Genomic DNA, 72,089 nt, shown 5'->3' with positions numbered 1-72,089 from the left:
CCCAAAACAAAGGCTAAAGAAGAGCTCCACAATACTAGACCAAATGAGACTGGCAAATTCAAAGTAAAAGAATTAAGTCACAATCTTCCCTAAGGGAAAGAGACCCTCAATCAAGTAAAATAGTGAAAATGCTAGGATTTTTTTTCCTCCCTTTTTATGAGAGTGAAGTATAAAAATGAGAGGATTTTCTATGGTGTTTTCTAATAACAAGGATCTATCCCTCCTCAACCATCAAAATCGCCACTTGTGAATCTAGCAAGAGAAAATCTGTTCTAGAAGAACTAGTTCAGGGACTCACGTAGAGTCAACATCAATATTTCAAGTGAAGGGAACAACAACAACATGACCATCACTTTTAAGGACCTCAACTCAAACAACCTCCACCAATATAGTGGATATGAAAGTAGCAACAATTAGAATGGGAATAAGGATAGAAGAAACACTAGAAGTAGGCTCAGAAAAGGGGAAGCCTTTGCAAGCTTCCTAGCAATAGTATAGTGCTCAAAAGAAGACCCCTTACATAGAGAAGAAGTCTTTAGCCTATGAAGACCATAATGAGAAGCCACATCACCAATACAAATTGATAGCAAAGATATCATGGCAAGAGACCTAGCATGCACAGAAAGCACAACATGGGTCGATAGAAAACTTGTGGGAGAAGGATGCTCCATAGGAACACCAATTACAAATGAAAAAGCACATCTCATGAACTCCTTCGGCAAGGAGGATGAGGAAAAAGAATGGCCTTGCACTAGATAATCACTTACCTTCAGCAGATTGTCTAAAACATGTGCTCTAGAGGACATTGTCCACATAGGAGAACGTATCACATCTTGTTGGAAAGCTTGTTGATAAGGGATAACATTTTAAATTCATTGAAAAGACATGTATAATCAAGGGTAAAGATGGTAAACTGATTGAAACAAGTATCAGAACTAGAGGTAATGATTTTCAATTGAATCCTACTAAGATAACTTGTTTGGTTGCTAAAGTTGATGAAAGTTGGTTGTGGCACAAAATAATTTTTCATATAAACTTTGATAAAATTATGAAGATAGGTAATATTAATGTGGTAAAAGGGTTTTCCAAAGATTATGAAACCTTCTAACATGGTTTGCAAGGAATGTGTAATGGCTAAACAAAAGAAGAACTCATCTCCAAGAAACATATTCTCTACATCATAAAATTTGGTGATTTTTCATACATATTTTTGTGGACCTACAAAGACAAGATAATTCTATGATGAAAGGTAATTCATTCTTATCACTGATGATTTTACAAGAATGATGTGGGTAGCATTTTTAAGTGAAAAATTAGAAACTTTTGACAAGTTTATGATATTCAAGGCTAAAGTTGAAAATGAATTTTGATTGAGAATCAAAAATTTTAAGCTCTAATAGAGGAGGATAGTTTATATCAAATTAGTTCAATAACATTTGTGAAGACAATTGAATCAAAAGACAAACTTCAGCTCCTAAAACACGACAATAGAGCGGGATAACAGACTAAGGGAACATGTCAGTAAGTGAAAAAAAATAGAACAATGATGCTTGAAGGAAATGTGGCACATATCTATTGGACAAGAAGATACTACAATAGTATACACTATGATCAGAGTTTAGATCAAACAAGGAACTAGTAAGACACCTTATGAACTTTGGTTTGGACATACACCTAATACGAAATACTTTAGAATATTTGGGTAAATGTTATATCAAGATTGAAGATGACATGGGGAAGTTTGATCTTAGAAGTGATGAAGGTATATTCCTTGGTTACTCTTTGAAGAGAAAGGCATATAGATGTTATAATCAGACACTTAAAAAAAATACTAGAGAGTATTGATAAGATACTTAGGATACAAGCAAGAATTATTTTTTATGATTTTGATAATGAAGCTAGTACAACTCAGAGACCAAATAATTAGAATGCAAAACAAGAACTATTATATGGAAAAAAAAATTATCTACAAGTACATATTAAGAAACCAAGACAAGAACCTAAAGAAAAACTTAGAGAAACGAAAAGGACACCAAAGTATGTTGCAAGGAATTGACCTAAGACATAGATATTTGAAGCACAAAAAAAAAAGTATTAACAAAAATCACTTAAGAGAAGAAGTATGTTTGATATTACCTATTGAACCTAAGACAACAAATGAAGCATTTAAAGATGAATATTGGATAAAGAATATGAGAGAAGACCTTGATCAGATAGAAAAGAACAAGACTTGGGAATTAGTCCCTAGACCTAAAGACAAGAATGTTATTGGAACAAAATGGGTTTTTGGGAATAAGATGAATGAACAAGGTGAAGTGGTAAGGAATAAAGCAAGATCGTTATGCAAAGATTACTCACAAAAAGAAGGAATATACTTTGAAGAAATCATTGCCTATGTTGCAAGATTGGAAGCAGAGAGAATGAATTTTGCTTATGCATCTAACAAAAACTTCAAGGTATATTAGATGGATGTTAAGTTGGTATTTTTTAATGGTGAAGTTGAGAAAGAAATCTACATTGAATAACTAGAGGTTTTCCTCTCATTGAAGACAAAGACATGGTTTACAAATTGAAGAATGTATTATATGGACTAAAATAGGAACCTACAGCATGGTAAGTAAGGTTAGACAAGAACTTGCTAAGATTGAGATTCAAGAAAGATTTTCTAGATAATAACTTGTATTTAAGGACAAATTCAAAGGGATTATTGATCATTGTAGTATTTTTTGAGGAATTAACGGTTAGAGAGAAATTTTATGAGGAAATGAAGAATGAGGTTGAAATGTCTATGATTGGAAAAATGAAATATTTCTTGGGATTACAAATAACTTAGAGTAAAGATGGAATTTTCATATCAAGGACCAAGTACCTTAAGGATATATTAACAAGATTTGGATTGGAGAACTATAAGACACTTGGTAAACCCATGGTTATAGGATGAAAATTATCAAGTAAGAATGAGTCTCCTAGTGAAATGAAAACAAGGTACAGATCAATGATATGTGGATTGTAATATCTAACTCAAACATGAGTAGAATAGCAAATGAAATTAGAATTGTTGTAATATTTTAGGCAAACCTCAAAGACACACATCAGCAACAATAAAAAGAATATTTAGATATTTGAAGAGAACATAATTTTTTGGGTTATGGTATGATAGATCACATGATTTCACTCTATATGCATACACTGATGCAGATTGTGTTGGTAATGTGGATGATTAGAAAGAGTACTAGTGGTGGTGCATTCTTCTAGGAGGTAGATTGGTTTCTTGGTTAAGAAAGAAATAAGATTGTCTTTCACAATTTATAGTAGAAGCAAAATATGTGACATCAACAAATAATTGTAATCAGATCATATGGATAAAGAAAATTTTGAAGGATGTAGGAATTGATTTTCAAGAATCTATTATTATTCATTGTGACAACACAAGTACAATAAGCATGTCAAAAAAACAATATTACATTCTAAGACAAAACACATTATAATTAAATATCATTTTCTAAGAGAAAAGGTAATAGAAAAGGAAATTATATTGGATTTTATTAGTACTAAAGAGAAGATAGCAAATGTCTTACTAAACCATTGGTTAAGGATACTTTTAACTACCTTTGAGGTATGTTTGGCACATTGCCCCCACTTGATTCAGAGTAATTGGTGCAAGGATTGTATCAATTAAGTACAATTGATGCTACTCATATGGGGGAGTGATTGAAATGTGCAAAAATAGATAGAGTTCATATGTAATACTTTAGTATAATAGTGTTTTTTAGCATTTGGTTTGATTGGCTTGATCCAATGTAGGGAAAATAATGAGAGCATTGACAAATTTTTCATTGATGTCAATGGGGGAGAATTAATGCATGAAAAACTCATTTATAAATGGTATATGTATGAGGGAGAATTATACTTGTGGGGGAAAGCATGTTTTTTTTTTTTTTTTATGATGTTGATCTTTTGGGGAGATTGTTCAGAGATTAGAGTTTTTTTGGGGGTTGATGGTTTTTCATCATACATTACCATGAATATCAAAGGGAGATATTTTTGGGATTAAGGGAAGTGGCTCGCACTTGGATTTCATGTCTATGTGTTGCACTGATGGTAGGTTTTTGTTCATGTCAACATACATAGATTTTGGTATGTGACAAATAGAGATTTTATGAATCACAGTGGTACATTTGATCAATGAAGTTGGGTATCATCAAGATAAGTTATGCAAGAGTATATTCATGTTCAAATATTTTTTTAGACACTACATCTATGTCCGTGTATATTTGTATGAAATATTGGATGAGTTGCAATTGGTTTGATGAAGACTGGTAATAGGCTAGTGTGCAGGAAAATAGGTAATTGGTAAATTTCTTGTATATAATGAGCGAGATGGAATAAAGATGAACGGGTTTAGATCATGGTCAAAGACATGTTTGTAATGATATATTTGTGTTAGAAGATGCTAGATATCATTTTGGAAAGTTCTTTGAAGTGTAACATGTGATATGTTCAATACGAGGTCAATTCTTGTATTCCGATTCATTTTGGAAGTTATAAAGTGTAATGTAGCATGTGAAAAATTATTGTAATATCGTAATGAGGTCCTAAGTAATTAATTGTACATTGGGGAAGCTCAAAAAGCTGACCTAATTAGTTGTTAGGAAAAGGTATAAAGGAAAACGTGTTTCCTTAGGTTGGTGTGATTATGTGTATGTCTCATTGAGTAATTGATGTTTGGATGTTGACAATGTGGATTTGATCAAAGAAGAGCAGAGGATTATGTTGATATTAGTTTGAGAACTTGAAAGGAACTGTTTTAGCAACAAAGTTGCAGGTTTGGTTAGTTCACTACTTGGATTTGTTAGCCTAAAGATATGTTTGTATAACAATTGTTGAAGCAATTTGGACAGTGGGTTATGTTCGAACATAAAATTTTGTAAAATTTAATTGCCATATCAATTTATATATACAAGTGTGTGTGCTTCCCATATTCAAATATGTTATCACACAATAGTATCAAAGCATGCACCAAATGACCAATATTCAAGTAGGTAAAGATGGGATCAAATTAGATATGCACTCTTTGAACCCTAATTTCTTTACATTTGAAATATTTCTATATGCTTTCCCTAATATATCAGTTAATTTTTGCCTAAAATAATCCATCTCCGTAACAATTTTAAAATGAAGACTTTACTAAATTATCTCTATTAATCCCATAGACCTTAAGAGCATATCTATCTCCTTTAATTTTCCTTAATACTAAAGATGTCTGCATTTAATTCTAAAGTATAAATTTTTCTATAAGATACATTAAATATTCTAAATTGAAAATATTTTAATTTTCAAATAAATTGACTATGTTAAAAAGTTGTTCTTTCAAAAAAAAACTATGCTTCCTTCAGCCACGACAAATAAGTATCTCAAATCTTTTCTGATGTGAAATATTTTCTCAAAGTTATTGATTTAACCCTAATACTAGCAAGAAAATGTTAATTAAGATATATTATTTAGTTTCTATATACATTTATCATACTTCTTGATGATGAACTAAAAATTTCTCTAAATGTTGTATTAAATATTTTGAAAGTGAAGAAATGTATATTTTTGTACATCTCGGAATATTTAATACATTTAGGGAATACATATTCATGAAACACATATGATGCATAATGCTTTACCAATAGAAAAGTATTTACAAATCTTATTTAATCATGTCTCCCTTTGAAAGATTTCTAAATTCTAAACAAAGTCTTTATTGAGTCAAGAATTTTAGAGGAAATGAGTTTAAAGAATTATAATATATTTTACCATTGTTGTTGGGACAGGATATGAACAGTGAGCATAAGCTATTTTTCACCGTATAAGATTTTGCATCACTATAGGGAAAAGTTTCATTTTGTGCATACCCCAACTTTAAATACTATTGCCAGATCGCAATAGTGATTTATATGGATAGTGAAGAAGCAATTGCAAAGAAAAATTATGTAATATTCCAAAATATAAATAGGTTGCTCATTCCTTTTAAACTATGAGCAAGAGGAGAAAGACTAAGAAGATGGTCAATATCTTGATTAGGGGAAGCTCAAGGTGGAATTTGAAATAATTTTTTTATTAGTTTTGTCACGAGTACATTGGGTGTCATGTTAATCATATCTAACAGCTTAAACTTCATGCACTAAGGCTTGATTCCTAGACTAAAAGTGTTAAATAGTCAAAATTGACTTTTTTTCCAAACTTAGTTTCCACTAAAGTGTTAAATAGTCAAAATTGACTTATTTTTCCAAACTTAATTTCCACTTTATACAATTGTACAATTGTTGGATGTGTAAATTATACAAGAAGATCAAACTATATGAAAGATAATTAAACAATATGAGAGATCATTAAAGTAAAGATCATTATTTGCACTACGTAATTCTAGTGGAAGGCATGTGAGAATGATGTTTATTTTAAATACTTGTCAAAAAACAAAATGGGCATGGGATTGTATTATGTGTGAGCTAGCATACGATTCTTCTAGAATTATTTTAAAATTTATCTTCCTCACCCTATGGATTTTTGTATTGGCATCTCACGAGATAAAATTATGAATAAAGGTTTTGGGTGATAATATCTCACGAACCCTAAAACCATCATGCATAATACTCCCCTCAACAAGCTATGGAGAAACTCATCCCACCATGGAGTGTCACCAACACCACCATTGGCAATCACACAAGTAGTTTGAGAGCATGTGGGAATCATAGCAAGTTTGATGTTAGATTTATAGTATGCAAGGTCCCATTTGGCAACAAGAATACAAGTGGAATAGGCATATGTATATTCTTAAAATTTTGAATTCTTTGTTTGGATGCACCAAATTGGAATTGGAATAGGAATAAAATTGGAATATTTATTCTAATTTTGTCCCAAAAATGAGGATTTTTTATTCCACCTAAAAAGGTGGAATAGGAATACGTATTCCTATTCCAGCTTTTTTAATTTTAGAAAACATAAATTTTTGAGTTTGTGAATTCTGCATCAAATTCTGGGTGAACCAAACAAGAATAGGAATACGTAACCCCATTTTCCATTCAAGAATAAGTATTCTTATTCCCATTTTTGTATTCTCGCAGCGAAATAGACACCAAAGGATTATCCCCTGCCCAATTATGACAAACATGAACTATTGTAATATGGAGCCTAATCAGACGTAGAGGTTTATTTGACACAATTTTCTCCCCATATTATTTCTACAAGGGTTTGGGGGTAGCACCCCCAAGACAAGGTCCTAGGGTAGTGCCCCAAATGCACTCCCTATTGCAGTACAGGGTGGGGTCGAGGGGCAACGCCCCCGCAGGGGTTGCCCCCGAAGCCAAAAAATGCCCTTATATTGTAAAAGGCATCGGCTACTATTTTGCTATTATTCTAGCCCTAATTTTGTAAGCAGCAAAAAGCTTCTATAAAAAGACTTAGGGTTAGGGATTTTCATAATGTGTGATGCAAAAATTGGTTCTTGCGGTGGTATTGAGTTGTAAGGGATTATGGATTGTAATTAGGTTGTAATACTAGATAATATTAATATTGGACTTCTTGTTGATGGACGTAGCCCAGGGATTGGGTGAACCACTTTAAATCTTAGTGTTTTGTATTCTCTTTTATGCAATCTATTATTTTCTAATATTAGTTATATTTGCATGTAACTGTTATTTATGTCTTTGGTTAATCCTAACATGAACAACAGTAATAACGTGATCCCAATGATCACATTATTCTAAAGTTCCTAAAAATCACAAAGCATTTTTTTTGGGATAATATGAAAGGAAATCTAGAGCAACACTAAAGTTGGTAATATAATTTGATCGACCATATGATGCCATGATACACAATCCTCAAATCTAATATCTTTTTGGCATAAGTAGGCCGACGAACAAATAACTTAAACATCATATACTAAGTTTTTTATTAAGAAAAACAGGTTTTGAAGGGTGCTTGGAACCCTTTACAAATCGAAATATTTTCAGTGAAACCCAAACAAAAAAGTACAACAGCCCATAGGTGAAATTGGTCACCAACCACAACAAGGTGACTAGGATAGCATCACAGATTACACAGTACTCTTCAACCACCAAAATAGGTTTTAAATGGGCACCTAAAACCCCAAGGTTATGAAAGAATAGACAATAGGTCCCTAACCAAATTCACTACAAAGAATAGCAGGCCAGAAGAGCTAGGTGAACCAAAAATGGTACAATCGCAAACAAGTCAGGCCTCAAGATTTACCTTTCAGTCTCATCTTTTGAGAACATAATGCCATATTGAAAGTTGCAATAGAGGGCTTGACCTTTTTTCCTTTTACAATTGTCCATCCATCCTCCACCAAACTAGTAGCCTTCTGCCAAGCAAAGTCAGCAACATGACAACTAGCCCCCAAAATCCTCACAATAGGAGAAGAACCACCACCAGATGACATTAGGACCACAGCAAAAGAAGGGACAATAGTAGCATCCTAAGATAGAGCCACAAGAGGGGCTACTATCGAATCACCAATGACAATATTGGAAGGAGAGGTCACCATCGTTGGGGAAGCATTCATACTATCAAAGATAGCAACCGAATACGCCACCATAGTGTCCTCAGAAGAGCCACCATCCCTAACAGAGGGGGTTTTCTAAACCATGTAGTGGTCATCCAAAACCCCCTTCCACCAAGAAGGTGATTTCTTCAGTCTAGAATTTTTAGAGAAGCAACACGCAACAAGGTGGTCAGTCTTATGGTATTTCCTACATCTATAAGGGATACCCTCATAATCAAGAAGCTAAATCCAAGAGCCAAGAGGGGAGGCCATCTTAATCTTTTCAAGGAGCCCTTTAGAGACGTCGATCTCCACATGAATGCGAGCATATGTCATCTGAAACACATTGGAAGACGTAGTATCAACTAGCAAGAAGTTCGCAAGGGCCTCCCCCACCACCTCTAGGACTAAATCCAACCATAGATGAAAGGGGAGATTTGGCAACCTAACCCACAGAGGAATCTTATTAAAGGATTCCATCGACAGGTCAAAATCCTTATACCAAGGTTTCGCCATCAAGGGGAACTTCTCCCACTAAGAGAAACCACGACACTGGATGGAATTTCTATCTTAAGTAGTAGAAAATTTCAAAATGAAGAAAACCCTTGCCACAGGGTAAATCTAAGCTAATTCTGAAATGAGGGGCTCCTGAACTTAGGAAATCCAAATGTGTAGATTTGACAGTGAGGGTCGGAAACCTTTAAAACAAAAAATAGCAGTAGTGGAAGAGAAGTCCTCCACATAAGTGGAGATCTCATCCACAATATTAGGGTCTAAATCAATCATAATTAGATTACTTACAGCGATAGGCACAGCATCACGGAGCCCCGAACGCACAGCTTGGCCTCCAATGTCAACCTCATAAGCGGCCACATTAGCATAAGATATGGTGGATCTACTCGCAGGACTAGAGGAAAGAGTCACCCCAACAGAATCCACGGGGGAAGAAACCATAGAGGGGTTGCCAAAAGCCAAATCCGGACAAAACCTAGCCCCATTGGCCACTTGAGGAAGGACAGGAGAAGACAATATATGAAACCCAACTAGGGAAGAGCCGTGGAAGATAGAGTCTGAGGCGAATGCAAGAGAAACTAAGTTGGAACCAACGACAACATTGCCCTTGGAAGAGGCCTGCACAGACAAAGCGTACGCAAAAGCTTTCACAGAGGCGAAAGTAGGAATGTAAGAAAACTCAGACACAAACAAGGGCATAGACATGGGCGCGGGTAGCATTTTGAATTTTTTCCTATTGGAAAATTCCTTGAATGTAATTCCAACACTAAGAGTGTTAAATAGTCAAAGTTGACTTATTTTTTCCAAACTTAATTTTCTCCTTAGTGTATATTTAAGGATGGTCACCCAGGAATATGTAAAATTTTGTTATATGGTGTAGAGGCTTGCTAAAATGCAAAATTCACTTCTCCATAAAGTAAGTATATTTGGCTTCTCAAAATTAAGATAAGAGAGAAGGTAAATGTGTTTAATCATTATTTACATTTGAATGCACATTTTATAATTAAATATTCAAATTTACAAGTAATTTATACCAGGGAAATATAACATATTTTATTTATCATTCATTTCTCTAAATAATTTTTAAATGCTTTTCTAAAGATCAATTCAACAGAAATATTTCAGAACTGTTTCCTTAATACATTATTAATGAAATGAGTAAAGATTGTATATTTTTAAATCTTTATGAGAATTTTTATCCTTAAAAGAAGATTTGAAATATTTTACTAAAAATATTTGATTATATGGAAAATATTAATGCTTGCTTAAGAGAGGAAAATATTTTAAATTATTAGAAAGCAACTACATAATATGTTTTCGAACTTGATGAAAGTAAAATTTACTATATAAAGTTTCGAATATTTATTTATGTAAATTTTTTGATCAACTCATGAAAATACCATTATCATTTTAAAGTATATTATTGCCTAACTTTATAAAAGTGATTTGTGATTTATATTGAAAAATATATCATCTGTAAAGAAAAAGTAAAACACCATTCTCAAAGTATAATCATTTAAGGAAACTTAATTTTTTCTTTGGAATTAACAAATGTTTCTCTAAATATTTTTTTTACTTTTGATTTACATATTCTTTTTCAACAAACCCTAATATGTTTACTTTTGCGCAGGGTTATTTGAAGATTTTTCAAAGTTATAAATGACTACATGTAAAGATTGTATTTCTTTGTGAATAAAGGACATCTAATTATACTACTTTACATGCAAATATATCAGTAACGCAGAAGAGCACAAGTGGAAAGGATTTTTTATCAAATGATTAATGGGCATCAAAACACTTATCAAATGAAGAAGAAGCGTTACATATATGATTATTGAAGACTTAATCATTTTTGAGCCAAGAGATGTAACCTTTTGGAAAATGGCAAAGATGGCATAGAGATGGCAGATTAATTATTTTAATTTCTATTATAATCAAATAATGTGTTCAGTCGCATTTAGTTAATAGTTAGGAAACAATCAATGGTCTGCAGCTTGTACGTATTTTTTCATTTTCTATAAAGGATACTATAGGACCATTTGCAATATATATAGTTTTTCATAAGAAGATACAAATACATATGAGATGAATGATTATTGTAGTTTGTATAGGTAATGCAATTGAACACTGCTTAATTAAACTTCCTTATTTTGAATCAATAAAAGAACCATATTTTTGTCTCAATTTGGATAATTGGTTTTTGAATACTTGCATACTATATTGTCCTCTTGGATTCAGAACTTGTGCTTGGTACATTGAACTTGATATGCACTCTTGATTATCAAACATTTCATGCACTCTAATATTTGTCTAATTGGTCTCCTTTAGTTGGGGTTAAATTCATTTAAACTAGGATTTCATATTTTAAGTTCTTTGTCCGGTAGTTGATGGTTGGTGCACATCGTCTCCAAAAGTCCGATGATAAGTTTGTGCAAGGTTGAGTCCATTTTCCCAATATTGGATTAAGGACTAAACTTTTCTGATTCATTTGAGTCAATATACAATTGCACTTTGTGAGGTTCTTTGCCTATTTCATATGCATATCATTTATTCTTTCTCATTCATATTTCTAATCACCCTTTAAAGCATTTAGTGTTATACTTGTGATTTCTCCTTGAGAAGTACTTGTCATCTCAAGAGTATCATCCAAAAAGCCTGCATTTAGAAGCATTCAATCATTGTAGTTAGTTTCTATAAAACTAGAAGTAAATACATCATTGTAGTTAGTTTCTATAAAACTATAAGTAAATACATCATTGTAGTTAGCTTCTATAAAACTATAAGTAAATACATCATAGAAAAATAGTCCTAGAGTGAGTTGAGCAATTTTGGTTTGCTAGAAAGTAATGCTTGTCTTAGGTGTGAGCAAGTGGTTGAGCTAAGTCTATCAGGACTTAAAATTGAAACTAGGTGATATAGATATAATTGTACAATGCAAAATATTATATCACAAGAAACTTAAGCGATATAATTTCAAAAAATGCAGAAGTAAATACATCACCATTCCATATCAAAATGCAATTATGTACCCACTATGCATTTATATATATATATATATATATATATATATATATATATATATATATATATATATATATATATATATATATATATATATATATATATATATATATATATATAAACTCTTTTTATTTCTATTTCTTGTGTTCTTATTAATTCTCTCTTGTTATTGCACTTTCCAATAGACCTCTAGATTTAAGATGGTTATTGATGTTCTCATCCTGATGTATTTAACAAAAAGATCTTCTTTGTAATATTTAACTAAGTTCAATCAATTCAATCATCAAGTTACTCTATTCTATTGCATTTTTTGTGATAATATAATTTATTATTGTCTTATTAATTATCTCTTGTTATCTCCATATGATATCTTGCACCATTTATGCCATTTAGATTTTTATTTACAACATCTAATTTTTCATATTTGATGAAATGATAATTCAATCCAAATGCTTCTCATTTAAGACTAGCTTGTGTTATTTGCTTCACATGTGATTGTTTCCATGATGCTTCATCTACTGAGATACCAATGTCATGATCTTCCCTCATACTTTGAGTTTATTTTCCTTTGCAGTATCCTCAATGTTGAGACTAATAATGTCATCTCGAGAGTTTCCCTTCCTTGTCAATACAACATAGATTAGGGACTTGTAGATGACGTGGAATCACCCCTGTTGTTGGATGTGAAGTCCAATTGTCATGTCTGTTCATTTCACATTCTTCTTATTTGTCTCTTCGTCTTCTCTTGAAGAACTAATGTATAAATATAAGGGCAAAGCCCTATGTATGCAAGCTGCAATGACTCAATAAAGATAAGCTCCGCTCTTCAGTCTAGGCATAACCACATTTGTGGTATAAATCATGTGTCTCTTTCTCTGCCTGAATAATATATTTGCTCTACTCTCGGTGTGGACGTAGCCACAATTGTGGTGAAACACGATATATCCTGTCTCTTGTTCTATTTTGTATATTCTTAGTTTATATCTTAAATTAACAATTGGTATCAGAGCATGTAAGATCCTTGAGAGTAGACTACAAGAGTCCAAGGCAAGTAAAGGTTGTTAAAACAGAAGACTACAAAGGAAGAATGGGATTTACCGTAAGATTAGAAAAGCCCTATTCAAGATCCATTGCAAGTGCTCTCAAAAAAAGAGGTCTGAGACAACAAAGAGAGCAATTCAGTCAAATATATGAATAAGGGAACACCGTGTGTGGAGCCATTACCTTACGTGAAGTTTGGTATCCCAAGTTCAAACGATGTTGTGACATAGCATGTGCGGTGGGAGTATCGTGCTCAAATTTGTGTGAGCTTGCATGGGAGGTGTGGACAGAAGGTGTCATTTTGGAAAGAGTTCCTGCGGTTGAGGCTCTAAGATGGAATTGGTTTGTGCCCAATATTGTGAGTTTTGTTATGAGACTAGGCAGTGTCAAATAGACTGCAATCAAAATGATGGACATGAACTGAAGAGACAAGGGAAAGGCTTAATGAGGCAACGCTAGATGCTTCGTATGTATGTGGATTATATTTGTGATCCAGTGGGTTGTAGTCACAGTATGCTCCTCAAAGTCTGTTAGCTATGATGATTGGCATTGTTTTTCAATTATTTTTTTTTTAAATTTTGGATATCATGAAGAGTTTGGTGTCACACTACAGTGGGAGTTTTTTATTTGCTAGTAATAATCTTCTGTCATGAGATGGTTCCCACCATGAGATTGGAGATGTTTTCTATTGTGTCATGGTGAGCTATTTAGAGCGTTGGCATGATAGAGGTTCTCTTGACAAGTTTTGCTCCTTAGAGCATTATTGGTGGTTTGTGGAGATCAAGTTGTCCTAAGGTTTTCCCAGGTTATGCAAACATGCAGTGGGAGTTTATAATTGATCTTGGTTAGTGCTCTTGGTATCAGGTACTTTGGCGGGTTGACCATGGAGGTGCTCTCGAAAACTAAGAGGCTTGGGTGAGGCTACAATTCTCTTGGTTTAGAGAACATTTGTTGAAACGGTTTCTCTTTGGAGGTTTCAGCATGAAGTCCGAACAGCCTACACCTGTGGATGGGCACAAATTCATTATAGACCTAGTGGAGATTATTCTTGGAGAAGAGTCATTGAGACTTGGTGTATCTTGGAAGAGCATTCTCACTCCCCATGCTTGGTCTATTCGACAGATTTATCTCCTCTATGAATTTAGGAGATGGTTGATATTGTTCCTAATTTTGGAATGTTTGGAGTTTGATCTTCTTGTTTATAGGAGCTTTCATTCATGTTGTTTGGGTGTTGTAAATGCTCTTATATGGAGAGGTAAAGGAGATCATACTTCACACAGTTGGGCACTTGATGGTGTTGGTAGAAGGATGAGTTATGATTTGTGTTAGTGTTCCCTCCAAGAGTTTTATGAGGTCATCCATTATTGTTGTACTTCATTGTTTTTTAACAACAATACGTGGCCTTTTCATGAGGACTTGGAAGATGTCATTTTTGCAGCAAGTTGGTTGCAGTTTGCAGATCATCTCACATTAATGCAATGCCTTTTATGTGCTGATTGGTAGATTGATTCAGCTTATAGTTGACATTGCTCATGCAATTTAAATATCCTTATAATGGTCTTCTAGTTTTTGCACATCAATAACCTTTTGGTGTGTTTTGTTGGAAGATTGTATATTTGGTGAGTTATTGTATGGGTTGGTTATGTGGTTATAAATCTATTGATATTGTATGGATAGTTGAATGTGATTAGCGATTAGCTGTGGTTTCTATTCCAGCTACGAAGATTGTCTTTTGGCAATTGCTTACCATGGGATTTGGTAAGGGAAAGCAAAGTTAAGTGGGAGGACATTCAGATATGAGGTTGTAGCATGAGTTGAACTTCAAGTGGGAGATTGTTAGATATGAAGTCCAACTATCATGTATGTTCATTTCACATTCTTCTTATTTGTCTCTTCATCTTCTCTTGAAGAACTAATGTATAAATATAAGGGCAAAGCCCTATTTATGCAAGTTGCAATGACTCAATAAAGATAGGCTCCGCTCTTCAGTCTAGGTGTAACCACATTTGTGGTATAAATCATGTGTCTCTTTCTCTGTCTAAATAATATATTTTCTCTACACTCAGTGTGGACATAGCCACAGTTGTGGTGAACCACGATATATCCTATCTTTTGTTCTATTTTGTGTATTCTCAGTTTAGATCTTAAATTAACACCTATCATCTTACCTACCCATATCAACAAAAAACAATCATCTCATAGTACAATGTAACCTATACCCCTAATGATGCGTATTATGTCTAATAGCTCTTGGTACGATCTACTCCGCAAGGAGAACATTGAGCAATTAGGTGTACTCATCATCAGCTTGCACAAAAAGAAAACTGAATTAGTAAAGTAGGTTTATTGGTTAGAATTTCCCATTAGCTAATTTTAGTCTAGTAGACGTTAAAATCCTATCTACCTATCCATCTATCTTTTCAGTAAGATACGTACAGTTAATGTAGCTTAAGTTTCTTGTGATATAATATTTTGCATTGTACAATTATATCTATACCTTATCATTCACCTTGAGACATTTGAATCATTAAATCTATTTTGTTTTCTAAAAGAACTCTTGTATCATCCTCGCCATTCTATTGGACATCCATCTTTATTTCCACCCTCAGCAAGGGCTTCAAGAAAAATAATGAAATAAACCAAAATATTGCATTTATTTTACCGAATTAAAATATAGACATCAACGCATGCATATAAATGTCCCAGATAATGAGTACCACATCGATTACGATCAAAATGATGACATCAAAAGAAAATATTATTCGCCTCTATAATTACCAGAATACACTTCAAAAAGATGAGAATGGAAAATACAAGAATCACAAATATCAGAATTCATTTGTGATCATACGAATGACAAACTATACATTCCGTCCCTAAACTAGTTTTCAACTCAGTATGGTAAAATGCTCAGTATTCAGGCCAAACAAAGCGAGCATTCAAAATAATAGACATGTATTTTCATCTGTAAGTTCTCGAGTATAACGGTGTCATTCTGCAAATGACTTGAACGGAAACACAAATATTCTGATGATGCAAGGAACTTGTGACACAAAAATTATCAATGGGTAAGTGCCATAAGATTAATAGGGCAATATAATAAGCCTTCAATATCGCAAAATAAATCCAAAATACATTTTCAACGACCAATATGACATTTAATTCAGACAAATTTTCGCATCTTATAACAGTGGCTTGAAAATAACGAAAAAATATTTTCAGATTGACTGATGACTTAGAGTAGATCACATGACTAGAGAGATTAGCCAGAATATAAACATGGGTTCATGATCAACAGAGTAAACCTGTTGACCAAAAGAATAACACAGTAGCATTCATGTGTTATTGTTCTAAGGAAAAATAAATTTCAAGTTCAAGAAATAATTACTTAATGTGGAAAACTTCACCTGCAATTTTATGTGTAAATGATTCTTTTTTCTAAATATGCCCATAATACCCATGAAAACAAGTCACAAACACATTGTGATATGAACATGAATTTAAGCACACATTTGAAATTGAACAAAATTGTCAGCCCAAATTGCGAAGAGCCTCAATTGTACCCATTTTGAATAGCCTCCCGGCGAAAAATCATGAATAAGTTCCTTCTGCATCTTTACAGAAGCTGCAAAATGACCCAGCCTTTCCTGTGAGAGTGACATCTCACTCACCCTGAATTATTCAAGACAGTAAATCCCACCTTGTAAACTAAAGTACCCTTCTAAACGGAATGCTTTAGAAAAATGTTGCAAAGATTGCTTTCTGTCACGTAAAAAATGACTTCAATACAACTTTGACCAAATCTGTTGCTTCAACAAACGCAAATCTAGTTCCATCTCCTTCAAACACCGGTTTAGAGTAGCATTGTCATAGGATCCTCAATATATCCTTTAAATGCCCCAAGCCATTGAGCGCCAATTGCACCTGATAAATGCAAATAATTATAAAAATGAACAGAAAAATTAAAATAAAACACAAGTTAATAATATATAGGAAAATTGCACTGCTCACAAAGAAAGTGGAAGATGAAAAATAACAGTAAGATTTTTACAGGCACTTGGAGACCGGGGTTAACATGCCGATACATGGACGGGAACAGCATTCAAATCAGGGTGCAGAAGTAAAAAGTTATATACAAATACAATCACCATGTTTTGCCTCACCCAGGGATTCTGACTTCCCTTGTGGATAGGTGTTGTCTGCTAATAGTGGGAATGGAAATAAAGACATGATCGTCATCTCTTTACTGGATTTTCCTGTTGGCTATGCTTCTACGCCTTTGCTATGGCCCATTGATATTTCTATAATACCTAACTTGTCTTAAAAATTGCAATCTATTGGTTTTTACCCGTGGCAATTTGCAAGTTTTTATTCAATAAACTTTTCTGAATAATATTCTGGCAGAAGTCAAACAAGGATTACATTTATACTTACCATCAATTACTCGGTGATCACAGCTAAGTGTAACTGACATGAATGAACCAACATCAAATTGTTCATCAGCCAATCCTGGGATAAGTCGTTTCTCGGCTGCTCAAACATATAAGGGTTCAATCAGCAGTCAATTTACCTCATACAAAGTCAAAATTTAAAATTACAAAATTTAGCTGCTCTTGTCGGAAAACAATGATTTAAGTTTGAGTCATAGTTGTCAGTTTATCTTATCTTCAGTTGTCCCATCTGAATTATAACAATATAGAAAATGCTCAAAATAATTTTACCTGAACCCACAGCCAAAATTCCTGCCTGTGGAGGATTGATGATAGCACAAAATTGTTTTATTCCAAATGGGCCTCCCAAATTTGATACTGTGAACGTGCCACCCTGCATGGTCAGCATTATTAGACACTCATTGTATTCAGCTCTAGGTCATCACAGTTGTATAGTTCCTTCAGTAATTGTAACTAAATTGAAACACTACCTCATAATCAGCTGGCTTCAAAGCGTTATCTTTTGCCTTCTGTGCCAAATGCTTCACATCCTCTGCAATCAGGGACAAACCCTTCTTATCTGCGTCCTGTAAATAAAATTCTATTACAAATTCTGCAAAATTCTAAATTAAAAGTTAAAAATTCTAGTTAATGAAGGTACTAATGTATGTGAATAAATTAGAATTGAAGTATAATGAGACACTTGATTTCATACTTTAACAACTGGGACAAACAAACCATTATCTGTTTGTACTGCAATGCTGATGTTTATGTTATTATACCTGCAAACAGAAATGAATATTTCAATTAGAAGTACCCTAGCTGTTAAATCAGAACTAGAGACCATCAAAAGTAAACATGTGCTGTTATCTTTTAAAGCAATAATCCACAAACTGTCAAATTTGCTAACCGTATCTGGTAATCAGAACAAATGACCATGAAAAGCAGACATGGTCTGTTCTCTTTGTAAAACAGTAAAATGTCAATGGTCAAAGATGCTTACTGTCGAATAAATTCATCTGTCCATGAGCTATTGCACTGGGGAACCTTGCGAAGAGCTAATGCAGCCGCCTGTCGAAGGCATGTGTTTGATTAAATAACTATCACACTTTATTTTTGTATAAATGTGACTATGTTAGCATCTAAGGTAAATGTAGAATCTGAATCAAGCAGAGAGGTAACTACAATATAAATAATTTTCCTTTACAGAGAAAGGAAGAAATGTTCCAAAGATGAGCTTCAATATGTGAGAATCGTCTCCACAGTGTTGTGCAGTGAGAAATGAGATCTATTTAAAAGTGAGAAACTTGGTGAAAATTGGCCCGTTAATATCCTGATAAGATACTGTTGCCTAGAGGATGTCTCCCTGTTCAGGTAGGGACCTCTTGATGCCCCATATTAATGCTAAGAAAACAATCATAATGTGAAAGTCAGCATTGAATGATACATACAAATTGCAATTAGCAATGAATAGCTATTTCCCTTTTTATGGCAATAAAAAACTTTAAAATTTAAAGTAGACAATAACAAATATAAAGAAAGAGGTCAATTTTAGGTCCAAGCCTGGCCAGCATATCTATTTACCAACGGTAACCCACTCGTAGAATAAGAAATAATTGCTTTACTTTATTTGTGTTTTTGTAACACCTTAGATTTTGACCTTATGACAAGGTTTGTGCATAAATTTGCAATAAGCATTGCCCATTAAATCAAACACAAAGTGAAATGTTCACAACAAACAGTTGTTATCTCACAAATAACATATTTTGGAAAAACTGGCATATGCCATGGAGTTAAAAGACAGTTCCTCCAACAGCTTGTCTTGGTGTATCAGTCAAACACTCAGGTGAAAACATCAGGCTGCATCATGCCACAAATTCAGGTGGATGAATAATGGAATTGAAACGACAACAAAAAAAACCAAACCGATTTCATTTTTCTGTATCTCACCAAATCATTTTTCCAGTATGGTGTCAGAGCAGTGATGTGTTCTGGACCTGAAAACCAAAATTAACTTGTAGTTTAAATAGAATAACACTGACAGAAATAACTGTAAATGTGACTTTTGTTCCACTACTACATGCAAAATCAAACACTCAATGTTCCAGGATGAAACGTCAACTACTCAATCCGCTCTTGATATAAGGTCATCTCATGCTAAGCTTGAAAAGTAAGATCAACTTCAAGGTTTCTTCTATTTGTGGATAATCGCTCAGTACAATTATGTGATTTGCAGTTAGTCACTTTGGGGACTTACACTATTCATTCAATGGATATCAACTGCTTGCACTTCTAAAGATTTGGCTTCACAATGTGCAATGAAAATATAGTTTTTCTCTTTGAACTTCCATTCCAACCTAACCTTGACTTACTTCTACTTCTAATTATGAATGCAAGGAGTCATGGATGACTTGAACTCTCCTAGATGCAGCTTGATCAGTGACTATACCCACCTAGTGCAAGCTTCTAAAGAACACTCGAATGGTTTTCAAATAGTGTAACATGGGGACTTGCACCCCCCTCCCAAACCTCAAAGTACCGGTCCCTGATATGTGCCCGCACCGTGCACTTGAGTACCCAAGTACCCTACCTTTGCCATTTGCAACCATGCCACCACTGGGATGGGTGTTTGAATTTTGATTTTTGAATGTTACTGCTGGGTATGTAATATGATACTACCTTGAATGTTCAATAGTTCTAGTGCATGTTGCAATCTTGCTATGTTCAAGTATTTTAATTTGGTATGTTGTACTGGAAACATCATTTCATAACTAGCATTTCATGTTCTATATGTAAACTATACAACACCCCTCCCCGCCTCCTCCTTCCCTGGCTGTCGTCCCCTGACCGTCCCCCTGTCGTCTTGAAAATGAGGCCCATTTTCCTCGCGTCCCAAAAACTCCTCCTGTAGTCCTAACGTATCCTAGTGCTGGTGTTACATTGTTTTTAAATCAATATTCAGTCTCCAATGATATCAAATGGATGCAAACTAAAGACTGAAACATCAATTGAACTTAAGTGCATTCGATCACTACATAGGGCACTCTTACCAACAGTAAGAGGCTGGCAGATTTGTCAAGTCAATCAAGTAAACATCCACAATGCTTTCATCCCAATAAACTACTTCAACAAGGAACAAAATCTACTATAAGTGAACAATTAAGGAAACCATGAAACACTTCAAAGCAATATTAACTAATTCACCATAAAGAACTAACACTGAATTATCCATTACTTCAAAAGCATCATAGCAACAATTTGATCAATTTTCTCCCTTACCTAGCCTTACTATTATCTACTTCTAGCTCTCTAGCTTCTAACTCCTCTCTAATGAATCTAAACTCTTACAAATGACAAGGCCTTGGCCTTTTATAGATGTCCAATTACAATGGAGGCCCAAGATTGATACAAGATCAAGGGTCGAGATTAATTCTTGCATACCCTAAATAGGATTGCCAATTTTACAACCAATTACATGATAACACCAAATCATGTGCCAATAAGAAAATTGCATTGCCTTTAACAACAATGTAATACCAAGGCTTGGGAATATTCTTAGCACTAAGGATTTCCACCAGCTAAATCTTATCCTCTATAAGAGCCAAGACCACCCTACCTCTCCTCAATATATTATAAATAAATAAAAATAGAATTGAGGAGAAAAAGTGACAGAAATTAGAAATAAAGAATAATATTAATATTCATAAATGGTTTTGGATTGAGATGAGATTAAAATTTGCCTTGACTTTGCAAAATGACTGGTTTTAAATTGGGATAAATTTTGTTTATTATTGATGTGATTTTTATTTCCATATTTTCTTCACGAACTTAGTGTTTTTCTCCTTTGTTTTGCATGGGTATTCAAGAAGAATGGATGAATTGAAATTCATTCTTGGGAACATCTTAGAAAATCAGAGCATTGTTGGTGCACATACTCTCCATCGTCACATCAACAAAAATCGGTGCTAGAAGGAGAAGCTAGAGAACAAGATGATGATCAAAACCTCAAAACCTCAAGTAGATGCTACAAGAAGATGGCTCAAGCCCAAGGACTCGAGTGAGAAGGATGGATTCATGTTTAAACTATCAACCCATAAATTCAAATTGAAATCAAGAGGAAATTCAAGGAAGCACATAAGATCCAGCTACATAAGGACATATTCAAGAAAAACAAAGGAAGATCAAGTTCACAAGTTCACGAAGATACAGGTTATTCAAGTCAATTTCATAAGAAAATTTTGAACGATAAAGAAATCTCAAACATTAAGAGATATTTATGCAATTTTAACAAACATCTTCTACAGGCCAAAACTCCAAGCATAGAATGAGGATGATGAGGTGGCGATTATTTGCCTCCTCCAAGTAGAAAATTTCAGTTTCAAGCACAATCAATCAAAAAATGCAAGTGTCCTATTTTCTCATTGGTTGGGAAAATCATTGTAATTTTCTTATTGGCCCATGAATTGGTGGCTTCAAGTAATTGGTTGAAAATTTGGCAACCCTAATTAGAGTTTGTGGGAAGAAATCTCGGCCCTTGATCTTGAATCAATCTTGGCCCTTCATTGTAATGGAACTACTATAAAAAGGTCAAGGCCTCCTCATTTGTAATTCATTAGATTAGCTTAAAGACTAGAAGTAGTAGAGAGCTAGGAGATTAGAGTAGGCTAGCTATAGGAAAGAATTGATGAAGTTGTTACTATAATGCTTCTTAAAGTAATTGATAATTCATTGTTAGTTCTTCATGGTGGATTACTTAATATTGCTTTGTAGCATTACATGATTTCCTCAATCTTTCACTTGGAGTAGTGAATTTTTCATGTTGAATTAGTTTAGTTGAATGGAAGTTGTTGTGGATGTTCACTTGTTTGACTCAAACAAATCCGGGCCACTAGCCTCTTGTTGATGGTAAGGGTGCACTTTGTGTGATAAGTCAATAATTGAATGCACTTAACTTCAACTGATATCCAATCTTTAGTTTGCATCCATTTGATGGGATTGGAGAGATGTTGATTTGAAAACCATTTCAATGTTTCTTAGAAGCTTGCATTGGGTGGGTGGAGCTGTTGGTGAGATTACGCCTAGTAGAGTCCACGTCATCCATAATTCCTTGCATTCATAGTTAGAAGTAGAAGCAAATATAGAAGTTATAAGTTTAAGTTGGAGTTGAAGAGGAAAACTTGAACTATATTTCCGTTGCACGTTGTAGAGCCAAATCTTTAGAAGTGCAATAGTTGCTAGTCATTGAATAAATAGCATAAGTCCCGTTGTGATATCTAGCAAGCTTAGCATGAGAGATGACCTTATATCAAGAGACGGTGTTTCTCTTTGAAACATTAAGTATTTGATTCTGCATGTTCAAGTGGAACAAAACTTACATCAACATTACCCAGTACGAGGACATCCCAAGGACTGGTACTTCAGGGTTTGGAGGGGGATGGAGATTTCATTGTTTAACAACCAATGAGAGAATTGGACAATTGGCATCTTTTGATTGATTGTGCTTGAATCTGGAATTTTTTGATAAGAGGAGACAACTAATTGCCACCTAATCATCCCCATCATGTAGTTTTATTTTATCGTTTGATGAAGAGAAAATATCTCTTGATACTCAGCATTGTCCAGTTTTCAAATTTGATTAACTCTTTCGAAACTATTGATCTCTTGAGGATGATTGTGACAATTCATATTCCCAAATTGCTTCATCTTTTGTACCTTCTCCATCCTCTAAATGTTTTTCTTCATAGCCTTGACTTGATCTGCAACTTGAATCTTTAGAGTTGATCCAATTCTTGATTCCTCTTGAAGATGTCTTTAAGTGATAGGATCTCTCACAATAAACTTGGATTTACGAAGGAAATCCAAGTTGATGAAATTCCCCTCAGTTGTGAATTTTGATTTTTCTTAAACCATCTTGATCTCGACCTTGAACTTTCCTTTGAAAACTTTTTTTTCTAATTTTGCATCTCCTTCCCATTTTGAGTCCTTTAGCTTGTAGCTTGTACTTGAGACTTTCAAGTTCTTAAGTTTGATCCTACCAACATCTCTTAGAATGTTAGCCTCTCCTTCAATGAAATTAACCTTGCACATCAAACGGAGGAAAATGCATTAAGGTTACAAAATGATGATAAGAGACAACACAAAGAAACTTAGAATCATCATGAAATACAACTCCTACATTCCCTCACTCGTATCATTGTGAATTGTCATTTAGACTTTGGAGTTCAAAATTTTTTATTATTGAATTTGAAACTAATAAGTTAGACTCGTTAAATATCTTGAATGCCTTAGTGAATTTTACTTCCCAAGTTTGAAAAAACTGAATGTGAAATTTCCTCTAAGAAAATTTTTTAAAAGTTCTAAAGTTGATGTTGCATCAATTGGACATAATTCACTTCTTTCAAAGTAAGAATTCAAATTAACACATTTTATCCAATTTATTTAACCTTCCTTTTTACATTTATGGACTTGAAAGAATAAAATTGGAGCTTAGTTTTAATTGTATTTGTTTTCAATTTATAATGAAGACTTGTTAGTTTGCTTTCACTAGTTCCCAAACTTAAGTTGAAGCATTATGTACTGAAGGAAACTAGACTTGTGCAATTCAATGTTGGAGTAAAAGGAAGGAGATCAAATTGGAAAACAATCACATTATGATAAACTCGGATACAAACTTCGCACTACCCCCAACTTTGTAGCCTTCTCCAACACTGTACTCATAATATACACCTTCAGACTTGTAGATTCTCTGCCACCTAAATTGGAATATCACTGTCAATGTTAGAGAGATACACCACTCCCTATAAACTATTATCGCAGATAATAGTAGAGGCAAACACGCTTTGATGGGAATCGAAATGAATTTCACCAACTTCCTCATATAGGTTGTGACTCTCCCATCATGAAGATATAAATAGGAGGGAGAGTCATTTGTTGAATCATAAGGAAGGTAACCACAGTAAGTTTTGCTCTCAGAAATAAGACAAAAGGGGAGAATAGGAATTTTCAATTAAGGAAGGGAAAAGTATACTGAATTATTCAGGCCACCCACAGAGAAATATATCAAATAAAGAACACAATCAGATCATCATAAGCAAGCATAGGATAGTGGATTCAATCATATCTGTAATCTGTGACCTCTGCTACAAAGGTACCCCTGAGTCTGCCACCTGATAAGCTTCCAAACCACGGTAGTATGCAATAACTACTTCACTAAACTCATATAAATGTTGAATTATTTATGCATTGCATGTAACTGCATTACATTACAATCAAACTATGTATTATATTATGAGTGCATTATATCTATGTTGGACTGTTCATGCATCTAAATACGAATAAACTGCACACTGTCCCCTTAAATCATTATCAGATCTACATTAATTACATACAGATCATGCTTTGCAGACTTTATCTACAATATAATTTATGACGTAAAAGCATATTTTCCAGCATAATTTAATTAACCATAGGAATGGTAAATAATTGCAATAAGGGGGAATAGTGAGCCCACGCTAGGGACACCATCTCATGAAGCATGAGGCCAAGAGGGATAAGAGATTCCAATGTTAGGCCTAGGATGATGGGCACCCTGTTGTAATCCTTCCACCATCTCATATTGGAGAATCATTGTGATATCTAAAGAGAGATTACTTAACCATATGAGATGAGTAAGATAGAGCGATGGAGGGGATAGTGTAAGGTTTCGTTAGATACACTAACCCCATGAAGCATGATGAGTGATATAAGAAAGACATGATGAGGTGCCATCATTGTCTCTGCCCTAGGTCCAAAAGCAGAAACTCCATTGGCACCATGCTATGAGAGTTAAGTGTGATAAGTATGTTTCTTCCATAATCCTAAATATGCATTATATTGTTACCTAGTCTCTAGGTTAGGATTGTATATCTCTCTGCATTATCAATTTGTAAAGCTTAAGGCAGATTATATTACACTAATAATATAATTAGTTTGTATATGTGTATGCACGTCTTCCTCATCTGGTGATTGCAAGACTTATATTCAAAGCACAATGGACAACATATCTTACTTAGTAAGGCACCTCTCTAACCATAGTTATTGTGTTAGTACTGTATAAACTACGGTGAATTCTAGAAAGGGACATTACAGATATATATGTCTAATTATTTGATTTTAAGTCTACAGTGCTATGTCTATTAGTGCACTGTGAGGTACTTTGGATTAGTATCAAACTTCTGAAAAAGGGTTGGTCTTCTACTTTCTACGAAATTGCATGAGGGGGTATTTATTAGAACATTTGTTGAAACTAACAGATCTTTAAGATAAGCTTGCCACAGTGAACAAACCAGAGACAAGGAAGATCTTTGGGTGCATTAGCAGAAAGCCTGATTTTGACATTTGTCAAGGTTGGTTCATGTTTATTGTAAAGGCACATAAACAAGAACAGAATATTCTAAAAAATTTAATTCATTGTACAAACTAGAGTTACCGCTCTCTCACTTCATAACCATTGAGAAAGGTACAATGTTTCCAGTAGCAAGAAGAAACAATATGACCTATTCCACAAGCCACAGAAATGAAGCTAAAATGGAAGCTACTCCAGAAGAAAACCATTATGAGGGATGTGCATAGATGGCTTTTTCAAATAGTGTTAAGCATAGTTGATTTTCTAATTAATGATATCAAGTTTCCAAAATCCATAATGCTATACAATGTTGTTTCTGGATTTGATTTTGTTACTTTTTTGTTGGTTTTTAAATTCAAGCACACCCGAACACTTGACCTGTCAAAAAGGTTAGCATGCTGGAGATATTATTGATGATAGTTGCACGCATTGGTTGTTAATAGCAAGAAACATATAATTAAAAGAGCCAGTGATGTGAGATCTGTCCAAAAAAAAGTCATCAAACTATTAGTATAGAATGTTGAGTATGTTATAGGCTAGAATGCCATATCTAGCAATTCTAGCCTTATAAAGTGGTATATGCATCCAATACTTTATCCGTGTCCATGCAACCCTGGTTATATCATATTTGATAATAGCAGTCTTCAGAGGAGATGCAACATTGTCATTTCCTACAAACAAGTCTTTCACGGACTTTTTGCACACAAACCATATGCCGGAGACATGACTCTCCCAAAGAAGAGTAAATGCATTTTGCAGTTACCTTCTCCCCAGCGAATGGTCTAACTTGTCTGAGGTAGCTAACATAACCGGTATTCTACAAGGGGCAAGCACCCGTTGAACACCAAGGCTCGGGCCTAGCAAAGCATAGAAGTTGTTTATATAACTTATGTACCCAACCTAGCCAGCACACCTATTTGCTGAATGGAAACCCCCTTCTCATAACAAAGAAAAATGTTTTAATACCATAACACCTTAGTTTATAATAAGGCTTATTACTACGAGTAAATAAGTCTTGCCATTCTTCCTAGTCCTTTGCAGATAGAAATGGGATCCCTAAAAGCATGCTTTCGATTCTTTTCCTAACTAAGCATATGTTGAAAATGTTATAATAATAAACATGGAGAAGTCAGACAATGCCTTCCCACAATTTGTTTTTGTTTATCAGACAAACAATAGAGTGTGCATATCAATACATGTATGTGCATATCATAGATTCCGGCAATTAAATAAGCTCTAATCATATTTTTAGGATTATAGATATGTTGAAATGAGTAATAAAATGACGAGAAAACAAAATGAATTGCTATTCTTTGTGCATGTGCCTAACACTCAAATTTCTAACATAGTCCAAGAGCATTTAAGGATTTTGACCTTGGGACAATTGAACTTGTATTTTAGGGTAACAGTTGAAAATATTAATAAATAGATTCAATTTCCTAAAATAAATAAAAATGTTTTAGTCAATTCTGCATTATAGAACCCAGAAAAGCCAGCCCTTAGATGCTTTAGACTCTCCAGGAATTCGAGAAGAGAAAGATGTCCAAAGCCCCAGAAAAAAGCTAGGTGTTAGATATGACTTCTCCATAGTCCATGTGGACGAGATAGTGCGCTTCTGGAAATAACTGTGTCATTCCTTTTGCATCAATAATTACAAGGGCACAAAGTGGCAGGCAAAGACAGGAGAATAGTCAACAAAAACATTATTTTAGCTCCTTTCTCCAAATCCTGACAATGGATTGCTGAAAGTGATCCAAAACATTGTGCTGAATGTGATCCAAAACATTGATGCAAAAAAAGTAAAGAACAAACTTGAACAATTATTTGCAAGCACATGGTTACTCAAAATATTAAGTGTCACAAATTGTTGCAATTCTAACAGGTAACGAAAACCCTAGCAATCAACCTATTGTATCACAAAAAATTGAACCCCAGCTGTTCTTAGAAATTAGAATGGTACATGCCCATTTTCATCCCAGTTTGTAAAATATGGATTTTGAAAGAGGAAAAAGTTATGTCATAGGAACTACTCGTAGATTAACCACAACTTACTTTTATGACAAAATCATTGACAGAAATCCTTTTCCCGCCAGATGCTTCTTGTGCAGCATTGAGGCGGCTCCGTAACCTAGCATGACAATTAATTAGGAAAACCTTAAATTTCCTCAAAGGATTTGAGTCACCATGGATTTCACTGCAATCAAAAATATGATCCCATGGCAAATGTATAAAGGCCACTAAACAAATAGAACTCAATAAATAAGAATTGATATCCTTACTCCATAAGCTTGTCAACACGGGTATCAACTGTCAAATAGTAGTGAGGAATTGTCTGTTTAGAAAGAAGAAGTCGTGAAGCTGTGATCTGAACAAGCAATGTGAATGTTTATTGTCAGTCAACATGAGGATGAACCCAGGACAAGCTCAATTGATCAAGTCTATACTTGAAAGTTTTAATGTCAGTGTCTTCTTCAGCAGAAATATAAGACATAGTAAAATCAATAACGTGAACTCTACATTAAAACTCACCTTTCTTATCTGTGAATGTGGTATGTCTGTGTACTCAAGTGTCATGGTAGGAGACACAGAAGGTTTTGCAGGTTTTGCACTTGAAGCTGCATTATAAAATATAAAGTAGCAAAAAAGTTACTATAAAACATATATAGCATGTTATGCATTGGCATTTATGTTTTAGAATCTTAATTCTAATTAATAAACTTAACTACAAACTGAATCAATGTGAACTCCACAACTAGTGTCCATATCACACAAAAATTGCCCTCAACAGTACGGGTTATATTTTCCCCCTGATCAAATTTCATAAGTACCCAAACACAATATCTTTGGTTTCATAAGTACCCAGCACAATATCTTTGAATAACTAGTTTAAATAGCAGTAAAGCATGCTTACTTTGAAAATGAGCTGTATTTTATCATCCTTAAAATCTATTATCTAACAATAAATTCACTGGGAACAAAAACTATTAACATCACAGGCAACAGGAATTCGTGACTTGCAAAAGAAGCAATGTGCATTGTGAACCAAACAAATAGTCTGTCACTAGTTGGGACAGTAAATTTGTAACAGGTATAATCCAAGCAAAAAAACTGTATTTAGAAACTGCAGAAATTTTGAAATGATTAAAAAATACATGCCAGTCTCAACATGTTTGGAATACAATCCCAATATGCAAACTATACAAAACCCAACATACTCTCACCTAAATAATCCTCTATATCAGCCTTAACAATGCGTCCATTAGGGCCAGTACCTTTTATGCTTGAAATAGGCACCTAGACAGTGGCATCAAGGTGGAAGTACCCACAGTCAGAAATACAGACATTAATAAGAGGCGCACATAACTTATTCTAAAATCTCAGATAATTAAATACTAAATGGTATAGAACCGAATTGCACTACTTGAGCAGCTACAGCATTCACAGAACCAACCTTATGATCCTCTGCCATCTTTCTTGCAATAGGCGTAGCAAAAATGCGATCTTCTCCTTGAGGAACTGCTGCTGCCTTCTCTGCTTTAGGAGTTTCAGTAGAGCTTGGAGCTTCTTCCTTTGGTGGAGGTGGTGGAGAACTCTTTTCCTTTGAAGGCGTGTTTACTGGAGTTGTTCCAGCACCCTGTCCTGAAGGAGTGTAATCCTTAAACTTTGCAATGTCCGCCTCATCTTCCACTGTGATTGCTATCACCTGATTGAAAACCATGGTAATAAAAACTTGATGACTTAAGCAACTAAATGATTTCACCATACACCAATAATAGAGCATTACTCGCCACATTAGCACATGAACACATACAAAGGTCAGAATTATGACTTCAGAAACAACTTATAGACTAAAACTAATATTATGTAAAAATCATGTGTACCTCGCCAACTTTGATTTCCTTTGTTCCATCACCCAAGAGAATCTTTGCAACATACCCTTCCTCCATACTCTCCATATCAAGTGTTGCTTTATCCTAAAAGCATTTCTTCACTATGAGCACCCTTAGAAGAATTAAAAATAAGTAAGAAAAAGGAATCGGATAAGATTTAACACAAGAATAGCCGAGAACATAAAAAAGGTAGAGGAGATGTTTACAGTTTCGATTTCACACAGAACATCTCCAGGGGAGACTTTATCTCCCTCTTTAACACGCCACTTTACAATGTTCCCCTGAAAAACAATACAATAGATACTAAATGAGATCACAGGTTTGGATGATTATAATTTTTCAAGCATCAATTTCCTTGTTGGTGATTGACTTGGAAATACAAACCAATTGTAGTGTTAAGATGAGACTGCCAGTTATAATATGTAATCTACCTCTGTCATTGTTGGGGAAAGTGATGGCATTCCAATCTCCTCATGTGGAGGAAGCCCTGCAACAATGGTATTGTTGATAAGTAGGAGATAATTTCCACAGCAAGTCAAATGGTATTGTTGTTATCTCTCTGACAATAAAGAATGTAGCTATTGACCAGAATCCTATAATTATGTGTACCTAAACTACCAACAATGTGATAGATCAGGGACAAAGCCCAAAAAATAGTATGTGATGCAGATCTAGAAAAGTACTCCATACTGCGAGTAAAGATATGGATATCATAAAATAGTTGAGATGTATAAGTGATAACAAATGCTCCACATCATGTTTGAAACTGCTTTTGACCTACACTATTTCTGTGTATGTTGATTTAGATCAAGTATTTTGACAATAAATTGTAAGAAACAGTACATAAAGGAAACAGTTAAAACAACATAAAAGACTAAAATCCTACAGCTGAGCCATGCAACCATATAAAGGATGTAGGAGCTGAAGTTCCAATTTTACTGAAATAATATACAATAATAAAAGTTTAAAACCCTTGGTTGAGAGTCGAGACGGAACAACATAAATGAAGTGTAAAATTAAGTTCAACTTTTGACCACATAAATGATACAAGCGCTAACTAATTGTAGGAAGGAATGTAAGTGTCCAATAGACTCCTGTCAACTTGTAAAGCAAGTATCTGACAAGTATAAGATTACTAATTGGATTTTCCAAGATAACACTTGTTATGTCCAACAAAAGCAGATCCAAAATCCTAGAGCTTTATTTCATCTACAAGGCTAGAGATTTGCCATCATGAAGGTAAAGATAGACTCGTCTACAAATTTGAAAAGGTTAGAAGCTAACTAGTTGAGTGGGCAAACTCTCCTGCTCTTTGGGCTTAGCTCAAACCTCAAACGCTGTTCCCATAGGTAGACAATAACAGATATTTACATCAAACAAATGGGTAATCAAAAAATTATACAGCAGCTGTACCAAAATTTGTATGCTCAAACTTTAATTTTTGTCACTAGTTTAAGCTGTTGTGAAAACATCCTATAAAGCTAATTTAATACTGTACACATATATCCACATAAAATGACTATAGTATAGTTGCTTAAAATTATTTCTCTAAGTAGTTCACACACATTGGCAGACTACAAATTGCTAGAAATGATTGCAAAAAATATAGCAGTTCATTCTGAACTTTGAAGAAATTTATCCCTCGTTTACAGCTTTGAACAATAAACAGAAAGTTAAGGTTTTCAATGATCAGAGTCTTGCATGTGTAACAAAGTTATATCCAACAAATTAAAGCAGCGATCACAAGGAACAACAGAGATGTGATGCAAATAAACATTTCTACTTGCAATTCCCTCTGAATTTTCAATATTTATTTATAACAGGTAAAAATCAATCATATGTAACATATATGTTATTGATTAAATGCTGCAACATTTTCAAATTCCTCTTTACAACAACACCAGCATATGTGGTGGAAGAGAATTTCACAAGGGCCTATCACACCTTGAAACCCTAGAAACCCTTCCAAATATTAATACCAAGCCAAGAATACAATTATTTACAAACATGTGCAATAATAGTATTTCTCTGCAACTTAGTGAAACGTTTTATGGCAGATACACTACCAACATTTGAAACCCTCGATGACTAATCAGCGAAACCCCAAAAAAAGCAACCCTTACAATGAATGAAGATGTTGCATATCTAGACTGCAGCAAGAAATATAATCCTAGGGAAGAGACATAGCAGTGTGGTACAAAGGATTAGCCATACCCTTAGTTGTTATTGTGATAAATGCTCTGCACAAAAATCACATGTTAATTTTACTCGGCCAACAAAAGCTCAAACTGTCAACATCCAATACAAATGGAAAATTTAACTTGGCCGCGAGGAAATGGTTAAGCCATGTCACAAGTCCCAACTCCATAAGGAGGTGCTCACCACTAAGTCAACAATCTCCCCCTCAACACCAACCAAGACTTCAGCACATACTGAAGGGAGACTCAAACCCATGACCCACAGCTCTAACACCAATTGTTGGAATTGTTTGTTGTGGTGCCAAAAGCTTGAACTATCAACACTAGATGGCCAACCCACTAGAAGCAATTAAGCCATGTCATGGATCCCCAAGGAGGTGCTAACCAACAAGTCAACAAACAGGATAGCAAAATCCTAAATCAAAAAAAATGAACAATGGAGAAAAGGCTAACAAAACTATTTATTAGAAGGCTATTGAAATCAAACCATGATTTGGTGGGCACCCTTGACCCCATATCTCTTCAAGCTGAGATCCAAAAGTGCCTCTTCAAGCTGGGATCCAAAAGACCTCACGTTATTTCAAGAATATGCCTTCAAGGTCACATAACCCACCAAGGTCATTGCCTTCTCAATCACACGAAACATGGGAAGGCAAGTCAGAAACTTGAAATGGGTTCTGTTTTAATTGCAAGGAAAAAAGGTGCTAGGGCATAGGTATACAAAAAGAGGATAAGCCCACAACCGAGAAGCATTGTCAAATGAAGGAATGAATGAAGAATAATTTAAAACTCAAAGAAAAAGAAGACAAGACAATGAACATGGAAAATTAGCCACACTCTTTAAGGCACCACAATATCACCTTTTTTTGAATCCTAGTGTTCTATGATGACAATAAGTAACGATCCTTATACTTTACGGTGCTATCTGTAACTTCATGAATGAAGGATTAGCAACAAGGATGAAATTAGAAACTGAAGAATTTGAAGGATTGAAGGTGATCAGGGCAAATGAGTTCACTAATATTATTTCCTGTTTCTGAAATAGAATCTAACAATAACAAATAATAATAAGATTAAAATATTAAAAATTAATAGTAATAATATTAAAGTATATAAATAAATAAATAATAACATAATATTCAATAGTAATAACAAGTCTTAAAATTGTACTAATATAAATTACTATAAATTTTTAAATATATGCTGTTCTGAACAGCAACTCAAGTTAAAGTTACGTCAGGACACACATTTGATGTGGCTAAAAACTAGTTATTAGTACGTTTAGTCAAAAAGTTGACATCAAACGAATATGAAAGAACCCATTGATTATTCGAAGACTAATAAGACACTAAGCTGTGATGACTTTTGTTTGTGAATAAAGATAAAAAATTATATAAGAAAACTTTGTTTTGTTTACACATCATGAATAGGCGTGATTTGAAGTGTGGTTAAAACTCTTTACAGGAAATGAATTTGTGAAGAGAGATGCATTTTTTTGCTAAGTTAATAATAACAATTATTCTGAATGAAGGCTGCAATTACTAAATGGACAGACACACATTTTCAAAGAAATGGTCATTTCAAAGGATATGGCTCATAAAAGATATCAATAATAATAAAGATAAGACAACAGGAATAAGGAGGGCGAAATATGGGCATTCGATGGAAGAATAGGGGAATATAAGATATATTTAAGGGCCTGTTTGGTTGCTGGAATATGATTCGAGAATTGGCATTCAGAAACCTTGATTTGGGATTCTGGAACTTGAAATCCAGATTACTGTTTTGAGGATTTGATTTGGGACCGTTTGGTTCACCAAGAATTCATTACGAGAATACACATTTTCACCGTTTGGTTGCACACTTCTGGAATTGGAATACCGACTAGAATAAGCAATATTTTTTTTAATTTTTAAATTTCAACATGAATGAAATATGTTTGAAATCCATCATTTTAGCGTGATTTAAAATGTGATAAAAATGTATCTTGCACTTGACATGATTTTAGAGTCATTTTATTTATTGTAAAATAATGCTACACATGGAAAATATGTACTCCAAAAACTTCATTAATTTATAAATTGTCATGACATTTAAACTTGTCAAATGTCTGTTTACAAAATTATGAGATCAAGGTAACTCATAAAACATGTTAAATACATTGTACGCTCGGATTCGACCGTGAGCGACGCCAAACCCTAGTCCCCTGCTACTAAAATGGCCTTCACTGACACGGTGCCCAACTTGAAGCGGTTGTATTCGTTGAGTACTGGGTATGTCCAAACTCCGATATTCTTGCTCTCGGACCTCGTGTAAAGAAGCCTGTTTCCGAGAGTTATGGATAAGACATTGCCGTCATCCCTGTACACTGAGGAGATACACCTGTAGTTAACATGTGCACCATTTGACTGAGAGTCCATAATTTATTAAACCCTAGCAAAATGCAACCATACCTTTGCTGAGACGTTGATAAACCAGATAAAATAGAGACCAGTTTGCAACGCGAGCAACCAGAGGAGATGGAGAGCAACTTGCAACAGACAACAAAGACGTTGGAGCAAAACGTTGCAGCACTAAAATGGAGCGCAAACACAACATCTGGCAGCAAATAAGTTTAAGCGCCCAAAACACAACATTTTAGGGCTGCCGGACTTCAAAAACATTCATTTTGTATTAATTCGCAATGCTCATTTTATCCAAAATTGGAATTAAAACGGGTATTTGGCCAATACCAACTATTTGAGAGGAAGACCGAATCCTCGAATTGGGGGCTAAATGAGGATTGCGAATTCTAATTTGCTCGTATTCCAATTCTCATTTCGTCGACCCAAACAGTGGATTGCAATTTTTTTAGAATGCGCAATTCTAATTCCCGTTGATATCCACGAACCAAACAGGCCCTAAGAGAACTAGGGATTAGAATATATATTTGAGTACTCATCAAAGGATCAGAAATCAGAGCACATATATCAAGCAATTAATAAAAGACCATAGAATATCAGTTATGTATATATTGTACTGATCAAAGGACTACATATATTAATAGAATTGGTACTCTGATCAACGGGAAGAAAGAGTACACAAAGAGTACTACATATATTAAAAGAATTGGTACTATGATCAACGGGAAGAAAGAGTACACAAAGAGATAAGTAAGGAAATGAAGTATTTACAATGTTGGTAAGCATTGTGTAACAGCAGATTACTTCTGTAGCATAGCTATGAGTAATGTTGATTTACCGAATGTTATATCCGAGTCCTGGTAGGATTAAGAATTACTTACTATTTAGTCTTGTGTGTGTCTGTACAATATATATTTGAATTATATATCTGAATGTTTTAATTTATATATTTGAATATTCTATAGGCTATACTATATTTCTGAACGATCTAATATTCAATTATAAGAATGATTTAATATGTAGATATATTATATATGTTTATGATGAAATAAGCATTATACAACAGTTATTTATGTAACATATAAAGTAATTTATACTTTTCTTTTTCTTGTTATGCCACCTGCTAGCATGCAACATTACAAATTGTCATTCCCAAATGCAATCTCAACCTTGACTGGGAATTTTGGAACAAATTAAGTAAAGTCCAGGTAGGGGGCATTACAACTACCCCATGCATATAAAGAATCCAACAGTTGAGCATCACTTTAAAAAGACATCAAATTAAGGACATATGTGTGGCAAACATGGGTGATATCAATGTGGTGTTGGGTATTCAACAGTCCCATCTTTTACGAACATACTACCAAGACTTCCAAAAGATGGAACTCTACTTCCAGTACAACAGTCAGGAGGTGATTTTACAAGGCTTATCTAATGGGACCCCAAGGGTAGTGTCATCCAAAAAAATGGAGAAAGCCTTTAAAAATGGATAAATAGAGGGGCCCTCGCAATGTATGATACTTGGCATATCCTCATCCAATGAAGGAAAAACTATACACAAAGACATCCAGCCTGTCCCAAACAAACACAAGAAGGTTTTTAGCAACAATCCTCCAGAAGGTTTAAAACACACTATTAGCAAAACCCATTGCCAACAGATCCAATTGTTATCCAAGAAAATATAAAGAAGAAACTCAGAAAACCATAAACGGATTATTGGAAATGCAACATATTCAACCAAGTTGTAGCCCTTTTATTTACTCTATAGTATTAGTGAACACTGAAAAAGAAAGAGCTAGTACTCTAAAGATGTGTATTTACTATTGGTGTTACATCCCAATTTTTTACCTAATTTAAAATGTTCATATAGCCGTTGAGGTTCACATGAAGTCAATTGACAGTTTAAATTGTTATAATCTTGCAAAATGGTAAGATGGTTAGTCGTTATAATTTCATATGAAGATAACATGCTAGTTGATTATTTATCATGAATCCATAGAATTGGAAAGGCAGTTAATCGTTATGATTATTTATGATAATAACTTTTTATGGTAATATGATTTAACTACAGAGAATTTCCTTGTAGGAAGCACGTCGAAAGAGTGGAAGCATTGTCAGAAAAGAATTAGGCAAAGGAGCATCACCATCATTGGGTAATGGGTTGAGGACCTAGCGACTTGAACATTAGGATACAATTGATGGAACCGCATGAGCTATTTAAAACATAAAATAAATTAATTAAAATATAATACATACCTTAAAGGTTTGATTGATCTTTCTCAATATTATTTTAATTTATACCTATGTATGTACACAGATATAAAAATGAAGTGACACCATCATATTATTTTCTTATAATAAAATGATGCCACCTCACTAATATATTTACATGTACGTATATAAATATAAATCATAATATTTTTCAAATTATAACCTTCCAACTCTTTTCCCATCTTTTTATTCTTTTTCTTGTTTGAAAACCGATTGACACTTGGCACAATTATTTGGCGTCCAAGAGCCGAGACATTCTTTTATGTTACAGCTTCTTGAAAGCCAAAGGGTCTTTTACTCTTTTATATAATTCATAAGGTAGTCAGGGTATACAATCCGACTTCCTTTTATTATTCCCGTTTTTCCTTGCTCAATGCCAGCTATCATGTACAACCTGATACTCGGCAATTACCATTCGAAATTTTGCAAGTTCCATTCGAAACCTTTGCATTATTTTAGTAGTGCCATTCTTGTTAAAATCTGCCTTATATTAATCTTCCTTGCTGAAGTCGAGAGAGGAAGACGGACATCTTTTTCAAAACACCCGACTACCTTGTTTGTGCTTTGCGTTTTTCAGTAATCATTTCCGTCTTCTCCATAACACCCGATTACATTCTTCTTAGTGCCGATATCTCTGCTATACCAATCTATACCTTTCAATAAATCCTTCCCACAATTTCATGCCCATTCAGATATTCTACCGGAAATCGTGAAGTACTTTTATGTTGGAGCTGTGTTAGTTATTTTTGCAAGTAAAGGTGTGGCAAGTAGCTGAGCATTCAGCAAGACATCATCTCCAATTTATCCAAGTTATGTGGAACACCCGAATCCAATGTTTCCAATCTGTTTTTCTTGAACAAATGGTGCAATAACAATGAATTTCATAGCAGAAAGCTACAGTATTTATCATCATGATATCTTGTTTGATATTACAGATTTGATTCTCTTAATTTAGATTTGTTCATGGCAAGTGAGAGCCACGTAACCATAATATGAATCCATAAATCATTATGTCAATGGAGATTAGAATTAAACAATAATTTCAGCAATCTTTAAAAATATCTTTTTCAAATCACAGAGTGTGATAAGTTGGAATATATATATAATATTCATGAATTAGTTGAGAATCAACAAACAGAGCCGATTGCTCTGAGATCTGAGCACCTAGGATTCACCGACTGCATAGCCATGGAAAAGGTGAAGGAGTGACATGAAATCTACAAATGACATATATATAAAAGTCAAATATGATACATTAAATCTGGAATAATATCATTTAATAGCTCATGCATGATCATGTTTATTGTATTCTCCTGTTATTGAGTCGAGTGGTGTGATTAGATACCAGAATGCTCAGTGGATGACAAGGTGTTCCATGTCTATTCCAAGAAGGGAGGGTCTTTCTCATTAGAGATCATGTGGGGATAAGTTATGGTCCGAGGTTGGGTGGTAAAGCCCCTGACAATGTTTCTCCTCTCCACAAAATGTCGGACATGCATCAAATAAAGATAAGCTATGCATTCAAACGTTTGTCGAAAACAAGTATTTTTACTTTTATGATATATGTTCAAGTAGAAGGTAGCATTAATTGAGTTGTATCATCGTTACAATTATTTCTTTAAATGAAAGCGACTCTTATCGTCAATATAATTGGCAACCAGTTAGATCAATTGATCTTCTAACTGAACGTGGAATATATTTATTTGCGAGAGATAGATTTATCTGATGGATTGTTATCTCAATCTTTCATTTATAAGAATAATGATTAAGAGCATATCTACTAATCTTATGTTATTGCCACAATTAAGCAATCAAAAGAAAAGGAACGATACACTAGTATTGACGCCCCAAATGATATAGTGGTATCTGATGCCTTAAATGATCCAATGGTAATTGAAGCCCTAAACGACACAGTGATATCTGAAGCCCTAATTGATACAGTGGTATCTGAAGCCCTAATTGATACAGTGGTATCTGATGCCCTAAATGATCCAATGGTAATTGATGCCCTAATTGATACAATGGTATGTGATGCCCTAAATGATATAGTGGTATTTGATGGTAATCATCATTTGACTTTGATATAGTGGTATTTAATGGTAATTGTCATTTGATTTTGATATATTGGTATTTGATGAAATTCGTCAATTGATCCTAAGTGATATTTGTGGACTAATCTGGATGACTGCAAAAGCATCCCTACTTTGATTTTCGGTTCAAATTCCATGGTATGTAGAATTTAAATTTCCATAGTAAATTCATTTATGGTATTTTCAGATGTTAGTTATGAGTTTTATGTTTAAGAAATTGTAACTATTAATCTCATTCACACGAACATAACAGATATAATTGTCTTCCTATGAAAATGAAGTAATAACTGTATTTCTTTGATATGATAGTTGTTAATTAAGACCCGGGAAAAGTGATTGTTACAATTGACAATAGGGTTGTTAATTAAAAGACCATTAAGAATTGTTACCCCATCCCTAGGGCAGATAAACTAAATGATGAACTTCATGGGAAAATGTACTTAAAAATTAAACTACATTATGGATACCATTAAATTAGGGTGGGGAAGGAGGATGTCCCCGCAATAGTCTTTGGATGTCATTTGAGCACTTTCAATTTCTTGTCTTGCAATATAGACTACCTATTACCCCTGCTACTTTCCAATCTTTCATGAATCACCTTTTAGCAAACAACTAAGAAAAATCCTCTCGATGTTCTTAGATGACATTCTGATTTATAGTAAAACTTGAGAAGACCATCTAAGAGACACATATGAAGTGTTGGGAATACTTGACTACCAACAATCATTGCTTGCCAAAATGTCCAGGCATAGATTTGAACTAGAGTATCTTTTTATGTCTAGAACATATAATCTTTGCCCAAGGTGTCAGCATTGATGAAGACAAGATTAAAGATATTATGGATTGGGCAAAATGAAGGTGTAGGACCTTAACTTATCTAAGAGAATTTCGAGGACTTCGAAACAACTAGCAAAGATTCATTAAAGGCTTTGCAAGGCCATACCTAGCTAAGGAGGGTGCATTCTCATGAAGCACAAATATCCAAAAACCCTTTGAAAAGATAAAGGAAATAATGAGCTCCTGCCTCATGTTAGCAATTGCAAATTTCTCATTACCCTTTGATCTAGACTATGATGCTTACAAGGAAGGTATCAAAGCAGCATTGATGCAAAACAAACACCTTATAGCCTTTAAAAGCTACAATACTGAGGAGACTGAAAATAACTACTCCATTTATAATAATCTAATGTTAACAATCATGGAGAAGGCCCTCGCAAAGTTTAGGCAGAACCTAGTTTGTCGAAGATTTGTTGTAAAGACTGATCATAATAACCTAAGATTCTTCTTGAACCAAAAAGACTTGACTGACAGGCAGAAAAATTGAGTTAGCGAATTGACAGCACATGACTTTAATATTGAAAAATATGAAGTGGAAAAAGATGTTGTGGTTGATGCTCTATCTCAAAGACCCCATCTATGTTCTATTGTAGATTTCTTCACGAATTGGAAGAACTCAATACTTGTTGAGTATGTCAAGGATGCATTGGCAAATATAATTATTAGAAGAGAAGAACAAGATGAAACATTCAAAGTTGCAAGGAGCTTGTCCTTTATAAACATAGAATATCCATCACTTCAGGATCAAAATGAATGAAAGTATTATGAGGGCATACCATAATGTCCTTTTAGCAAAACATTAACAATACCATAAATCTTAAAAGCAAATACGGGAGAGATTCTTGACAAAGGTCTTGAAGGAGATGTCTGGAAATATATAAGGGAATGCATGGTGCCTAAAGAATAAAGAAAAACAAACCTTTCTCGTTGGATTGTTTCAACCCTCACCCCTACCTAATAAAAAATGATAAACCATTTCACTGGATTTCATTAAAAGATTTCTAAGATACAAGAAAAATATTGTACATACGTTGTGATAGATTGATTAAGTATGTATCCATATTTGCTTGCAACATCTATCGACTATAGAGCACCTCAGATGGCAGATTTTTTCTTTAAAGAACTTATAATAACTGCATGATTTACACAAGTACATTCTCAATGATAGGAATTGTAGATTCCTTAGTTTCTTTTGGCATGAGCTCTACAAACTAGCTTGACCTAACTCACCCCAAGTACAAGTTGCCACCCACAAACATGTCGACAGCCTGACATTGTCAATAAATGCCTTGAGATTACTTATCACATGGACCAAAAGGTTACTTATCAGGAAGTATTGTTATAACACCACTCATCACATGTCAACAAAGATGTGTCCTTTCAAAGCATTATGTGGATACAAAGCAAAATCACTTTGAGATTTAATTCTCGCCAAAGTTGAGTTTTGGGACCTAGAGACATTCAAAGTGGAGGGCTTAGTCTTCCTAAGATTGCAACATTATAAACAATCTTCTACCAACGGGAATGCACTGAGAAGTCCAAACCACAAATTTATGGGCCATACAAGATTGTGCAGAAAATTAGTGTAGTTGCTTATATATTGAAGTTACCAGCAAATAGTCAAATTCATAATGCCTTCCATGTAACATGCCTTGAAAGGGTCTTAGGGTAACATGCTATAAAGTGTCCAAAGTTAACCTGCTTGTGAAGAAGTAAGACTAAATTTAGAAACTGCAGGCTATCATTGACAAGCAAGAAAACTAACCGAGGAATAAGGTTATTCCAAAGTATTTGATTAAACAAAGGATTTTTCTTATAGAAAATGCCACTTGGGAAGGGACGGAAATATTTGATCATCCAAATTTAAATGTGCTTGTGGGAAAGCAACCTTGGGCAAGGCAGAACGTCATACCCCGAGCTGATCTTAATAAATACTCAGCAAAGGAATAAATAAAATCAAAGGATGGTCAACCAGGTTTAAGATTCAACTGCAATAAAGGACAATGGATTGTTACAGGGAGCCGACCCAGGGTTATCACAGCAGCACTTGAGCTGTGAAAGGGGCAACCCTTGCTAGGTGGTGTTGGTTCACAAGTGGGTGTGGCTCTCCCCTTAAACAAGATATTTATTGGGTGGCATTCCTTTAAGAAGGAATCAAGCGAAAAAACAGAAAAAGAAAACTAAGATAAAAGGCAGAAATAATTATTATTATCAAAAACAATAGATTGAGAGATAAGTTTATAAGTATAACTAAATTATAAATATATAGATGCAATAATTGTACAGATGCAGAAATTAAAATATTGATTGTAGTAAGTATATTATTGTGCTTCCTCTTAATAATTATTTGATAACAAATTCATATAGTTAATTAATTTTGAATTCGTTAGAAATGGATTGCAAATAGGAAGGATGTCTGACCTTTTGAGTTCCCAAGAAGTAAAATCCCAACCTATACTTCATCACATACTATGCCATAAATATGCTATTAGAAGAGCCAATGACCAAAAAGCAATATTTGATGGGAACTAGAAGCTAAGCATTATATCTTGAATAATTATGTGACAGCAACTGTAACCCACAGCTCTGTTCACAGTATAAAAACAATTCAGAAGAATTTCTAGCATAAAGATTAAACAGATAGGAAATTGACCATAGTAGACAAAAAATCTAAGTCCCAAGGTCAAGGTTAGGCCACATAAATTTTGCAGGTACAACACATTCTTGCTATAGTACTTATTATTTCCACGGTATTGTGAAGAAAAAAGCTCAAACTCAAGTTACTATAGACCATTTGCTGATAAATTAATAATTCGAAAAGGAAAGCATTGAAAACCCTTTCACAGAAGACATGTTGGAAAAAGCAGCAAGCCATGTTATATTTTCAAATTTCTTACAATGATGATTCAGATGGATATAAGAATTGTAAAGCCAATTTTGTGATAGAGTGGAGATCATAAATATGCAGTAATGCTCTTGGAAATTACCAAATAAAACCATTAAACACAATATGATAAAACAAAGTGTAAAATCAGCTTACCAGCATCAGATGCAAAGCCCCGCTTCGAGTAAGCTAATGCACTGATATGAGCAGAAAATTAGCTTTCTATTAGAAATTATATAAGAAATACATGAACAAAAAGAAAAATATGTTTAACTAGTATCTGAGAGAATATAGAGATCTAAAATTATACAGTTGTCGTCAACAGAATAGTAAAAAATATGTACTTTATGTTCAACAAACCCTCGCAGTTGAGTTGAAAGGCACATTTAAAGGTTTGTATAAGTAAAAAACTTTACAGGTGAATTGAAAGGCAGATTCAAAGTTCTTCTCTAGAAACATTATTGTGGACAAATTGGAACTTAGAGTAATTACTGATAATGAACTCAAACGATATCTCCCATAGAAAGTATTGACCTTACCATGCCCAATGTTCTGCATGATACTAGCTTATCCTCCCTAATCTATTGGGAGGAAAAATAAAAATTTTAAAAGGACATTGAGCATCTGCATATCAAAATGTCCAGCTTAATATTCATATTAAAAATTCCTCAATATGCCTATGGCTATGACCAATCAAACTGTGCAAACTTCAATGATGCAGAGGGTGAAATATGTTTCCTTTTAACCCATCCACTATCCAACGATATTAGGCTCAACTACAAAGATATTTGCAGTGATAACCAAATTTAAGAAATCTCCAAAGCCATATAATAGTGACGGAAGCAATTTTTTAAAAATACAATTTTAGAGGCCATTATCACATCACATACACCTGAATCAAGGTAATCAAACTGAATCCCTACCTCTTTCCTGATAAATTATCCGTGAATATTCTATGCCAATGAATTTGTCTCTGCCCACTGTTTCTTGGTCCAAACACAATACAAGTGCCAGTTACTGGAATCACGGTTGTTTGCACATTTCTCGATAATTCAGTTGACAGGGTCTTCCTGTTGTTTATATGACCTGCCTCCTACACAAAATAGCATCCGTGATAGTGAACATTCCATAATTCAAATCTATTTTTAAGAACATTTTTTAAACAAGAAGAGAGTGACAGAGAGAGGTAGAAAAATCCTGCTTTTCGTGAAAAGATCGTGTTACTCAAGAATTAGCTGTTATATGAAAAAATATATATATTCATCAAATTTGTTAAGCTTGCAAAGGTCATAGTCGGGATATACTGATTTCAGAAACCGTAGGTAACAGGCCTTAATCGAAATCCACTCTCAAAAGAATAATTTAAAATAGAACGAGAGATATAGAGAGAGTTTGTAAAGCATGTATCTCGTGATAAGATAATGTTTCTACAGTATTAGTTGCGATTTCGGAATAAGTATAGTTTTTAACTTTGTTAAGCTTCTTCCCGTCAACATTAGAAGATACAGGTTTCAGGAACCCCTGTACTAGTCTAAACAGAAAAAGAATCCGGTTCACAATTTCGCAACCACCATCAATTCTAAATTTAGAACTCAATACATCTTCCAGTAAAAAAGAATTCATGAACATTGCTCAGATCAGTCCGCAATTATATTGGTAAATTTCATAGCAGTCTTAATTCAACTTATTTCTATAATAGCCCTAAATACCTTTAGAAAAATAGAACTGTTCAATCCATTGCGGAGATCGAATCCTTGTACGTTCGCTTCCTGCGCTTCCAAAGCCCCGCACATATTACTGGATTTTGCATCTCCTTTAGCTATTGCTCTTCTCTCAAAATCAGAAGCGATCGCAGCGTAGCCCCGCTCAAACCGTCTAAACATACCTATAAAGCATGTAAATAATTCAATCACTGTAACCATGAAACGCATGACTTGATTCAAGCAACTCGCTGTAAAAAAAATGTCTAATGAAAACACCCAAAAGATATTATTCCACTTGTTGAAAACCGGAAGGAAGTCTAAAACCCTAATGATTGCTAGACAACTTAATTGGGCACCATTTTTTATCAGAGAATTGTTGTTTGATTGGCTTACTATTTCCTTGCAGGTGAAGTGCAGATCTGCGGGCCAAAGGCGCGATCGTCTGCGCCATCGTTACTCGAAATCGTTAGACTGCAAGGGGTTTCCAATGCCTGATTCCGTCTCAGAAACCTTCGGAGGAAAAGCTCTTTCAGTATGGAGATCTCTGAATGAAGAATAAATAAATCATTCCCTTCACATTTGCAGATATATTTATTTATTTATTTTATTTTATTTTATAAAATTTGTAACTCTTGTTTGACTTAGGAGTAGGTACCTGAAGTAGATTTGGTGCAGCGAAGAGTAATTTCAACGAACAGTTTTAGTCAAACTAAAAGTTTGGGCTTAGAGAGCTTTAAAATCCTGGTCTTCTACGTCTAGATGACAATATGTTTGGGGTCCTTACAATGAGCAAAAGCTTTTCGTTAAAAATTAAAAGTTTAAATGGGATGCTTAGTAGTTTCCAAATACACCCACACCTTACCACAGCAAAATAATAGAAACTTTCTATATTACTAATCTATAATTATTTCTAACTTGATATATATTACTAATATATAATTATTTCTAATTTGATATATATTACTAATTTATAGTTATTTTTATTTTTAGAAATATATATAATATTATTATTAATTTTTTTTTAAATTATTAGAAATTTGTTTAAAATTTTAAAAGAATGATCAAATTGTCATAAAAAAAATAAAGATATCAAATTCCAAGTTTGGTGACACCCATCAACTTAAAAAGGACTACAGGACCACATGTGATATCTATTAAAAATGATGTTAAGAGTAAAGTTGATTTTTGATTAAAATATATCTGTATTTTTTAAATAATGTAGTGATATTTGTTAATGTTATAATCATGTCGGATAAATTATATTATATATATGAGATATATAAATAATATATGGCAGATATTATATATGGAATAATTAACTTATATATATATATATATATATATAACCATTATAATATATTGAGAATATATTACTTGTATTGTAACTATAACTAATGTAGGTTAATATATTAAAGAGACATGTCTCTTCAAGAGACATGCCTCTTTATTTCATAAATATATATTAATTCATATAATAACTTGGAAAACACATAAAATATCTACAAGTGCTATTACAAGTTACAGGATATAGTAATGGATCCTATTTCACTAACAATATTTAAGTTATGATTTAAATTTTTTTTAAATATTTTTCAATATATTAAATTTAGAAGTTAGGAAAATTAATTAATCAATTTAAACAAATATAGAAGTCATAGATGTCATTTTGGGAGATTCTAACATGGCATTTAGGTCTTGATAATAGAATAAAATTTTAAAAATGAAATTGAATATAAGAAATTATTGCTATAATTTATTTGGATATGTATAATAGCATATAATATTAAACCTCGACATATATGTATTTGTATTTTGACATTTTTCTTATTAAATATAACTCTTAACTAAATTAAATAATTATACAAACTGGTAGAAAACAACCAAACATTTTACATTCATAAAATCATTTATATGTACCTAGAAATCATCATCTTTGTCTATTTTTCACACAAATTTGTATGACTTGAAAAACACAAATTAACATTGTATGAGATGTTTTCATTTATTGATGCAATGCAAGGTAGGAGAATCCCCAAAGGAGATGTCCCAGCCCCTAGCAAATAACTACACAATGGAAGAATAAATAATAACACAAATAATTAGATCCAAAATAATGTCAATTCTCATAATATTGTCATAAGATTTACATCCAACATGCCCAGTTGCAAGGTCTTCCGGGTTATGGCCAAATACATAAGCAATTACAATAGTGATTCTGCAAGATCCCTCAAAATCCACTCCTAACTCTAGCTAGTCCAAATCCACACTCTAGTAGAAACCTCCAAGGAAGGTCTCAACTTATGCTCGCAAGCCCACCAAGCAATCTCCTTGTTTTCCAAGTCACAGCTACTAGCTCTTCAAAGTTCGCTCCTCCACATCCTCTTCTCCAAGCAAGATGATCAATCACAATCCTACTATAAATTGCCTCGCATTCAACGCTCTGTCCACAAACTCGGGAAAAACTCACTTTCCAACTACTCTCCACACTCACTCCTCCTCTAAATGAATGAATAATGACTAAAGACTCCACAAGACCCCCCTACTTATACCCAACTAAGCCACAAGTCAGCCCAGTAAGCTACAAATTAAATATCCCTTACATTAAATACTTGAAGAGCCACAAGTCAGCCTCCAACAATAATTAAATACCAAATACCTTTAAAGGATTACAATACTTATTATATACATCAAAATTAACTACCCAAGACCCAAATGGGTCCACTCAACCCCACTAAAATCCCTTGATCATGTAGGATAGCCAACTACCACAAGATGCTCCTACATCAGGCTCCCCATGTGCAAAAAGAAAAGTGTGTCCCACACTTTGATGCCCAATAAAAATCCACAATCATCTTCATCTTCACCAAAGGCTTCCACTCCAACAGAGACAAGAAAACTTACATGCAAATCATCCACATCTGCATCATTATGTCAAACACCAAAATCTCAACCATCTAATCAACATGCTCACTCCCAATAACAAACTAAACATAATGCTTCATCAACAACTAGTGAATCCACAACAGCAGCAACAAACTCCATACCAACAGCAATATGTAGATCTTCATGAATACATTCCAAGTTCACAACATCAATGGTCTTATTGCTCACAACAAAATGCTCTACAACATACAAGTCACCGCCAATAGTAACCAAATCATCCATGACTGAGTGCTCTACAATCTCCATGTCAGACTTAACCAACTGATCATGAAAACCAATCTCCATTCCAACATCAACAAGATTGGGAATATCCTCAGCAACAGCCTCCAATTGCTCTACAGGTTTTGTATCAGGCTTCATGAACTGATTAACAAAACCAAACTCTTCCACCTCAACCTTGTGATGTCATCTTCTCTCTCGAACAAGTCTTCTAACCGACCAAACAACTCTCTTATGGATCAGTAGACGCCAGCTCCACAAATCTCTACGAAACTCAACCATCCCTTCCTTAACTCAATCAACCAAACTAGCTTCAAACTGAGCAAACATTTTCTTCATCACATCACAGAGATTCGCAATCACCTTAGGGTCCAATCCTCTTAGAGCCATCTTCCAAGATCTTTGCAAAGCCTTTGCAACAAATCACCAACAAATCAATCTTCCTGAACAAGATCCATCTTCCATCTTCGCAGCCATAGATCTATCTACATGTCCTCTCAAGGTCTTCGTGCAAACTAACTCAACTTTGGCGATCTGTCTACATGCTCACGAACAAACTTTGCTCTAATACCACTTGATGCAACATAAGGTAGGAGAATCCCCAAAGGAAATGTCCTAGCCCCCAGCAAATAACCACACAACAGAAGAATAAATAATAACACAGATAATTAGATCCAAAATAATGCCAATTCTCATAATATAATCATAAAATTTACATACAACATGCCTGACTATAAGGCCTTCCAAGTTATGGCCAAATACATAAGCAATTACAATAGTAATTATGCAAGATCCCTCAAGATCTAATTCCAACTCTAGCTAGTTCAGACCACACTCTGGTAGAGACCTCCAAGGAAGATCTCAACTTGTGCTTGCAAGCCCACCAAGTAATCTCCTTGTTTTTCAAGCCACAACTATTATTTCTTCAAAGTTCTCTCCTCCACATCCTCTTCTCCAAGCAAGATGATCAATCACAATCATGTTGTAAATTGCCTCACATTCGGCACTCTGTCCACAAACTTAGGAAAAACTTGCTCTCCAGCTATTCTCCACACTCACTCCTTCAAATGAATGAATGAATAATGACTAAAGACTCCACAAGACCCCCTACTTATACCCATCTAAGCCACAAGTCAGCCCACTAAGCTACAAATTAAATATCCCTTACATTAAATACTTGAAGATCCACAAATCGGCCTCCAACATAAATTAAATACCAAATGCCTTTAAAGGCTTAAAATACTTATTAAATACATCAAAATTAATTACCCAAGACCATAGGTCCACTCAATCCCACTAAAATCCCTTAATCATGCAGGATAGCCAACTACCCCAGGATGCTCCTGCATCACTTATTGATTTTTTATTTATTTATTTTTCATATTTAGAATATCAAAAAAATTAATGATATACAAATTTTAGTTTTTATACACGTAGAAACATACTCTTTGATACGAAGAATAACATCATTTGAAATACCAATACATCATACACCAATTAGATAAACATGCATCATCTTAAATATCTCATATACATTGACTAGAGACCTTGTACTACAACTATATTCTTATTCTTATCGAACTCGTCATTCACTTGTGCAAAACTAATGAATTAGTTTTCATTCAATTAACCAATGACATGTAATGATTTTTTAATTAAGCAAATAATTCTAATATTTACATATTTATTTATAATTAAATATATTATAGAAATTTTTTAAATCTCAAATTGCATAGTTGATTTGATTTGGTGTTATAGAGCCCCTTTTTTTAGGCTTCCATTTTTTTTTTCAGCAATATATTATGTCTAATTTTTTTTTAAAGTGCATTTGAAATTGAATATAAAGTTTATTAAAGTGCATTTAAAATTTAAAGATTGAAAAGTATTGGCTATTATCAACAGAATCAATCAAGTCTGGGGCTATGATTGGTCATGCACTAAATGGCATTTTGTCTTAGATCTTTTTGGCACTCTCATGTGGAACCTAAAAAAAATCTGCTTTAGGTGGTTGCTGCTTATTAAAAAACTTATTGTTGGCCATTTTCTTTCCCTTATGGGCAATGAGCCTATCATATGTTCCCTATGCAATTGCCTTGAGTCTTTTGAGCATCTTTTTTCCAGTGCATTCATGCTTGTAGAATTTGGTCTATGTTCTTTGGTCAACCTATCAAATGGAATCACAAACCTAGTTTTTCTTGTCATGAGATTTTTGTAGGATTTGTTGATATGTTTGATACTAGGCTCTCTTTTTTTGGTTTTCCCTTACAAATGAAAATTTGTGGGTCATTTGGAAGCAAAGAAATGAGGATATCTTTCAGCATAGATGGCGGGACCTTACTAGGTTTCATATGAAACTCACCTTCTTTCACGTAATGTTTTAGGTTATTGCTATTCTAGAGGTTCCAAGGGAGAGATTTCTAGCACTGCTAAGGGAAAGAAACATGCTCATTTTCAAAGAGGACATTCAACTGTCCAATTATGTTCCCATGACTCTGGACACCACTTCTCCTAGTGATATTGCCCAACAGACCCCATCCAATTTTAACGAGGGGCAAGATGGAGCTCAACAGAATCCAAGTACTCAAGTTATTCAGGACTTTCTTATAGACGTGACTGGTAACACCCATTAAAATGATAGAAGCAGTGCTCAAGAGGAGCAATTTTTCTATAAAGATGGTTGGGACAATCCCATTTACAGGAGCAGCCAAAATGATGGTTGGAACTAGTTTGTGATATTTTGAACAAATCTCTAAACATTGTGTTGATGGTTGTGTATAATTTGTAACTAGTTCTTAGTCACGAGGCATGATGTATTTTTAGGCATTATTCGTGTAATTAAGTTGATACTCTATCTGTAATAGAAAAAAAATATTGAGAAGCATTAACTTTAAAAAAAAATGTTACATATTTCTTTTATTGTTTGTAAGTTGATTTTTTAATATTAAATTTATGTGCATGCATTTTTTTAATAATAATATATATAAATAAATACTAGAAAATCTAACATAAAAATATATATGATGTTAATCTTTGATAAATGTCAATACTTATTTATAATTTTAAATAAAAAACATCTTAAAAATTTATTAAAATGATGAATGTTATAGTTTCAACTAAATACCAATATTAAATTTAAATTTAAATTCAACTAAATAATCAATTAAAATTCATAATACTTATAATATCTTAGATACACTCAAAAACTATATTTAAAATTGTTAAATAAAAAATATTAATCTTCACTTGAAAAAATAAAATGTTAAAATAAAGATGACATGGTAGTTAATGTTTCAAAATTAATTACGACTTGTAGATTTTTCATTCACTTAATCAATTAATACTTGTTATAATCTTTAAGTTATATGCAAACAATGTTTAACTTACTCTTATTAAGATTATTTTTGTCATAACAATCTAACAAAATCATGATAATATTAAACTATTATACTATGAACTATAGCTCTTACATCCCAACAACTATATTCGTGTTCTTCGTTGTTATAGCTTTTATATACCAACAACTATAATATAAAAGTTGCAAGCAAATTTGATATAAATACCTCAAACCAAATTGACTTCGTACATCTCTTGATGCCATCAAGAAGCAAGAGTATTTTTCCTATGTTAAACTCAAAACTCCACTGCATACTCATTCTACAATTTACATCGGCAATTTTCTTCGGACGTGAGTATCATCCCTACAAATTGTACCATATCTGTATATTTTGTGATCAAAAACATAAATTTTTTGAAATTTTTTTTATTTTGTTTTCATGAATATGAAAAAGAATCATGTTTGACTTTCTTTCTTTTTGTCTTTAGTGCATTTTGTCTAAAAATTAGTCAGCGCCATTTTCTTCTAGACAAATGCATCTAACAAATCGAATTAATATGAAATGTAAGAGTGGAAGTTAGAACAACATTTGAGGTCATAAATTATTTGAAATACACAATGAAAACTCAGCACCATTTGCCGCGCAGTAATGTTTCCATATGCCACGTCATCTACTAAAATAAAATTCACAAAACTATAATTTTTAAATTAATTAATAAATACGCACAAACATATCGATTCCCCTTGAAAACGACTAAGACAATCAATCGTGTTTGTTAATGCCAACGTACCCCTGATTTTTATAATTGATCATGAAAATGACGGACCATTTCTATTTTTATGAGTACAATGAAAATTGATCGTTTTAAGGAAGTTCAAATAAATTAGTAATTGTAACACCATAAATTGTATATTATGGTACTTAATATTATGCTTTATTTTTGTTTTTGGTGTCCATTCTTTCCTTATTGTTATGAAGATCATTTTAGTATAGTTTCTTAATTTTTATGTCATTATATTATTAGATTTCTTTATTATATTTTATATTTGTTGTAGCTTGAGGTTATATGTTAAATATTGAATAATTTCCTCATTAAGTAGATTATATAGAGAGAAAGATTATAGAGTGGAATTATATATAGAGATCCTTTTGAAGATGGTTGTTGTATGTTTCTATTTAGTGAAAATAGATACTTGTGTAGGAATAGGACTCTTATTAGAATAAAAATTTACATTGTTGTTAGTATTATGCTTAGGATTTAATTATTGTTTACATCATACTTATTACTATAATCAAGAGTAGGTTTAGGATTAAGATTTGGAATAGGACGTTTGGGTTTATATTATAAATTGTATATTGTATATTGTATATTGTATATTGCATATTGTTGTAATTCTCTATTATGCTTTAGTTTGTCTTTATTAGCCATTCTTCCCAATTTTATAGGGATCACTTTAATTTAGTCTTTTGAATTTTTTATCCTTACATTATTAGATTTCTTATTATTATATTTTATATCTCTCATTGGCTTAGGGGTTATATGTCAAATACTGTATGATTTCTTCTAATTAGCTTATATATATTGATTAATTACTATCAAAGGTAACTATAACATTCATTGGATGCTACTCTATTATATATTTTCACAATTAATTTTTTATATTTTTAATAAGGACAAGTATGGTGTGTGTGTGTGCGATATAATTTACTTAATTTCTAGAAAATGTTTTCTTCTCTACTTTGATTGGGGCATACATTAAACAGACATGGTGTCAGATTTTTTAGAATACTTTGTTGATGGAAATTAATTTGTAATCTATATTGAATAATTTGTGTTTTTGATGCAAAGATATTATGAGGTCTTTTGACTAGTTGATAGAAATTAAATATTGAGTTTGCAAAACAACAACAATAGTTGGTTGTGGTACAATTAGTGCTTGTAATTTTGTCATCCTTTTTTAAACCCATGTAGGTAAGAGTATATGCATTGTAAAAACATGTAAGCCTTTTGCATCGAGTACCTTGGGCAACATTTTGTGTTGTCAAGTGACAACCTCAGTTTCATCAGCGATGTCATTTAATGCTTAGAAAGAGCAATCTTTAGTTATTGTATGTATGCAGTTTGCTATTTCATAGTCTATACACTAGTGCATTTTGGCAAATATGTGACTATGTGACTAAAACTTTTAGTCACACCACTAAAAATTTTAGTCACATGACTAAAACTAATCAAATTTCACTATTTGTTTGCAATTTACAAGCATAGGTGACTAAATAAGTGACTAATCCAATAATTGGGTAATATTACAAGATCAACCCAATAGAAATGACTACATACACTACCAAATAAATAACTAAATAAGAGACTAGATAATTATCCAATAATAATTAGTCATTGAAACACAAGTGACTTGATAATTAATCACTAATAATTAGTCATTTGTACTTTCTCTCTTCAATTTTCCTAAGAATTTTGTACTAATGGATTAGGTTTATTTTATTTTTCATAACTCATTCACGACCCTTGGACCTTCTCTTCCTCATAATGTTTGTAGTTCCCCTTTACATCTTCCTAGATACTAGACACTTTGTTAAATGGCCCAAGAGATTTTATTCATCATTTTGGACTCTTTGATCAATATTGCAAACTAGTTGATTTTTTCTCTAAGAGGTATATCAATAAATGGATGGATTGATAATTTTATGTTTAATTTAAATATCTTCTATTTATATTACTCATTTAGATTTGCAATTATTTATTCCAATATTCGTATTAAAAAGAATTATTAATTTATACTAATAGTTAAAACTATATTTCTTAAATATATATAAATATTAGTTTTTATCAAATATATTTAATAACATCATATATTAAATGCCATACTAATCAACCTTCCATACCTATTTAACATCACATTGCATACCTAGATGCAATTGCCAATTTAAATATCTTAAGAACTATGACATTTTACCTCCATAAAAACACTTACCTAAACTCTAAATTAAATCTTTAGACATCCTATAATTATGAATAAGAGTTTGGACCATAATTTTTTGTTCCTACCATTTTGAGTCTAATTTCCACAAATTGTTTTAAAAAATATTTTACCTCCAAAAGGTTTTGAATTTTTTATTGGCAACCAAAAGCACAAACCTTGTGTTAATATTTTGAAATAAAATACCAAATATACCAAATATATTCATACATATTGAAATTAAAAAATCATAAAACTCTTCATATTCATTTGGCGGGTAGAACAAAACCATTGTTTTCTCATCTTTCCCTTCACGGATGGTGAAAGACAAAGATGAATTTCAAAGGGAAATGGAGGGATGTCAGGTGAATGAGTAGAAAAACATGTCAATTTTGTATGATTTGGTGATCATCCATGCCCTAAAATGACCCTCACTTATAGTGCAGTGGCTTCCCAAGAGAGACGAACCACATGGCAAAGATTATTGCATTCAAAGAATGATAATGTGAGGACTCACACTATTAAGAATGAGCCCAAATATTTGATGTTGGCATAGGTGTAACTTCTTCTTGAGGATACCAAGACTCATATCAGGCAATATAAAGAGGAATGCAACAAGTTTATAGGATTTGGTTGTGACAATGGCAAGGTAAGGTTTCCTTTTCCTTCTCTATTGGTTTTAGTTATGGAGGGCTTGACCTTGTTATAGATGGGAAGGGGTTGGATTTTTGTATTGACAAAAGTTGGGGATTTGCACCTATCATTTGGCACAATAATTGATTCTCCCCACCACATTATCAAGTGTATTGGACGTAGGGTTTTGTCTACTTAAACATGGGTAGCTTGCTGATGTGATCGGTTGGTGGTATTAATGTTGATGCATGCTTGGGGGGGAGGCTATGGATCTAGTTTGGATTGTGATTTAATGAGTTAAAGTTGAACTAATCAGGTTGTTTCTTATGGGGATAAGGTTATACATTTATAGGGTTATATCCTCCGCCTTACTATATCTTGCACAATATTTTGCAAACTTAGCAATAAAAAGATAATTGGGATGGTTATATCTGGAGAGACAACATATTCAACATGTTGCAACTTGCAAATACTTAATTGATCTAGGATTACAATGAAGAAAAACTCACATAAGCAAATAGCTACTAATCTGTGTGTGGCAAAAAATATAAAGAATCAAAATGCTAAAAAATTCCTTGAATTGTGACTTGAGATTTTAATTTTTATGTACTAAACCAAGACACACAAGACAATAGAAATGATACCTTTTACTTTCTACTTAGAAACATTCCTATCTCACATCATCAATGGTACCTAATTGAAGTTCTCTCAAAACCAATAGCTTCATATCTCATTAAAGGGTCAATTAATGAAGTTATGATGGAAGAGGAAGAACATTATTCCCAACCCCAGTCACAAAAATGAAATTCTATCTCTATGTTTCCATTGAATGAAATTTCAAATGGGGATGTACACCGGGTCTCAACTATAGAAAATATTGGGCCTATGGATAATTCCTCTACCTTAATTCTCATTTCATCTTCTTCATGTGCATATTTTTCTCTCAAAAATAATTTTCATATTAATGAAGGGAATGTATATCAGGTCCTTTTTGTTTCCTTCCATTATTTTGATCGTAACCGGGGTATAATATAGTGGCAAATTTTCATATTTTGGAAAATTTGACATTTTGCCAATGTTATTTTTGGCGATTTCTGAGCCCTTCCATGGTTTCCTGGTTGCCAAGCTTTGTTGGGTTTACCTGGTTGCCTAGCATTGTAATTGCCAAGGCAAATGTTACGTTTCAATTTTTCCCTGGCGGTATTCGCCTTTCACGTAGCCGACTAGGTAACGCTTATTGTGGAATGTTCGTTGGGTTTCAAATTTCCATTTCATGTAGTATGGGAGAATTCACCATCCCAGTTTCATTTTATCGTGGAGGAGTCAGCTCGTTTCACGTTATGGGAAGTTGAGGAGTTGACTCGTTTTGCCAACACACTTTCATTTTGTCGTGGAGGAGTCAGCTCATTTGGCGTGGTAAATTGGTAATTGTATTGATTTGTAATATGTATAAATCCAAATTCGCCCAAGCAATGAGACATTCACTAAATACCGTTGGCACTCCATCAAATTTTTGGCAGCGCAAGACACATCGCGGGCACGACTCAAACTCCAGAGATAGCTTCCACAAGTGGTGGTACACTGGTATGTGCAGCTGTGCTGTAAAATACTCTCCTTGAGCTTATGTAGTTTAATTTAATCAGAAGCTTATCTACAGTTTCCTTTCTTATCTCATTTTCATTAGAAATTTTTCAAAAAGTGGACGCAATGCTAAAAGTTGCTGGCGACGTTAATGGTTTTAAAAGCTTGCATGCATGGATTTGTGAAAATGTGAAGTCTATTTCCTATGAACTTTCAAGCAAGATTCGTGAAAGATTCCCTCGAAGTCTTTTCCCTTTAACCGCTGCGAACATGGGAAATCCTTGCCATCGCGATCTTGCGGCTGCTGGAAGTCTTTTCCCTTTAACCACTGTGAACATGTGAAATCCTTGCCATCACGGTCTCGTAGCTGCTGGAAGTTTTTCCTTTTAACCGCTGCGAACATGCGAAATCCTTACCATCGCGATCTCGGGGCTATTGGAAGTCTTTTCCCTTTAACCACTGCGAACATGTGAAATCCTTACCATCGCAGTCTCTTCGCTGCTGGAAGTCTTTTCCCTTTAACCATTGCGAACATGAGAAATCCTTGCCATCACGCTCTTGCGGCTGCTGGAAGTCTTTCCTTTTAACCACTGCAAACATGCAAAATCTTTGCCATCATAGTCTCGCGGCTGTTGGAAGTCTTTTCCCTTTAACCGCTGCGAACATGTGAAATCCTTGCCATCGCGGTCTCGTGGCTGCTGGAAGTCTTTTCCCTTTAACCGCTACGAACATTCGATGGTGTGATCTCCCTTTTTCATGACTTTGCAACATAAAAGTTCACCATCATTTAAACTAACGATGATGCGATCTCCACCCTCCTCGCGGTTTTGCAACACAATCTCCTTTATCTTTTCAATTGGCGACGATGCGATCTCTACCCTCCTCTCAGTTTCACAACACACAAACTATTAACTCACTTTGATAGTGACATTGCGATAGACCTGTTAAAGCCTTTCTCATGGTTTCGCAACTGCCAACTTCAAACTGATGAAACCCTTTGCAAACCTCTGATGCCATCGACTTCGTGTATGTTTTTTTTAACCTTGAAATTGAATAAAATGAAATGATTCGCCCAAAAAATTAAAATTTTACTATGATTATTATTTTTTATTCGCCAATGTATAAATATTTTGTGGTTTTAAACAAATACTGAAAGTAATACTGCTTATTCTCAGGGAAGTAAAGTTTAAATGGATTATCAGTAGATTGAGATGTTAGGGGAGGGTGAGTCTGTAGCTAATATTGCTCAGTCTTAGGGAAGTGACAAGGGTAAGACCCCAAAGGGCAGTGAAGGGATTAATCTTACATCAAAATGCCAAAAACTTAGAGATACTACCATAAAGGCTTTCTTTGAAATTGACAATGTTTTTGGTCCACTAACTTTGGCAAGTACAAGTGCAGAAGGAAATCAGAATACCTCACCACCACTAGAAGAGCAGGTTGTTATTCAATAAATCAAAATGCATCAAACGAGGATAACAATGTTCAAACAACAAAAGATGTTGTAATAGAAGATAATATTGATGTTGGTAGGAAGAAAAGAAAAAGGAATGTAAAAATGGGGCGGGAGTGGGAAATGAAAAGGAATTTCTAGGTTGACTGGGTAGCAAAGTACTGGTTTATTGAACCAGTCACAAACAATGATGAACCACCAACAGAATGCAAGTGTATGATTTGTACCTGGAAAACTAAAAGAGAGAAAAAGTTGCAGTTAAAGCTTGACACTATAGAAAAACATATTGGTAAGGTTTATGAAAAACAAATCATAGATGGAAAGGAAGTAGCTGCAGTGAGATGGAAATCAAATGAAGAATGCCTTCATGTTAAGTATGCCATAGAATATGAAGAGCATTTCAAGAAAATAGCGGTAATTGGTAGTGGTAGTAGTGGCAATCCAATCAAGGATGGGCTTCAACATGCAGCCAATGATGCAAACTTGGCAAAGACCGTTCAGATGAGTGTTATTTTTCATATTCTATCTAGAGGGCGTCCTATGAGAGACTTTTCAGAATATGGTAATTTATTATCTTTTTTGAGAGTTCCTCACTATCCTATGACACATTGGTCAATATACACTGGATGGAAAAATGGCAAGCTATCTTGTTGAGGTGGAAAAGCAAAATGTACAGGAGAGAGTAAAAGAATCCAAGTTCATTTCATTATCCTTAGATGAAGTCACTGTAGTAGATAACACTACTTGGGTCTGTATGCATGTATATATTGTAAAAGATCATGTCCGTCAAGCTAATCTACTTTGTGTTCGTAAAATGAGGGCCAATTCAACTGCAGAAAATTTATGTTTAGAAGTTAAGAAAGCTTTGAATGAAATTGCTGGTATGGATGACTTGACAATTGCAAAGAAGTTAGTGTATGTCAGAGCTGATGGAGCTGCAGTAATGCAAGGGCAAAGGATTGGTCTTTGTGCAAGATTACAAAATAGTATTGCACCTTATATGCTTGGCATACACTGCATGGTCCACCGAATGAATTTAGCATCTAAGATTGTAAGTACTTTTCCTACAGTGTCAAAAGTTGAAGATCTAATCCGTGAGCTCCACTCGTACTTTTGTATAAGTCCTAAACGCTTTGCAGAATTTAAGATTTTTTTTGAGGCAGTAACAGTAGGAAATAAGATTCTCAAGGATGTTGAGACCAGATGGATATCTTTGCATGGACCAGCAGAACGAGTTCTAGCAGAATATCAATCCTTGATTGGAGTTCTATATGAGCAACTCCTTACAATGGATAGAGCTCCTGATTTGTTAAATAAGTTAAGTGATATAGAAAACCTATTAACTTTAGCCAGTCTTCTCCCCACACTGGATTTAATGAACAAACTTGTTAAGAAAGCCCAAGATAGAACTACATATATTCATGAGTATTCTGATTTACGTAAAATGACATGCATGGCTCTGGATTCTATGTATTCATATCTCTCAGGTCATAGCCCAATTTTTTCAAGGTGGGAGATAATTACAGATTTCAATCATGCTGAGAATTTTTTACAATTCAGTGGGAAAAATGAGCTATGTGTGTTTGTGAAAGGATTTCAAATACCAATGCACCAATCTAAAACAACCAAGAGAGGCAGAGTACTACCAGTTAGAAAAGATGATTTTGACAAGATTATTAAATCTGTTAGTGAAAATGTGAAGTCTATTTCCTACCAACTTTCAAGTGAGATTCGTGAAAGATACCCTTGAGAAGAAATTCTTGAAGCGATGAGTTGTGTGTTTCCTCGATATTGGAAACACTTTGGACATAGTCCAACTCATGCAAAGTTGTTTCATAATAAACTTGACGAATTGATAACACAGCTTTCAAAGCATACAGATTGTAATGGACAACTAATACAAGGAATCTTAGATTCAAATAATCTTAAAAATCAATGTAAACATTTTGCATTGTGTATGAAAAACCAGATGGAAAACTCTGAGAATCCATTCAATCTTGGTGCAATAACAAGGCTCTAGAAAAGGATAAGTCAGAGTGAAGTATTACGTACTTCAATATCAAAATATTTCAAACTTGCTGATTTATGTCAAACAATGATATTAGGTTCGGTGGAAGATGAGAGAGTTTTCAGTGCATTGGGGTTTTTGCAATCAAATGTCAGAAACAAACTAGACAAAAATTTGGAAACGTGTTTGAGGTTGTTTGTTACTCAATACAATGTTAGAGATTTTCCTTATGATAGGTCATTGGCCATTTGGAATTCCACACGTGAAAGATGAGGCCTTTGCAACACTTTAAAATATGGTGGTTCTACTTCTACTGCTAACTCCAACATAAATGATGAATTTAGGTCTCAAAGTCAAAATGAAGATGAAGATTTTACAGATTTTGAATACCCGATTCAGAATGAAGAGGAACCTATTAGTACTAGTCAGACTTCAGTTTCACATTTGAGACTGAGTCAATGAAGTGAATTGTGATTTAGTAATGTAGCATTCAGTTCTAAGGAATTTATAGGTCTACTTCAGTTCTTCCATATTCATTATTCAGTCATATTGCAATTACAATTTACAAAAATTGAGTTCAAGATTTTTGTTACTCTATTGTTGACATAATGTTATTTTTGTACCTTTCTCTTGATTTGAGTTCAAGATTTTTGTTAGTTTTTACTCTATTCATATTGTTGAGACAATGTTATGTTTGTATCTTTCTCTTGATTTAGTTGTTTGATAATAAAAAAAGAGATAATAGAGACGTGTGCAAAGCCCATAACATCACAGAGAACTACTGACTACAAAACATAATGGAAAATTGGAATACATAGAGTTGGAACAATATCTGCTCTTAAAGCAAATTATACTTAAGTCTTAATCTGAAAAATAACAACAAATCGGACCATTTCTAAGCCTTGGGAACTCATATTTATATCACTTGAGTTGCAACAAGCTTCAGGCTTACAAAGGTTACATCATGATTCATTACAAAAGACAAAAGATAACAACAATTAAGATAATCATTACAATTTGTTGAAACCTTTTGTGACATATTTTAACAAAAAAAGGGGAAACAATTACAAAATGTGACAAGTGGCAAGTGATCATTAAGCTTGTCTTCCAGTTCTAACTACAACATTACCCACAGCGGATGTACCGCAAAGGTAAGGTAATCTGTTATGATGAACAACTTCTCTTTGATATTCTTTTGCAACACTTGTCCTCCAATTGATTCCCTAGGGCCACCATCTTTTGTGCTAATCATCTTCTACTGAAGGGATTGCTTTGATATCTACTATAACCTCCCAGATGGCAATATTTGTATCCACAACAGGCCACGCTGTATTTTTAACTGCCTCTAATTTACTAATGTTTTTAGTCCATTTTGCATCTATGATGGTTTTACCCTCTCCAGTATTTTTGTTCATATCTGCTTCAATTTTGTATGTCATATCGATCATATCATAGACAACTTGATCACTTGATTCACCTCTTGAAAATGCTATAAATCTTGGATGGTCTAATATTAGATCAAAAGATTCAGACCACTCTTGCCAAGATTTGACATACCCTTCATTGTTCAAAATTGTTGGAATGAAATCTGGGGTACCCAATGCTATGCTTTTCAATTTTCCCCTTACTGCTTCGATCTTACCAATGAAGAATGAATTCAATTCTTTAACTTGATGTATCATTTTCCTTATAAGAATAATGATCTCCTTAGGTAGTTCCTTTTTTTGTGTGAGTAAAGGAACTAACCTATCAAAGAATTGAATGTATGGCCCCCACTGGGCAAATAATGGAGATAATAGTGATAAAGCCTCAGAGTATTGGTATTCATTACTCTACAGAGTAATGTACATACTATGTACATTTACAGAGGCTCTCTTTAAAGCAGTGATTCTATGAATCAAAAACTATTTCATTGTCCTAATCTTTGCATAATTGCTAATCTCAAACTCATCCACATTCATATGTGTTATTGGATGTGGTTCTTCTGCTATCTGGTTAGTTTGAATATTCTGGTCTTGTACCTCCCTTACTCTTAGTGACCTTTCCTCTCTTTTCAAATCTTCATTCTCCTTTTTTGATTCCTCCAAAGCATGTTGCAGAACATATGTTTTTCTCATTTCCTCTTCATACTTCTTCCTGGTGTCAAGGTACTTTTCATATGTCTACACCAGTTGTTCTTGAAGAATATCAATCTTGTTCTTGCCTAGCATAGTAGCAGTGTTTTGGAGGTTGTAAATTTGATCTGAAGAAGTTGAATGTGCATTCCAGAAAATTGCATTACCTGCCGATGTCTCTTTAATTTCCATCAGGGTAGGCTTCTATGATTCTGGAGCTACACTCCAAATAGCCATTGTCTTAGTATCTATATTAAATCCTACCCCCTGCAATTCACCAAATGGATTAATCTCCTCATAAGAGATTGATTTTTCGTGTCTCCTCATTTGATCAAGCAGGAATGATGAACTAATTTCCTATCCTGGGAAAACTATCATACCACTCCTTTGTACCAATTCCCTAGCCTCCTCTATAGTGAGGCTTTCACTGTTAGGATCATAGGGTTGGAGCTTCTGCACCATTTCAGTCACATTTTCATATGTGTCTCTAGGTTTTACATGCAAAGAAAGTTCATTTATTTGGGTTTATATAGAAAACTTTTGAATTCTTCACTCTTGTTAAAATCATCATCCTTCATGAATTCTTGAGCCTATATAATTCTATCATCCAACATCATGGACTGCAGTTCTAAACTATTGGGTCTCCTCTCCTCTTCAGTAGCTTGATCAATTAAGAACTTTTTTCTAGCATCATCAAAATACCTAGTTCCTTTTGGAAGCACTTGTAAGGCTTTCTCTCCAGCCTTTTTCAGAACCTCAATCAATTTTTGTTTCTTCTTGCCCCCTTTATCCCAGTCTGAAGGGCTAGGCTGATCTTCTTCGTCACTAATTTCCAATACAACATCTGCCTTTGGAGAAGAAGGGTTTACCCTATCTCTAGAATTTTGAGGAACTTGAGCCATAATGTTATCAAACTCCTCAATACACTTATCAATTTGTTTAAAATAGGGTAAATTAGAATAGAAGCCCTGGAAATTAGGATCTACTTTCTTCATTTCTTCCTCTACTGAGAGGATTTCTCGCCACTTCTATATCCTATCAGCATAGACATCTTCATACAATACATCCCTAATGACATCCTCTTACCAAATTTTCCTTCCAATGACAACATTATATCCCCTCATTTGTTTAAGAGCACTTGTAACAATGTTATATGGGTCATAAACCCTAGTGGGGGTAGTGGGGAAATTTAACTCTCTTACGAAGGCATCAACTTCCTTAATGGCTTCTTTACCAATTTCAAAATCCCCTACTTTGAAATTTTTGCACACAAAAGACTCCTTTGTAATGGTTGGCCCTAGATATTCTCTATTCATGGATAACAACTGCCAGAAAATTTCCACTACACCCACCCTCTCTGGTACACATCTTGGCAAGAAATGAGGGGGTTGGGAACAACCAAAAATTCTAATCACTGTACAGTTTGCTAACAAAAAGGCACTGCCCCAATCATGATCAATTGGTCCCTCATCATCAAAACACATAGCTGGTCTAACAATCTTTCTGATTAAACTAGGTAATCTTTCCAATTTTGAGCCTAACATCCTATGAATAGTTGCAACAAAATCATTATAAAAAGAGAGGGAATTAGAAAAAGAGTAGAACCTTTGCCATAATCTTGTCCATCTTTGAACAGGCAACGCCTCTCCGAAATTGTCCAAACCTTCAATGAAATTGGAATCCACATGGCCCACGTTGTAGAAGAGGATGAGATGCATAAGCACTAAGTAATGTGGAAATTTGAAATTGCCAAGATCACCTTGCTGAGCTATCACCATCTGCTAATGAATACTATCATCAATGAATGTTCCAAAATCATACCCCACATTAGTATGTGGGTCCTGAATGTCTAGAGCTATCACATACAATGTTGGGGAGGCATCCATGGATCCATCTACTCCCAATAGTTTGTTCAATCCAAAAACTATTTTCTGAAAGTATGCACACAAATATGACAAGGGTATAAAATCAGTAACCATTTTTGGGAATTCTCCTTTCATCTTGTTTTGATTTTCCCTTAGGATATGTCGCAACGTTGCATGTGTTGTATAGAAATCTCTCTGTTTCTCAAATGTTGCTTCCAATTTTTCCAAGTTAATAGGAACTGACATGGGACCTTGCAAACCAAATGCTTGAACAAAAGCATCCTTACTTAACATACAGAGAATGTTCATATCCTTTCTATGAAAGGACCGAGTGGTTGGATGATATGCATTTACCAGTGCCTTGATAAGGTCAACATCCACGTATACCTCCGACATTATCAACTTTCCCAGGTTCCTCGTCCATGGATTTGATATGAGAACCTTCTGCACCCTATTCTTGTAAAAGCACCAGAACAATTCAGTTCCATTGGTGTATAGTACTTGAGCATCTCTTCAGAAGCTATAAGCATCTCTAAACGTGTGGACATTAGCACTTTGAGCATTGGAAGATTTAGGGAGAATCTTCAACCATTCTTCTGCAAATTTGGCAGATAATGAAACCTTGCTGCCCTCTCCAGTGCCCTTCTTTATTGATGATTTTGCTTCTGCCATTCTGATCTTACTGCAAATTCTTTTGGCTTTGTTAGCTCTGGATGTCTAAGAATTCAATTCGCTAAAGCTTAACTTGGTGACGAAATTAATGAGTCATTAATAATGACTTTAAATTTTTAAAAACTTGCATGTATGGATATTGACCTGTAGTAAGTACCTTAGTACCGCCTTTATTTCAGTTGCCTTAGAATGTCAACTCAACAACTGTCGGGAATCAGATAATAGATTTGAAAACATGTTCTTTTGTCCTTTCAAGCTTTAAAATCTTATGAGTTGTGAAACCCTTCTTTCTGTGCTCTGTCGCAAGCATTTAACTTAACCTTGAATTCTTTTCGCGAAACTATGAAACCCTTCTTTTTCTTTTCTCGAGCTATCGTAACTGTTAAATCAAATATTCAATTTACCCTTGCGATCCTACGATAAGCCTTATATCCTCTTCTAATGAGATTCCCCTTTTGTCGCAACTTCGAAACTTAAACTTTTCATATCGCGGTCTCGCAGTTGTGAAAACCCATTTCCTTCTAATCGATGCGAAGTGGCGAAGACGGCTTCATCTTAACTTTTTGTGGCTTTGCAGGATGACCATATCTTTCTATCGAAACCATAGAACATGAAAATCCTTGCCATCGCGGTCTCGCGGCTGTTGGAAGTGTTTTCCCTCTAACCGCTGAGAATGTCTGCTGGAAGTCTTTTCCCTTTTTCGTGACTTCGCAACATAAAAGTTCACCATCATTTAAACCGACGATGATGCGATCTCTCCCCTCCTCGCAGTTTCACAACACAATCTCCTTTATCTTTTCAACTAGCGATGATGCGATCTCTGCCCTCCTTGTAGTTTCACAACACACAAACTATTAACTTTCACTTTAACAACGACATTGCGATAGACCTGTTAAAGCCTTTCTTGCAGTTTCACAACTACCAACTTCAAACTGATGAAACCCTTTGTGAACCTTTGATGCCATCGACTTCGCATATGTTTTTTTAAACCTTGAATACAATGAAATGATTCGCCCAAAAAATTAAAATTTTACTCTGATTATTATTTTTTGTTCGCCAATGTATAAATATTTTGTGGTTTTAAAATGACACAATTCGCCTAGATTTTACACATTGTTTGAGAGACTATGAATGATTTGCCAATGGAGATTATTATTTTTTCTTTGTAAACTATTTTTTTCACCACAAAAAATAATTTTTATTGTCAGGTGTTTTACACCTTTTGCCAAGTTTTTACACCTTTTCTAAAGGAGGGGTTTCTTAAAGTATACACTGATCGTAACAATCTAAAACATTAGTATTCTTATGAAGGATTGCACCTTAAGCCTAGACCTAGGTATCTTGTAAAACAAGAAATCAACCTCAAGTTTTTAGCGACCTCTAATGAGAGGGGACCTCCAGAGAGGGCTAGTTCCCTTGAAGACCTTCTAGAAATTATTGAACTTGATGGACAAAAGGGTTAGAGAAATAGCTTGAAACTAAAACTTACTACTACTAGAAGGTGATACACCAAGATCTAAAAGTGAAATTGGTAATTTAACTCACAATACGATTTAACAGAGCTTAGACCTTTCACAAATCAATCAACAACATGAAGTGAATAAATTTTTCATATGAAGGTGTTGTAGTTTGCTAATTGTATTAAGGAAACATTATTTTGGAACTTCAAAATATTGATAAATAGTTAAACACAACAAATGACCTACACTAAGTATATAGTCTATTGCTTAACATTGCTTATAATGAATAATTGAGTAAATATTTTGAATGTATATCACTATAAATTACCCAAGAATCATACAAACAAAATAAGAAATGAGAGGATTGATAATGAACAATTTCAATTTTTATTAATCATAAAGGAATTCTAATTACAATATAGGTCACAAATGATTGAAAATCAGAACAATAGAGTTACAAGACAATCTTTTTTGCTATGTGCACCAAAAAGAAAGCAAGATCTAAATAAAAATGGAACCTGGAGCTACTTTTTGTTCAGAAGAAGCTTCTAATTTGAAACTTCAATCGACTGGATTTGATGTCTTAGTTATCTCTCTTCATTAAAGATGACTAGATGAGTGCGATTGGATGTATTGATTTGCTAGCTCCTATTCAACTATAATCTTCAACATCAAATTAGGAAATGTATGTCTCCCCTTTGAGATCAAACACTAGGCATTTGTAATGCATACTTCTGTTTTGAAATTCGAAATTACACTGTTGATGCATCATTAAAACTTGGAAAATGACCTCTTGTACCACTCTCTTGTCATGAAAATTAGGTTTCATTGATGATCCCACATTTTAAAATTTAAAATTAGCTCCCATAGGTCGATTGTGCTTCTTAATTAGAGAAAATACTCTTGAATCATTTCAATGAAATCAGGGAGTTACCTTCTTATTTTAGAATTCTCCCACTTGCATGACTATCATGATACTTGTCTGAACTTCACACTCCTAGCTTTTGGGTGATTGAACTAATACTACTATACTATATTTTCTATCTACTCCCTAGTGAACTTATTGTGACTGTTCCTTTGCCTTTGATTCTCAACAACAACCATTTGATGGGATGGGTTTGTGTTGTAGTTACTCTTCATAATACTATACTTTTATCCTCTCTTGTGAAGATATGTTGAAGCTTTGAAACTTTTGACTCTTTTAGAATTTGGACACCTAGTGCTTCACCATTTTTGTCTCTTCTAAGTGATTGTCAACTGTCATCTTGAAACTTGATGTCAAGGCCTTATGTTCAATGCCCTTGATATTACATGGATGTTTTTTCATCTACTCATAGATTATCCTCCACTTGTTGAAATTCCTACCACCTTTTTAGATTGAGTTCTTGAAAAGGACTACTCTAAGTCAACGATATACCTTATTGTATTGTTGCTTGGCTGATGAGAGCTCACTGTAATATGGTTTATTTGATAAAATGTGAGGTTTTCCTTGACTTCTCACTGCACTTTGAATTCATCATTTAACTCATAAGACTCTAGATCTTCCTTGGACTCAGGCCTTTTTTATGTAGATCTATTTTTCTTTAACATCATTATCCTCTTATTCATCCTAGTGATTTCGATAATGAACACAAATCACTGATATCTTTGTGCCTTTTGACAGTGAAAAATACAAATGATAAGTATGATATATTTTTCCCCAACAAGACAAATTGTGATATTTCATTTTTCTTAAAATAGTCATGGATGACTATCCCACTAGATAAAGAAGGTATGATCACTTATTCCTTAAGCATTACAGAGTGTTGAATATTCTTTCATTATCTTAGCTCAAAACTGATTTGTGTCTACCTTGAAGGTCTATGTTGGTTCATTGTCTATTGTATACTTTGAGATTTTTATGATTGCATTCTTTTAGATCCTTTAATTATTATTGATCTTGGTCCACTACATCTCATAGAGTAGTTATATATTTGACAAGACAATTTCCATATCCTGAAGAGAAATATTGTCTCTGTTGACTCTGAAAACAATAGCAACATCCTCTGCAATGGTGAATGAATCCTTGAGAAATAGTGAATATTCTCTAAGGAGAAGTAGCTAATCTTATGCAAAAATCATTAGTTTGAAGAGAAGTCATTACCCCTTTGAGAACATTGATCTAAATTTGTTGAAATAGACACTAGTCTGATAAACATTGATCCTCTTGAAAGTAGTGAAATAACCCTCAAGAGTAGTGCATACTTGTCATTAAGAACTATGAAAGTGATTTGAGGAAATATCAAAGTACATCATTGAAGAACAATCATTAAGTTTTAAAGAAAGGTTATAATACATTCTTAAGGAGCAATTACATTTCTTTAAAGACAATTTTACATCTATAGGCTTTATAAAATAGCCACCAAAACCTTCAAACATAGCACCAATCTCTAAAGAACAATCGTATGCCCTTTTAAGAATAGTATTGAAGCTCTAAAGAATGGTCATTATACTTTTAAGAACATTAGCCATATCTTGAATAAAAGTCACTATATATTAAATAAAAGTCGCATTTCTTCAAGCATAGTGACTATACTTCTCTAAAAAGTTGAAAACAATCATAGAAAAGCCTGACAGTCAATCATCCTTGTAGAATAGTGTTTTAACTCAGAAGCACATCCATACAACCCTTCAAAACCACACCAAACTATTAGAGAATAGTCAAAATCTTTGAAGAGCAACAAGAACTTAGCATTAAACTTTGAGGAACAACAATAAACTTCTGAACAATAGTGCCCATTCCTTGAAGAGCAACTATACTTTGAAGAACATTCACAATGCTTTTAATGAATAGTGAATATCCCTCTCAAAGATAGTCATAAACCATGAAGAAGAATGAACATTCTCTTCAAAAAAATGATAAACCTTGGAAAGGTTAAAATCCTCTTTGAAACAGTCGAGGAACCTTTGAAAAAAGGTCAAAATATTGAGGAATGATCGTGCAACAAAAACAATCATGTAACTTTCAAAAATAATTGGAGAATAACAATAACACTTTGAAGAAAAGCATCAATATTGATCTTCTAGTGGTGAACACACCCATCAAGAATAATGAATACAAGATTGAAGATTACACATGTTTCTTGAAAACCTAGGATTCAAAATCCTACTTCTTATTGCCCACTATTGTACTTGATCTTCTATTCATTAAATGAAACCTTGATTACCTTCCAATTAACACCATTTCCTAAAAAATTATCTCACTTTGCCTTAAACAAGAGATTATTTAGAGAAAAGTAACTACATTGAGTTATAGAAACTTGGAAGACATAATATGAGTGGTAACAACATTATTTTTATTCAGGTTGAATCTCAAAGGAAGGCAACAACAATAGCTCTATAGGAAAGTCCAAAGATGAAACCATCCCTATTGAGACTAAGGTAAAAAAAAAATGTTTTCTATAAGTTCTGCAGTCTTGTGGTTCAAAATGTTTTCATATAAACATGTTGACATGATCCACATTGTGGCTCTTATTTTTGTGCTTAAGCTTGTTGATCCTAAAACTAGAGATGAAAATCCTATGATAATTTACGTTGATGATGGTTTTTGTCCCAATGCATCATTGTCTAATCTGGCAAAGTTTAGACCAGTATTCAAGAAGGATGGTAGCACCACTACTGGTATGCTATTTCTTTTTGTATAGTTTGTTAAGATCAAAATTTTCAACCATTATTCATATTGAAAATTAGATGTTGTAATAGATTATAGGATTTTTAGCTTTGCTAAGATTTTAGACTATCTTTGGGTACTATGGAATTATTGACTTCTTATCTACTTCATTTTAATAAAACTATTGATGCAACCCATTCAAGAAACTCAAGCCAAGTCAATGATGGAGGTGGTGTTGTATTGCTCATGAAGACGTCATTAGCCATGCAAAAGGGTTTACTTATTCTGGGTGTTTTTAGGTTTGAAATGGTAATTTGATTTTGAATTAGTACCATTATGGTTGAAATTGTTTCCATTTTACTTTGTCCTAAAATAAATGTAGATTTCATTTTACTTCACCTATTTCAATTTGATTTTGCTTTGATTTTACCCATCACAATTGTTCACTTTGTCCTTAATTAATTTATTTGGAACATATGTTTTCTAGGAGTTTTGTCGTTGTTGGAGTGGACCCAACTGTTACGGGAGTTGGTCCAACTTTTGTAATGCCAGCATCAACAAAGGTTGTTGGTTTAGAAGTTGGTGATATTGATCTCTTTGAAATAAATGAGGTAAAACATGATAGATGGAACTTAAATACCTGATCATTCAATTAATTGAAGCATACCCTTTGCTGACTATTACTTGCTTTGCCATGTATACACAATTTTTTGGCTAGGATTTTGCCTCTAAGTACACATATTGTTGCCAAAAATTGGAACTGGACCCTGAAAATGTAATGTCCCCGTTTTAGAGGTAAGTTGATTTAATTAATCTAATTAATTAAGTTGTCCAAAATAATGATTATTTTATGAGGATGACTAATTGATTATTTTAATTAAATTAAAAAGTGGTATTAAGTTAATTATTTATAAAGTTATCAAATAAATAAATATTAAAAGGTAACTTTATATTTAATTAATTTAATAAAGTGACTTGAATTATAAAATATCTTATAAAGTCACTTAATAAATAAAATAAAATAATGTTCTAGAAGTTTCTGGAAAAAGTGGAGAAAAAGAATAAATAGGCATCTTGGGCTTCATTCCTAGCAAGCAAATTTGATGATGTTGTTGTTATTGTTTCATTTTGTGGAGCGTAGAGTTTTTGTAGATTACTTCTTTTTCATAAGGAGCAATGGGATAACAAGAATGTAGTGGGATCACCTAGACAGAACAGCAGATAGACCTACACAACCCACCTTCTTGAGAGAAGAATGTGTAGTAGAAGAGAATGATGAAGATGTTGAGGAGCCTACCTTTGCTAATGTATATATGGTTGCTCATGATGAATGGCAATGATTGACACCAGGAGCTCGAGAGCTCATGCATTTTAGTCATTTTGTACAAACGAGGATGGACTACTACAGGTCTCGATAGGAGAGGAGACCTCAGAATCAGAATAAGGATCTCAAGAAGGCTACTAATAAGCTTACATTACCTATGTTTGATGGAAGTGGAAAATCTACTACACAGTCATGGATTCATAAGTTGGATACTTTCTTGGCTCTTCGACCCATGACAGAAGAGGAAGCCATCAAGTATGCCACTTTGCACCTGGAAGGAGCAGTGCATGAATGGTGGTATCATGGGTTAGTTACTTTGCAACATAATCAGATCACATCTTATCAAGAGTTTATGGATAGATTGGTGGAACGCTTTAACAAGAAAGACCCAGAATCATACATCAGAGATTTGGCTCAACTCAAGCAAGTTGAGAGTTTTGAGAACTACAATTGGGACTCTTAGAGATTGTCAGTAATGGTTCCTAATATCTCAGAGAAACGACTAGTGGTGTTATTCATGGAAGGCTTATTGGACCCAATGAGGGGATGGATGAAAGCCTTTGATCCACCTACTATTCAGGAGGCAATGAAGAAGGCTAGGAGTATGAAGTTTGCAACACCAAAGAGCAAGAGCTGACATAAGGAAATCCCTTCAACAAGCAATGAGACTCCCCAACAATTAGACAAGAAAAAGAAAACAACACCTATGATGAATGAGGAGACACGAGAAGAGTTGAGGAAGAAGAAATTATGCTATTGGTGCAAGGAGCCTTACAACAAGGATCATGATTGTCCTTTGCAGCCTAAGGGCAAGGCAAACCATTCCATGTGGGCATATTTTGAGGACTCTGATTCTGATGAAGTTGATCAGCAGGTTGCTTCAGAACTTAATTAGGATGAGGGGACTTCTACTCCCACAATATATATCGCCAATGTTCAGGATAAGACTGCATTCAAGTTTAGGGGGACAGTTGATGGACAGAATTACATCACTATGCTTGACACTGGTGCGGCACATGACTTTATTAATGGAGATTTTGTACCTCAGTGCAGACTTCAGGTTGAGGATTTTGGTGGATTCAGAGTTAAAGTAGAAGATGTATATACTCTCGCATGCACCAGAAAGGTTGCTAATCTAACCTTGAGATTGAACAACTATGAGTTACATTCAGATTTTTATGTGGTCAACATGGGAGAGATGAACATAGTTTTGGGAATGAAGTGGCTCCAGGAATTTTGGGAGTATTTACCCTCAATGTACCTAAGATGGAGATGTCTTTTGAGGTTGATGGTAGGAGGCATGTATTGAGGGGTATTACGGATGGAGGCTTGCATTGTATCAGAGGGCTGGATAGTAAGAGAAAGAAGAAAGTGATTCAGGAGAAACCTGAGATGATTCTCAATCCATTGTTTGAAGTGGAAGATGCTTTCTCATATGATAATCCACTCTATGGCTTGGATGATGATAGCTCTCTTGATTCCAATCTTGAGATGAGCATTGTTGATAGTATTTGTGATCCTACTAGTGTGTCGGGATCGCAAACATGGCTCATAGAGGAGATTTCGGAGGTGTACATGGTGAGGAATGCTTACAGCTTCATTTTTTATTCTCATGTACATGACCTATTCATGATGCATAATTCAAGA

General features: G+C 34.0%; 1 protein-coding gene across 2 annotated transcripts; it reads right to left on the bottom strand.

Annotated features, from left to right (window-relative positions):
- Positions 1–16,612: 16,612 nt before the first annotated feature.
- On the bottom strand, positions 16,613–44,772 carry LOC149539795 (dihydrolipoyllysine-residue acetyltransferase component 2 of pyruvate dehydrogenase complex, mitochondrial-like). Of its 2 annotated transcripts, none has more exons than XM_089800981.1 (18): positions 44,605–44,772; positions 44,218–44,393; positions 43,432–43,601; positions 42,665–42,705; positions 30,258–30,313; positions 30,033–30,107; positions 29,818–29,910; positions 29,388–29,639; positions 29,158–29,230; positions 28,466–28,551; positions 28,216–28,301; positions 27,989–28,064; positions 18,557–18,624; positions 18,269–18,335; positions 18,045–18,140; positions 17,845–17,947; positions 17,558–17,653; positions 16,613–17,047 (listed from the first exon to the last, which is right to left on the bottom strand). In XM_089800981.1, exons 1-18 carry the CDS (start codon positions 44,660–44,662, stop codon positions 16,977–16,979), a joined length of 1,743 nt encoding a protein of 580 aa, XP_089657107.1. In that variant the 5' UTR covers positions 44,663–44,772; the 3' UTR covers positions 16,613–16,976. The 2 variants fall into 2 exon arrangements, with proteins under 2 accessions (XP_089657107.1, XP_089657108.1); XM_089800982.1 differs by having other exon boundaries at positions 29,209–29,230.
- Positions 44,773–72,089: the final 27,317 nt, after the last annotated feature.

The sequence above is a fragment of the Cupressus sempervirens genome, chromosome 9, assembly GCF_028749045.1.
Source record: "Cupressus sempervirens isolate cs-2001-9-10 chromosome 9, ASM2874904v1, whole genome shotgun sequence".
NCBI classification, from domain to species: domain Eukaryota; kingdom Viridiplantae; phylum Streptophyta; class Pinopsida; order Cupressales; family Cupressaceae; genus Cupressus; species Cupressus sempervirens.
The sequence above is the reverse complement of the archived record's forward strand: the minus strand, read 5'-3'. Positions and strand labels throughout refer to the sequence as shown.

Coding starts and splice junctions, on each gene's coding strand:
- LOC149539795 (XM_089800981.1), bottom strand. CDS start 44,662: ATGGCGCAGACGATCGCGCCTTTGGCCCGCAGATCTGCACTTCACCTG. Junction 30,108..30,257: donor TTTCCCCAACAATGACAGAG/GTAGATTACATA, acceptor ATTGTTTTTCAG/GGGAACATTGTAAAGTGGCG. Junction 28,065..28,215: donor CGTGTTGACAAGCTTATGGA/GTAAGGATATCA, acceptor TTGTCATGCTAG/GTTACGGAGCCGCCTCAATG.